At 37.8% G+C, this 72089-nt stretch overlaps 1 protein-coding gene and 1 non-coding gene across 2 annotated transcripts; one reads left to right on the top strand and one right to left on the bottom strand.

Moving 5' to 3' along the window:
• Nucleotides 1-10260: 10260 nt before the first annotated feature.
• LOC145105527 (uncharacterized) lies at nt 10261-12757 on the bottom strand. The gene is made up of 5 exons (XM_079042615.1): nt 12380-12757; nt 11927-12274; nt 11057-11842; nt 10716-10980; nt 10261-10568 (listed from the first exon to the last, which is right to left on the bottom strand). The coding sequence occupies exons 1-5, from the start codon at nt 12755-12757 to the stop codon at nt 10261-10263; spliced, it is 2085 nt and encodes a 694-aa protein (XP_078898741.1).
• Nucleotides 12285-12391, top strand: LOC145110124 (small nucleolar RNA R71). The gene has a single exon (XR_013709504.1). It is a non-coding gene; the product is annotated as a small nucleolar RNA R71 (small nucleolar RNA).
• Nucleotides 12758-72089: the final 59332 nt, after the last annotated feature.

Consider the following 72089-nt stretch of genomic DNA (forward strand, 5'->3'; position numbering starts at 1 on the left):
ATCCAGTGTTATGTATGATTATCATACACGAGTGCTGCAGGGTTGGTGGAAGTTTCATGGATGAGTTATGTGGGGTCAGCCGACCAGTCGAGGGATGTCTAGACTTACTCTAGGAAGTGATAATAGGGTGTATGCGTATTATAGTGAGTGTTGCTAGGGTTTTTGTGATGATCATATGAGACAAATACGGGTAGGTGTGGAAGGTAGTATGGGCCTGTACTATTGGAAGCACATGACCCATATGCATAGCAGGTAAGTCACAATCCATAGGGTTTGTTGGGAATTGGTTCCTATGGTATGATATGTGTTTTATCTAATATATTTCTGGTTTATTTTCAGTATGGTGGTTACGAGGAGATTTGAGGAAGGATCCGGATCTGGAGCCGGAACAGGTGGCCAGGATGGGCCATGAGTGTCTGAGGATTGGGTTAAGGAGATTATTCATTGAGGAGGTTGCTTCTATTGTTCGGTGACAGATACCTGAGTTGTTTAGGTCTATCAAGACCGTTATGATGGAGTTTTCGATGATCGATATGCTGCACTTTCAGAGACTGCAGCTGCTGCAGCCACCGCAGTCGTTGCTGCTATAGGGATTGGCATTGGGAGGGCTTTCTAGTACCTGGACTTCGACAATACGAAGCCCCCGGTGTTTGATGCGGTTCAGGAGCCGATCATAGCGATGAGGTGGCTGTCAGATGTTGAGGGATGTTTCTTAACTTGCTCTTGCCCAACTAACCAGAGGGTCAAATTCGCTCTGAACCTTCTTAGGTCCGGAGCGAAGGATTGGTGGAGACTGATTACTAGTTCTTACGTTCCAGAGCAGAGAGCTGCAGTATAATTGGAGCAGTTCTCTGAGATGTTCCACTCGAGGTACTTTCCATTGGTGGAGCGGGAGAGGCTGACTCAGGAGTACTTGGATTTGAGGTAGGGGACCGAGTCGGTGACGATGATCACCAAGATGTTCACAGAGAGAGCTATGTTTTCCCCTGAGTTTGCTGCTTCTTAGCTAACTAGATGACCCGGTACTTGAGCATGCTCAAGACGGACATCCGTCAGTTTGTGTCCACACATCGCTATGGATCATTGGTGGAGTTGCAGGAGGTCGCTAGGCGGCGTGAGATTTAGATGGAGCTCCAGGTGAGGGAGCATAGACAGGCCCCAACGCAGTCGCAGACTGTGCCAAAGTGGTTCAAGGCCATTGATGTTAGATCTGGGAGTCAGAGGGGCCACACTTGTGGGAAGTGTGGCAAGGTTCATGATGGAGCTTGCCGATCTTCTTCTGGATGAAAAAAATGTGGCAGGCAGGGCCACATTGCAAGGGACTGCCGATAGCAGGCTCCTGTACCCAGCACCAAGATTTGCTATCATTGTGATCAGGTGGGCCATATGTCGGCCTAATGCCCCTTGCTTACTTTTAGACTAGCGCAGGTTTCAACGCCGGCTACTCTGAGGATCACTGATGGGAGCCATGGATGGGCGGAGCCCCCGACGGCTTGGGGCCGTGCTATTCAGCTCACTGCCAAGGAGGCCAGAGGAGCGCCAAATTTCGTGACTGGTATGTTTCTAATTATGTTATGTCGATTATTTTTATGGTATGCTTATGATTATGTTTCTAATAGGTACGTTCTTAGTGAACTCTTTGCCTACTCTTGTGTTATTTGACTCTGGAGCGAGTCGATCCTTTGTGTCTCGATCTTTTAGTAGGGATTTTAGTATGCCCTTTAGTGAGTTGGAGTGAGTGGACCATCTAGACTCTTGAGGATATTCTGCGAGCCTGTGTCATAGATTTTGGTGGGAGTTGGGATTCCTACCTACCTCTTGCGGAGTTTTCCTACAACAACAGCTATCACTCTAGCATTGGTGCCCCCACCTTTTGAGCTCTTGTATGGTCGGAGATGCCGTACCCCAGTATATTGGGGAGAGGTTGGACACAGGGTCATGGGAAGGACCGAAGTAGTCCTTCAGACCATGGAGCTTATTCAGCAGATCAGGCAGAGACTGCAGAAAACTCAAAATCGGCAGAAGAGTTATGCTGACCGGCACCGATCGGAGTTGGAATTTCAGGTTGGCGATATGGTATTACTGAAAGTATCACCCTAGAAGGGTGTAATACGCTTCGGCAAAGGGAGGAAATTGGGTCCCAGATATATTGTACCATTGCGTGTGATGGAGAGGGTAGGCCGGGTGGCCTACCAGTTGGATTTTCCGAGTGAGCTCAGTCAGATCCACAACACTTCTCATGTCTCTCAGTTGCGGAAGTGTGTGTTGGACGGTGAGGCAATGGTTCCCTTGGATGATATTCAGGTCGATGAGCGCCTTAATTATATTGAGAGGTCGGTAGCTATATTGGAAAGGAAAATAAAGGTCATGCGCAACAAGGAGATACATTTGGTAAAGGTTCAGTGGCAACATCGGAGAGGCTCTGAGTGGACCTGGGAGCCGGAGGCTGAGAAGCGGGAGTATTATCCTGAGTTATTCACGACGGCCGACTTCGAGGACGAAGTATAGTTCAAGTGGGGGAGAATTGTAACATCCCGATCTCAATGTAATTTTAAATTCAATACTATGTTTGAATTATATTGTAATTTAGCCCCTGGGATTGGAAACAATTGCAAATTGGCCCATTGTGGCAATATAGTAATATTACCCAAGTGTAGTACGTTGAGCGTACGTTGTGTACGGTGGTCGTACTAGGGCGTGCCCTAGTACGTTGGGCATACGCCTCATACGTGGGGCGTACGTGAAGAAATGGAAAATCCTAATTTTTAGGGTTTGGTCCATATTTAAACCTCATTATTGCCTCACATCTCATTCTTATTTAGCCTTCCTCTGTGAGAATCGACCCTAAGAAAACCCAAAGTAAAAGAGTACATTTTTGGAGCATTTGGAGTGTATAGAAATGTCCTTGAAGAAGAAGAGAGTGGTGGGAAGAGTTGGAGTTTGGAAAGCACCTTGGATCTAGGATTTTCTTATTGATTGCAAGCTCTAGAAGGTAAAAAGTTTGCATCTTGATCACTCCATCTTGTAGATCTCGACATTTGTTCCCTTAAGACACTTTTTGTCCCAAAAATGGTGATTCTTGAGCATGGCATTTTCTTGACCCAATAAGTCATCCTTTCCGACCTTATGAGGAGTCTTGAGTCATAAAAATGTGGTCTTGAGAGTTAGTTTCACTCCATGCAATCTATAGAAGGTCTTAATGCATTAAGATGTTGAGGGTTCATGTTTTAAGCACTTAATGGACATGCAAAGTCATAAAGTTGGAAACTTTATGACGCATGACGGTATTTTAGCCTTGGAAAAAGAGCTTGAAGATGTGGAGTATTAACCTCTTAATGGAAAAAGAGTTGAACAGGGTGCGTACGCTAGGCGTACCAGGTGGTATGCTGCACGTATGCAGTCAATGCCCCGTAAGCTGATCAAGTACCGAGTACGCCCCGCGTACAGAAGAGTACGACCATCGTACTCGGCTGGGTCGAATCGGTCGGGTTGGCTCGGCTGGGTGTTCACTTTGACTTTGAATTTGACTTTGACCAAGCCTGACCAAGTTTGACTTATGGGAATTTTGGGTTTTTTTTGGATTGTGTTTGAGAACAGGTCATTTGGTTGGATAGATGACGGTTAGAGCTGAGATTTGGAGTCGGGACCTCATCAACTATTGTTCAGATTGAGAGGTGAGTCTTCCACACTGTACTTGTGTGTCGAAGGCACCAAGGCCGGCCCATTGGATTGGATATCATGTGATATGATAGTATGTGATTATTCGATGGAGAGTTGTTAGATCGGTATCCTGGTATATATGTGTTGGATTAGGTGTCTAAGCCCATAACTATAATTGGTATGTACTTGACCCGATAGTAGCATGGTCCTTTTGGATTTCCTTCACCTTAGCAATTTGATAGGATGAAATATGAAGAAAGAGGTTAATTGTGATTTATTAATATATTATAATAATAATATATTAATTGAGAAATCATATTATTTAATTAGTATTGATCAGAAATTAATTTGGAATTAATTTTGTGATTAAAAGAGACTAAGTAAATTAAGGGGACTAGTATTGCAATTATCTAATAGTTTCAAAGTTGGGCTTGTGGATCCCTAAGAAGGGATGGATGAAATTCTATGTGTAGCCCACATAGAATTCGTCCAAAGGGGGTTCTAGAAGGATCTAATGGGTTGCTTAAGGCCTAAGCAGAGAATTAGAGTTCCAGTCAGAAACCCTAGCAGCTCAGCTATATAAGGAACCCCTGGGACTCCCAAAATCGGCCACTTGCTTCCAAGAGAATACCCTAGCCGATTTTAGGAGCCTCTCACCTCTCTCTCTTAATCCTCCATTGCTACTTGATGTCTGTGACTCACTAGAGATGCAACATTTGAGGCACTAAGCTCTTGAAGGTCAAGATCTACAAGCTACAAGTAAAGGGTATTCTTCTAACTTCGTTTTATGTTATAAATCTCGAAAATATTGCATGCATAACTTGAGAAAAACCTAGATCCAAAGCATTAGGGTTGCATGTACACCATAAGAATGATGTAGTGCTCAAAAGCCATCAGTGGTATCAGAGCTTACGGTGCTTTTTCTGTTATATGATGCAATTGTAATGTTTTCAAAGCTGAAAAAAATTCGTTTTTGTTCTGCCTGATACCACGACGTGGCAAAGCCTGCCACGGCGTGGAATCGGGTCTGATGAAAATATTCAAGATTTTGGCTTAAATTAGATAAGGATGGTTACCGTAAGTTGTTTTAACTAATCAAAAAACGTGTTTTATAATATGGTAATGAATATCCTAATCTAATTGGAAGATAATGGTCAAAATTTAAGATAATTACTAGATTATATGATAAACTAATTATTTGTGATGTGCACAAAAGTACCCACTAATTTTAATATTTATAACCTAACAAACTTAGATCAACTATGCACCTATAGGCAGTGTACCTAGTCAGATTATAGTATAGCTTGGGTAAGTCAGGTATCGATCACAGGGAACGGTGTTACTAATTAATCTACTTGCTATCAAATTAACCTAATTATTAACAAGTTTAAAAAGTGTTTTATCTGATCTTACAAGATTAGAAGAACTTAGCTCAAATTCAATCAATAAGTAAAAGCACTCTTGTTTAGTTCGAATCCACTTCATCCTTATGGCTAGCTAATAATTATGGATTATCAAGTTGGTTTTAATTATATTAGTAATTTAAGTCTAATTTGACCAATATTTAATTAATTCATGTAAAACTATGTATGGTCACACACGATTAAACACAGAACCAATTATGATTATGAATATGCTATGTAAGATTTATTATGTAAACGCACTTATAGTCACAATCTACGTTCTCTAGCACAGCTAAGTCTATTTACTTTAATTACTAACTAAGATTGGTCAATCCTAGCTCTAACAATTTAATGTTCACTAAATCATTAGGTAAGCAAGTTCATGCAGTTAATGGTCACTAAGCTACACAGAACATGGAATCAAGCAACTAAGGAAACAACCATAAGCATGCTAGGTAATTATAAATCAAACACAAGCAATTTACCAACTAAATAAATCCATACAAAATTAAGCTATTCATAAGTTAGAAGCTTCATCTAGCTAAACAAGAGTAGCTAGATTCAGCTGCTCATCATAGCAACTAACACACTAACACAAATCAAAGTATAAGGAAACATGTTCATAAGTATCAAATAAGTGAACTAAATTATGGACCTTCACTCTTTTGGTGTTGAAAACCTTTTTCCAGGACCTTTCTTCTGCTAAAAATCGCCTTCTGGAAACCCTTCAATCCGCCAAAAGTCTGTCAAATCGTAATGGGCAAGGAAATTTATAGTATTCTGATTTCCCGAGTTCACGTCGTGAACCATAAGGATTCACGTCGTGAATATGAGATAACCGTGTTCGACAAGGACTCTTCCACCCGCATGCATATCTTCTAGAATTCTCGACTCACGTCGTGAATCATGAATTTTTCACGTCGTGAGTACGTCTTTTGGGTGATTTTCCGTTCTTCTTTCCTTCAATCCTCCAAAGTTCCATATTCTGTCAATTCCAGTCCCTATCTTCGAAGATGCTTCTGTTTAGCTGCAAAATAACAATTTAAACTCATAAGTACCATTATTCTATGCAACTAACTAAAATATTAATAGAAATGTAAATAAATATTGCCTAAAAACATGTATAAATATGGCAATATCAAAATACCCCACACTTGTTCTTTGCTTGCCCTCAAGCAAATATAAGTATTTTTTTTAAACTTAACCTTCATCACCAACATCACATAGAACGATCCAACTCAAACTCAACCATTATGACAAGACCTCAACGCATGCATTTGTGTCTAACTTTTTTTTCCTAAGTAACCCCCTCAATTCTAAATACTCACAATCCTCATAAACACTCTCCCACTTCTTTCGAACAATGCTCATTTTATGCAACCCTCCGAATCCATCCCTAGAAATCCTACTTAACCTCAAAGTATTTTTGTAAAGCTACCCAAGCATACATAAACTAGAGAATTACAACTTTTTAGAAGATACCACATCTTGGAGCTCTTGAATTCTTCTTTTCTTTGATGCTTGATCTTTGATTTCTTTGAATTCACTTCTTTCATGATTTTTGGCATCTTCAACTTTCAACTTTTAGAATTTTGATCTTTTGATCTTCAAACTTTGATACTTTTGTGCTCCAAAATTCTTCAATTTCTTTACTTTTTTGGTAATTTCTCTCTTTTATTTACATGTACTCACTTTTTATATCACTCAAAAACCTACATGCTTAAGCAGGGGCGCTTTACTTCAACCTTTATTGGTTAAGGATATTAATTTTCCTGGATACATTTCAGGTTTAGGCTGCTAAACATATCGCATCCCTCAAACTAAACGAGGTTGTGTTTTTGTCCCATGATTTCACTAGAATAAAGGGGGCCACAAATGCACTATAACGTGTATTCGCTCAACTAAACATTTGAGCTCTCATCAGATCATCCCATATAATACTAGCAACTAAAGTTCAAATTATTATTATTACTAGATTCAATTATTAAAAATTTTAAATTTTCCAAATTTTCTAGATAATATAAATTTACCAAATTTTCTAGTAATTTACTTTTTCTACCCCTACCCCACACTTATTACATACAATGCCCTCATTATATGCATAAAATAAATTAAAAATTAAGAAAAAAGGAGAAAAAGGAACAGACACCCCTGGGATAGTGGTGTGATCATCTCCAAAAGTGTGGTTGAAATATGCATCTCGAATATTGGACCTCTTCAAAAATAAGAACTTGGACTTGAACTTGCGAAACCAGTCATCAATCAAAACTTCAATCTTAAAAAAGAATGGTGCAAGCCTCCAAATTGTGTAGACAATGTGGGAAAGCATACGCCACATTGTATATTAGAGAAAACAGCCCATCGAATCGTCACAAAAGTGTCATAAGGAATGGTAGTAATTCCATGTAATGAAGAAGAACGGAACGGAATCAATGTGGTGGAAATTCAAAACTCACGACGTGAATCAGTATAGGCTCACGACATGAAGTCGCTGGATCGCACATTCTGAATTTCCTTGTAACTTTGCTCACGACGTGAGCAATATAGGCTCACGACGTGAAGTCTGGGTGAACCAGAATTGAAACTGCCTTCTTCCTTGTAAATACATATACTCCACTCAACGTGTTAACGAATTAAGACGCTTCTAAATTCAGTGTATTTTGACGACTCTTCTAACTATAACCTCTCTCTTGACTCACCCCACACTTATTTCCAATTGTGGGTTTCGACTTTCAATTTCTAGACTTGAACGACACTCGCCTAAACGAACACGACTCTTGACTCGACCTTACTCCTTCCCCAAGACTCCTTAGCAAGCTGAAAGTTAACAACCAAAGAAAAGCAAAGTAACATAATATCTTAAAGTCTTACAATCCAAACAAATTTAAAAACAAAATAAAAACAAACCAAATAAGTCTAAAACAAACAAAATAAAACTAAACGATCAATCATCTTCATCCTCCTCGTTTGCTCCACTAGTGCCTGCTCCATCTCTTCCTTGTCCTCGATACTCGCTCCATCGAGGGCATATCGGGTAGCGATATCCCAAATGAGGCTGCTGCTCCACCCCAAGGTGTCGAACCACATTCTCCATGGTACCCCCAATCCAGTTGACGCTCAATGATAACTGGTCAAAATACCCAGTCATATTACCCCCAAAAGGTGCTCCTCCAAATGGTGTAGTTTGCTGTATTGGCTGTCCTCTCTCTCCTCTTCCTCTCACGTTTCTTCTCCTAGGTCGTGGTTGTGGTTGTTGTTCTGGTTGTGTATCAGGCTGCTCATCACCCTCATTACCCTCATCATCTGAAGGTACTATTCCCCAATGCGACCCAAAGTTTCTGACAACCCGCATGGTCTCCAAATACCCCATGCTAAACTCATGACCATCCATGCGGGTCATGGAACGAGTGATATCGGGAACTAGTAACCCATACGATCGGGCCAACCGGGTAATGAATTTCCCTCCACAAATAGGGCTCCCGGGGCGAGAACTGGCAGCAGAGCCAGCCAAGAAGCGTGCTAAAAAATAGGGAATGTTGCAACACACTCCCGGCTGCAAGATGCACCATAAAAAGAAGAGATTCTGCTTTGTTACTTTGTCCCCATGCCTTCGGTGATTAATGGAGAAAGTGATCAGTCGGTGGAGTAGACGGTGGATAGGAGATCGAATGCTGCTCTCGGGGGACACTCCAGAATTGAATATCCCGGAGGCAATACTATGCCAAAAATCATAACCAGTAACACCATCAGCATACCCCCGAGCTGCCTCCCTAAAAAACATGTCACACTCGGGAGTCATTGCCTCTTCGGGATTATAAATCCCAACCCTCCACGAAAACTCCACGAGGCTACATTCCCGGTACTCCCCCCAAGACGAAATACCAGTGCTTGTGGATAACGGGGATCTTGGACATTCTCGTAGAATGTCACCGTGGAGAAAAACTCCACACAAAATTCTCTATAAACTTGCTCTTGAACTCGAAAAAGATTTTGCCACCCCGCGCAAGTAAAAGAAAACCCTCCCTAATAAATACTTTGGTAAGAAACGGGGACATCCTATCCACGATTCCAACCTCCCTTAAGCGTGTCCAGTTTATGGTGGGAGAGACTGCAATCTCGCGGTTGTATAACCACCCCAATCTGTTATTCCATCGGGTCAAGACTCCTTGAGAAATTGAAGTTGGGAAAGTATAAAACGGGTGTAAACTCGCCACTCCAATAGGCACCTCCCTTCTAGGACCCATTTATGCAAAAACAAACAACAAACACAGCCAAAAGAAACAACCCAACAGATTAGAGATTAACAGAACTGAAGTTATCAAGTCCCAGGATTCACGTCGTGAATCCTTTAAGATTCACGTCGTGAGTTCGTAACACAGCAACCAGAATCGCTAATATCAGGACGCAAATCAGGTCAAAAATGTCAATGGGGTTTACTCCTATGCCAATTCCAACCATAAATCGTCAACATTCCAAGGCTATTACTGTATTTGTAGGGAAAATTTTCGACATTTCAACTAAATACAAACCCTAACCCTAAGTTTCAACTATTAATTAAGAAGTAGTCATAAGAATAAAGAAGTATTACCTTAGATCGAAAGATTACGTAAGCAAAAACGAAAATGGAGTGTATGTCGGCCAAAATCGGAGCAAGGGGGGCCAGATTTCGTGTTCACTTCGTGGGAATAAAGAATGAGTTGGTCAAAAGGGATTCTGTGTTCTTTAATCTGTGGTCCCGTGTTTGTCACTGTTCAGTGAATCCTTAAGGATTCACGTCGTGAGTCCTGTCTGGGCTTAATTTTGGGCCATTCATTCTTCATCAGAAATGGATTAGTCTTGGGCCATTTAGTTTAATAGAAAATGGGCTGATATGTATCAACGATATACTGTCCAGTTCATTCAGAACTCACGTTGTGAATCATACTGATTCACGTCGTGAATACTGTATGACAATTTATTATTTTTTTTTAAATCCAGGTTCGTCTATTAACTAAATTCTTAATTATTACCACTTCATTTTTAGGGACCCCACACTCAGTGTTTAATTATGAATAAAGTGAGTTCGATGATATGATCTATGTTTCTAAAACTAAATGCAAAAACTAAAAAGAAAAAGAAAAAAAAACGCAAACCAAACTCGGGTTGCCTCCCGAGAAGCGCTTCTTTTTGAGGAGTCTTGAGCCGGACTCCGTGCCTCCTACGTCGACTCGTCAGAAGAGTCCACCACCAGGATCTTTTGCTCCTTGAAACGCCTCTTGTAAGCTTGCACTCGACGAATATATGCCTTTTTAGAATTCTCCTTTTTAGCCTTGACATCCTTTCCATTGAGCTTGCGTATGATCCCTTGAATCTTCAATTTTCCATCATTTTTAAGCTCCATAGTATCCTTCTCTTCTTTCACCACTGGACTTGTGACTTTTGAAGTAACCTCCTCTTCGTCACTCGACATCTCATCATCTTCCTTGCTTACCCAAGAAGTTGGATTCGTGTAGGCAATGACTTCAACTAAAAATGGAACAGATGCTCTCGGTTTTGTTCTTTTAACTTGTTGAATTGTTTTGATTTCTTCTTCCATGAGCTTCTCTAATTCTTCAAGTTCATTCTCTTCATCTATGTTGAAAACCTCTTCTTGAGCATGACTCCCTTGGAAACCATCTTCTATTCCAAAAATTTCCTTCTCATCCCCAACTCTCAACGTGAGCTTGGACTCGCGTATATCAACCAGAGCTCCAGCAGTGTTAAGTAACGGGCGACCAAGAATAATTGGTACATTGGGATCTTCTTTCATATCCAAAACCACAAAGTCTATTGGAAAAACGAATTTCCCAATTTTCACGAGAATATCTTCCACAATTCCCCGGGGCTGTGTCACTGAACGGTTCGCCATGTGAATAGTCATCTTTGTAGCCTTCAACTTCTGAATATTCAATTTTTGATAAAAACGAATAAGGCATCAAATTTATGCTAGCCCCAGAATCGGCTAAAGCATAAACCTTCATATTATTCCCAAACTCACATGGGAGAGTGAGTCGTCCAGAATCCCCCATCTTCTTAGGTATCTCTCCCAACACAGCTTTTGAGCTTTGCTCACTTAGAATCACCTTAGAATTCTCCTTTAATTGCTGATGAGTGTCTAACAAGTCTTGTAGGAACTTAGCATATTCTGGAACTTTTGCAAGTGAATCAATAAAAGGAGTATTGATAGGAATACCATTCAATTGCTTGATAAACTCCAGATGTTCTCTCTCCAGTGGACTGAGATTAGCTCTAGACGGGAATGGCAAAGGTGGTTTATAAGCTGGAACAGATACTGATTTTTTCTGTTCAGACCGAGACCACGACGTAAGCATAGCGGGCTCACGACGTGAACTGGGTATTCCAGCAGATTCTTCAATTTCGAGCTTCGGCTTCTTTGGTTTTGGATCGGGCTGCTGTGGCTCCACTTCTAAGGCTTCTAGGAACTCAGAAATCGCCTCTTCTTCAGTATCAATGGCTATGACGTGAGATTGTGTCTTCAATTCAGGAACTGGTGGAGACAGTCTTTTATTTACCAAAGTAGTGAGTTGACCAAGTTGAACTTCAAGGTTATTGATGGAAGCTTGTTGATTTTTTAATAATGATTGTTGGTCAATCATTATAGCATCAGTAGCATCATGCCTTTTTTCTGAAGCTTCCATAAACTTCATTAACATGGTCTCTAGATCGACTTTCTTCTCAGCTGATGGTTGCTCTCTTTGGTAAAAACCCCGACCAGTTTTCCTAAATTTCTCTTCTTTTTGCTTCTTGTATTCATCGTAAGGCAGCCACTCCTTCTTTGGTTTCCTCCAATCTTCATCGTATTTGTCCCCACTCGAATAGCAAACTTGAGCTTTCCTGTTTCCATATTCATCCATATTCCAATCCTTTGTCAAATGTGGGCCACTACATCTCTCGAAACCAACTCGAATTGCATGAATTGATTGGTCCATTTGGGTCAATCTCCTATCCATAGTGCTAAGCATTGCCATCACAGCAGCCATCTCTTCAGTTTGTACACCTCCACTACCTTTTATTCCATCACGCCCTGGGTTGTGATACTCACGAGAGTGCTTTGAAAATTCTTCAATCAGCTCCTTGGCCTGAATTGGGTTCTTCTTTGTTAGTGGTCCTTGTGAATCAAGGAGTTGTCTAGTCATGACATTCACCCCATCATAGAATATCGACCTTTCTTGCTGAATGTTTAGGTCATGTTGAGGACAATTCCTTAACAACCCCTTGTAGCGCTCCCATGCCTCGTATAATGACTCCCCCGGATTTTGCTCAAAGTTGGCAATCGCCTTCTTGAGTTTAGAGATTTTGGAGGGTGGGCAAAACTGATCTAGAAATTTATCACGCAATTGGGCCCATGTGGTGATTGTACCAGATGGAAGAGCCTTCAACCAGTCTTTTGCCGCTCCTTTGAAAGTGACTGGTAACATCCTTAACAAAGCTGTCTCCCTTGAGATATTAGGAGTATTAAAATAATCCGCAATATCATTGACCTCGTCTAAATGCTTGAAAGCATCCTCATGATCCTTCCCATAGAATGGGATATCCTTGAGTACAGTAAAGATATGTCCCTTTAACTCGAATGTGGCATTGGCAGGAATCGTAGGATGTACTAAACCAGGCCCCACATCATCTCGAATGCGCTTCTTGTAATCCCCCATGGCCATCTCATCAATGTTCGCCAGTTCGTTCACCGGCTCGTTCTCAGGTTCACTCGTATAAAGTCCAAATTATGTTTCTGATTCGTACTCGGTCTCGTGTGGGTTAGGAGTTTGATCGAAGACTTCAAACTTGCTTTTTTGAGGCTGAACTCGATTCTCCCGTTTTCTTTCCTGACTTCCTTGAAAAGGCTGATTTCAGTTCTTGTAAAGGCGACTTCTTATTATCCTTTTTGTGCAGCGTAGACTCCGGATCTTCCAGTGGTGACACCAAAGGTGTGTTGGATCCTCTGGTCATCAACTCCTGCAAAACAAACAAAATAAAAAACGTAAAACTGAACTAAAAGAGAAAAACAAATTAAAAACAAAGAAAAATAGGATCACAGAATTCACGTCGTGAATACTGTAATACTCACGTCGTGAGTTCTGTAATGCCAGAGAAAAAAAAAACAAAAAACAAAAAAAAAACAAAAAAAAAAAAACTGAAACTGGAAAATAACTCTTTGCAGGTTTTACCCCACAAAAAGGATCGATTAATCTAAAGCAAATAAATAAACAATAAACTAAGTCGTTCCCCGGCAACGGCGCCAAAAACTTGATGTGCACAAAAGTACCCACTAGTTTTAATATTTATAACCTAACAAACTTAGATCAACTATGCACCTATAGGCAGTGTACCTAGTCAGATTATAGTATAGCTTGGGTAAGTCAGGTATCGATCACAGGGAACGGTGTTACTAATTAATCTACTTGCTATCAAATTAACCTAATTATTAACAAGTTTAAAAAGGGTTTTATCTGATTTTACAAGATCAGACGAACTTAGGTCAAATTCAATCAATAAGTAAAAGCACTCTTGTTTAGTTCGAATCCACTAATAATTATGGATTATCAAGTTGGTTTTAATTATATTAGTAATTTAAGTCTAATTTTACCAATATTTAATTAATTCATGTAAAACTATGTATGGTCACACACGATTAAACACAGAACCAATTATGATTATGAATATGCTATGTAAGATTTATTATGTAAACGCAATTATAGTCACAATCTACGTTCTCTAGCACAGCTAAGTCTATTTACTTTAATTACTAACTAAGATTGGTCAATCCTAGCTCTAACAATTTAATGTTCACTAAATCATTAGGTAAGCAAGTTCATGCAGTTAATGGTCACTAAGCTACACAGAACATGGAATCAAGCAACTAAGGAAACAACCATAAGCATGCTAGGTAATTATAAATCAAACACAAGCAATTTACCAACTAAATAAATCCATACAAAATTAAGCTATTCATAAGTTAGAAGCTTCATCTAGCTAAACAAGAGTAGCTAGATTCAGCTGCTCATCATAGCAACTAACACACTAACACAAATCAAAGTATAAGGAAACATGTTCATAAGTATCAAATAAGTGAACTAAATTATGGACCTTCACTCTTTTGGTGTTGAAAACCTTTTTCCAGGACCTTTCTTCTGCTAAAAATCGCCTTCTGGAAACCCTTCAATCCGCCAAAAGTCTGTCAAATCGTAATGGGCAAGTAAATTTATAGTATTCTGATTTCCCGAGTTCACGTCGTGAACCATAAGGATTCACGTCGTGAATATGAGATAACCGTGTTCGGCAAGGACTCTTCCACCCACATGCATATCTTCTAGAATTCTCGACTCACGTCGTGAATCATGAATTGTTCACGTCATGAGTACGTCTTTTGGGTGATTTTCCATTCTTCTTTCCTTCAATCCTCCAAAGTTCCATATTCTGTCAATTTCAGTCCCTATCTTCGAAGATGCTTCTGTTTAGCTGCAAAATAACAATTTAAACTCATAAGTACCATTATTCAATGCAAATAACCAAAATATTAATAGAAATGTAAATAAATATTGCCTAAAAACATGTATAAATATGGCAATATCAATTTGTAAATTTTGAATTGTATTTATCTTGTAAAATAAAATTGGATTAGGTCAAATTTTGATAAAGATTAAATTATATGATTATTTTAATTATTTTAAATTTGATCTAGATAGTTTTGAAAAGTTTCATAACTTGCCCCAAAGTTTTAAATTTAAAATTTGATTAAAAAGTTTTAATTTTGAAATATTAAATTCTAAACCCTAGTGTTTTAAAAGTTTAAAATGCAACCCTTATACTATCATAATATTAAAAGCTTAATGATTATATATATGTATAAGATGAGTCAGTCTTACCGTTAATAGGCCTCATTCACGAAGTTGGTCTATAAGGGGTGTTTAAGGAAGCGACCAATAAAATAACCGCCATTGGGTATCCACTCTTACCCACCGCACTCTTGACTAGTGGAGGGTAGTTAGCCGAACGAGTAGGATAGGACATTTAATTCCTCATTAATAAGTATAATGATTATTATGAAGTAACTAAATGTTTTCATAAATTCCCAATCTTAGTTACTTCAGGAAAATGTGAAAATGATGCTATTCCATGAAATTGCACTTTGCACCTTGCCAAATCGTTAGTGGAGTGTGTGTGGTTAACCGGTACACTAAGTTGGACTAACAAGGATGACAAAGGGTAGCTCGATGATTATCATAGATCAATGGAGCATGTGTGGTTAACCGGCACATTGATTAGGTGATAAATAACATCGAGAGTACCAAGCACATTTGCATGGTTATTCACACCCTGTTTGTGATCCTCGGTATCCCAGTCACAAACTTGAAGGGCGTAATCGACGTTAAACATGCCATTGAAAAGTTCAATGAATCTTCAAGAATCTAGGAATTTCAATTCATTTAAAACCTAATGCTCTTTTTCGTTTTTCATGGTGGAAATTGGTAAATCGTCATTTACCTACCTTCAAATATTTTGTAATTGGATTACGGCATCCCTCTTCCGAATTGTAGAATATTGTGTTGGGTCCTAGCCTTAATATTTCATTTGGGTGTTATATTAAGGATTCTTATCTAATCTAAACTTTTTTTTTTCTTTTCAGATGTTAGGCTCAAACTCCTCCAACACCAACTCCTCGAACCCACTTTCTCTCTTGGGCATATGTGGGAGGGTCACATTTGATGGATCCAATTTCAATGATTGGATTCGCAACATTTGCATGGCCCTAAGGTACAATGACAAGGAAGACATTCTTGAAAAAGAACTCGTAAAGATCAATGAAACTACTGCTACTCCCGAAGAGATCACCGATTATAGGGCTCGATGCAAAGAGGCGACAAAGGTGTCGTGCATCATGGTAGCCACTATGACTCCAGAACTTCAAAAGTTCTACGAGGACTTCTGGCCTTATGAAATGCACCAAGATTTGATGGAAAAGTACCATCAAAGTGTGCGTCAAGAGAGGTACGAGATTGTTGCCTCGTTAATAACAACCAAATGAAGGATGAAGAGTTCATCACGGCCCACTTACAAAGAATGCAAAGATATGTGGACCGCTTCCTCAAGCTAAATGTCAACTTCGATGAAGAGTTGGCCATTGATATTATCCTCCACTCTTTACCTCCTTGTTATGAACAGTTCAAGATGACTTATCATATGAACAATGATGAGGTGACCTTGAGCAAACTTCAAGGTTTGTTAAGAACTGCTAAAACCGGCTTGAAAGGCAAAGTTGTTGCATCAACTCCTACTGCTGCTGCCCCTGTTTTGGCAATTGGACAAGGGAAAGAGAAGAAAAAGAAAGCTCCTTCTAAGAGCCACAAGAGCCACAAGGGAAATTCTCATGATGGTTCTTCTTCAAGTGGAACCAAAAGTGGTTCCGCTGCTCCCTCGTCTAATCCAAATGATGTAGAGTGCTTCTACTGTCACGACAAAGGGCATTGGAAACGAAGCTACCCGAAGTATATGCAAGACATCAAGGATGGGAAGATAAAGTCCACCTTTGCAGGTATTTACACTATTCAATCTAATAAATCATCACATGCTAGTTCTTGGGTCCTTGATACAGGATGTGGTTTTCACATTTGTTCTGATTTGCAGGGTCTAAGAAGAAGTAGGGATGTGGAGCACGGGAAGATGAACTTGATCATGGGGAATAGGAAAGTGTCGCCTGTCACCAAGATTGGAGTTTATTCTTTATTGATTAGTAATGGGTTAGGGTTAGATTTTAATGATTGTTGCTACTCGTCGGAAAGGGCGAGAAACATTATTTCTTTTCATGGTTTGTATAAACAAGGTTTTAGATTTTCGTTTGATAATGAAATTGGTTCTATTAATGCTTTCCTTAATGATAAATTTTATTTTGAAGCATTGCCTTGTAATGGTATATATGAAACTGTGATGGTTGTACACAACTTAGGAAATAATGTATTGCATATTGATTCGTCCAATGGTTTGGAAAAGGTATGCTTGTGGCATTATCGTCTTGGACATGTCAACAAGAAGCACATAGCCCAACTCCAAAAGGATGGAGTGTTGGAGTTATTTTACTTAAAGTCGGATGACACGTGCGAATCTTGTTTACTTGGAAAGATGAGTAAATCACCTTTCACTGTACTTGTCAAAAAGGTGAGGGATTATTGGATCTCATACACATCGATGTGTGTGAGCCCTTTAGATCCACCACAAGGGATGCAAATGGCTTCTACGTGACTTTTACCGATGATTATAGTAGATAGGGGTATATCTACTTAATCAAGCATAAGTCAGAAACTTTTGAAAAGTTCAAAGAGTTTAAGAAAGAAGTGGAGAATCAATTGGGTGGGAAGATAAAGATGCTCTGATCTGATCGAGGTGGTGAGTATCTTAGTATCAAGTACCACGACTATCTTAAGGAATATGGAATTGTTTCAAAATTAACGCCGCCTAGAACACCGCAGCTGAATGGTGTAGCTGAGAGGCGTAATCGAACCTTGTTAGACATGGTTCGTTCCCTGAAGAGTCGAGCTTCGTTACCTATCTCATTCTGGGGGTATGCCTTACAGACTGCCGCCCATATCCTTAATCTAGTCCCGACTAAGAAGGTGGTCAAAACACCTCACGAGATGTGGACAGGGAACGTTCCCTCGTTGGCACATATCAAGGTTTGGGGTTGCGAGGCTTTCGTAAGAAGAGAGACTCACGACAAGCTTGAACCTCATAGTGAGCGGTGTATTTTCATCGGCTATCCACAGAATTCCTTTGGATATCTCTTCTACAGACCTAGTGACAATGTTGTCTTCGTTGCGAGGAAAGGGGTTTTCCGCGAAAGAGAACTCATATGCCAAGAGGACAGTGGAAGGCAAATTTATCTTGAAGAGCTTCAAGAATCAAGTGATGAAGGAACCTCAAACACTAGCGCTCAACCTGAGGAGGAAACTCCTGTTGAACCAATTGACGAGTCCTTACCTCTAAGACGTTCCAGTAGAGTTAGTGTTCCACCCGTATTATATGGCTTCCATATAACTGTTGAGGGTGATACATTTATTAGTAATAGTACACTAATAAATATGGATGAACCAAACAACTACAAGGAAGCCATGGCAGGCCCGAAGTCTTCAAAATAGAAAGAGGCGATGGACAACGAGATTCAGTCCATGTATGACAATCAAGTTTGGAACTTGGTTGACAATGTACCAGGTCTTAAGACAGTCGGGTGCAAGTGGATCTTCAAGAAGAAGACCGACATGGATGGGAATGTACACACGTTCAAGGCACGACTGGTTGCGAAGGGTTTCACTCAAACTCCAGGAGTTGACTATGACGAGACCTTCTCACCAGTGGCCAAGATCAAGTCTATAAGGGTTATGCTGGCCATAGCTGCGTTTCATGATTATGAAATATGACAGATGGACGTCAAAACCGCTTTCCTTAATGGAAAGTTGGCTGAGGATGTTTACATGAATCAGCCAGAGGGTTTTGTGGATTCATAGTACCCGAATAGAGTGTGCAAGCTTGAGAAATCTATCTATGGATTGAAATAAGCATCTCGCAGATGGAATCTTTGTTTCGATGAGAAAATCAAAGATTTTAGTTTTTTGAGAAGCGAGGATGAGTCCTGCGTATATGCCAAAGCTAGTGGGAGTATAGTTAGCTTCTGGGTATTGTATGTGGATGACATACTACTCATAGGAAATGACGTCCCGATCTTGCAGGAGGTTAAGACCTGGCTTGGGAAGTGTTTCGCTGTGAAGGACCTTGGAGAAGCTGCTTATATTCTAGGGATAAGGATATTGAGAAATAGGAGTAAAAGACTAATAGGACTTAGTCAAAGTACTTACTTGGATAAAGTGTTGAAACGTTTTAGCATGGAGAATTCCAAGAAAGGGGAGTTACCAATCCAGAGCAATACCAAATTGAGTAAGACTCAAAGCCCGAGTACCGATGCTGAGATAGCGGAAATGAGTCGACTACCATATGCTTCCGCCGTTGGCTCGATCATGTACGCTATGACGTGTACTCACCCTGATGTGGCTTTTGCTTTGAGCATGGTCATCTGATATCAAGGGAACCCTGGTAAATCTCACTGGATAGCAGTAAAGAACATTCTTAAGTATCTACGAAGGACGAAGGACTGGGTCCTCGTACTTGGTGGAAATGAAGACTTGAGAGTGACAGGGTATAGTGATGCTAGTTTTTTAACCGATAGAGAGATAACTTCCGCTCTCAGTCGGGCTGGGTATTTACCCTGAATGAAGGAGCAGTGACTTGAAAAATTACAAGCAAGAGACTGTAGTTGATTCAACGTGCGAATCAGAGTACATAGCAGCGATCGAAGCATCGAAGGAGGCGATATGGTTGAAGAACTTCATCGAAGACCTTGGAGTTGTACCAGCCATAAAGGAGCCTATGGAGATTTTCTGCGATAATGAAGGAGCGGTTGACTTGACCAATGAACCAAGGGATCATGGAGATCCAGGCACATCGACATAAAATATCACTTCATCAGACATCGGGTAGAAGAGGGACTCCTCGTAGTAAAGAGGGTATCGTCAGAAGAGAACCCAACAGATCCCCTCACAAAGGGTCTGAGCAGGGTTAAGCACTTACAGCATGCGAGGAGCATTGGTCTGAACGACGATATTAGTTTTAGTGATTAGAAAGTTTTTTAGAAACTTGTAATAAATAAAATGTAATTGACATTTGATGATTGAATAAAGGAGTTTTACTTATGAGTAAAGTTACTATCTTGTGTTAATTGTTTACTATTGTTTCACTTTTGCATGTTTGACTTCCAGAATAATTAGATTATTCAAATTATCCACAGTCTATCATACTTTGGAAGTATGTTATGAGGTTAGACTGTCATGAATTGGTTTATAGATTGTCTAAGTGTTTGGACATAGCAAAAGTTTGCTGCAACGTTCATGAGTACTCCTGAAATAAGATTTGTGTATTGGATTAAACTCACACTCATATGAATCACTTCATGGAATTTATCACGAGTGATTGTGAGACGATAATATTGTATAGTCTTTAAACCGAGATATATGAGTTGTTGTTTACAAATTGGTTGTGCATTGATAGTGCGTAAACGCATCAGTAACTTGATGTTATAAAATGTATTGTTGTGTACAATTTAATAAGTAAATAGTACAAACATATAAGTCAAATTTTATATGTTCCTTTTATCCTAAGAGGATTAAAAGCGATATCTTGGGCCCCTCGATGACTTTGTGTTGACTTATGTGACAGGCCCGGTCAGGACTGAATTGATGTGTTCAATTAAGTTCTATGTCAAACAAATCAAAAATCAGGAAACAAACTGTTGGAAAATCAGCATGACTTTATTCCATGTCTTTGTCCACACGGCATCTTGAGAACGGAGGAATATATGATCCCTTATCTAAAGGACGCGGTATTGACTAGGTCAGAGTTCGACAGCGGCTTTTGAGAGCTACGATTGCTAATCGGATTTTGAAGTCGTACTTGCAGTTATAGTTATTAGACTTATCCAATTGGGAGACTGTTGGATTAGGTGTCTAAGCCCATAACTATAATTGGTATGTACTTGACCCGATAGTAGCATGGTCCTTTTGGGTTGCCTTCCTCTTAGCAATTTGATAGGATGAATTATGGAGAAAAAGGTTAATTGTGATTTATTAATATATTATAAGAATAATATATTAATTGAGAAATCATATTATTTAATTAGTATTGATCAGAAATTAATTTGGTGAGTAAAATAGACTAAGTAAATTAAGGGGACTAGTATTACAATTATCTAATAGTTGCAAAGTTGGGCTTGTGGATCCCTAAGAAGGGATGGACGAAATTCTATGTGTAGCTCACATAGAATTCGCCCAAAGGGGGGTTCTGGAAGGATCTAATGGGTTGCTTAAGGCCTAAGAAAATAATTAGAGTTCCAGTCAGAAACCCTAGCAACTCAGCTATATAAGGAACCCCTAGGACTCCCAAAATCGGCCACTTGCTTCCAAGAGAATACCCTAGCCGATTTTAGGAGCCTCTCACTTCTCTCTCATAATCCTCCATTGCTACTTGGTGTTTGTGACTCACTAGAGGTGCAACATTTGAGGCACTAAGCTCTTGAAGGTCAAGATCTACAAGCTACAAGTAAAAGGTATTCTTCTAACTTCGTTTTATGTTATAAATCTCGAAAATTGTATGCTAGTTAGGGTTCATGCTTTGGATGATTAGTATTGCATGTATAACTTGAGAAAAACCTAGATCCAAAGCATTAGGGTTGCATGTACACCATAGGAATGATGTAGTGCTCAAAACCCATCAATAGGATGTTAGCATACAGTAGTAATCTGTAGATATGCCTGCCAGTCTGTTAACTAATTATATGATTATCTATTGTTGGATATATGTTATTTATTATATGCATGTTGACATTGTATGGTGGGGTTGAGGTTGTACTGCTTTGTGCTGTAAGTCAACAGACCAGGGCATTCCACCCGTAAGGTTGTGGGCTGGGGCATTCCAACCAGAAGGTTGTGAGCTGGGGGTAATCCAACCAGGAGGTTGTGGACCCGTTACATATTGGCCATTCCAACCGTAAGGTTGTGGGTTGGGGGTAATCCAACCAGAAAGGATGTGGACTCATTATCTGCTTGATTATATGTTTGTGTGGGGGTACTTTGGGGAAATTCACTAAGCTTTGGGTTACGGTTTTAGTTTATTGTTTCAGGTACTTCCGAGGATCGCGAGAAGGTCAAGGCGTGACCATACACATCGTCTTGTTTTATGGATTTACGATTTTGGGACACTATGATATTGATAAACACTTTGGAAACAATGATTTTGTAAACATTTCATGATTATGGGTTGTTTTGAAAAGTTTAAATTTGTTGTGATTTTTGAGTCGTTACAGTTTCCTTGTTTCATTCACCCAATAAGATGCCCCCTTTTATTATCCACCCACCCACACTTGAATTGAAAGTCTTACTTAGCCACTTGAAGTATGCTTATCTGTGACATCCCCAAAATCACGGCCAGAAAAGACCGTTTTAATTTATGCTTTTAAAATAATTTCAGAGTAATCCTTTGATTAAAAGAGTTGCGGAATTTGTTCCCAAAACAAAATATGATAAAATAAAGTTTATTAAAGCATTTCATCAAGAGATGCATTTTCACTATATAACAATATTCGGGATGTCATGTTCCGATAAACAGACCAAAAGCATAATCAACAAAAGATAGACCATACAACAGTTACATATAACAACTGGTCTAATATCAAAAGATCTTGATAAGTCATCCAACTTATGCTCTCGCGCCACTACCTGTAATACAACAAAACTGAGTGGGTCAGGCTTGGGAGCCTGGTGAGCATATAGGGTTTTCAACCCACAATAAATAATTATATTTAATTTCACCAACCAACAATAACCCGATTACCCATTCCCGTTATCCTCAATTTACGTCCTTAAAACAACATCTATCTTAAGGGACCTAATCTAGGATTTTCATAGGGACGGACATTATTGCAAGGGGTTTCCTCAACAATAGATGTCCTAAAGGCAACCATGAGGGGGATAGAGTACACCGGTGAACACATCGTTCACAACACCTACAGGTTATGAGCCTGCTAGCTTTCCACTGGACTATCTAGAAAGTGCCCGTGGTCATTATCCATACTCCGCTGGATAACTAGATCAACAACAACAACATCGAGGCCTCTCATCTGTTTATCACACATCAACTATCTACCCATGTTCTACCCAACATATTAGTAGATAAAAATATATATTTTTATACATAGTTTAAAACCTGTATAGCATTCTCATTCAATACATATTCCAAACAACAGATGAGACACATACACATAACACGTATTTCATAGAGAATAAATCATATCTATGAGATAGAAGAAAGTGAATATACATTCACACATATAACAACAAAGTATACACATAACACATATTTCGTATAAAATACTTCGTAATTATGGGTTAGAAGAAAGTAACCACACACTCACTTGATCAGAAGATGATCGGACATCACTACGGCTTTAAAAGTAGTATTCTTCGGTGAAACCGGGATCACTTCGCACACCGGGCTTCTCGCGGGCAGAGCTTCGGCTCGGAAACTCTTTTCTTCTCGGGATCTTCGGGCTTCGGGTCTCAGGATGATACCGGGGCTTCAGGGGTACTTCTTTGCACGTAAATCGAGGTAATATGGGTGAGAGAGAAGAGATTTGGCAACCACAAACGGCTGCCCCTTCAAATCTATTTTTAGGGTTGTTTTCTCATTTTCCACGTCGTGGGCACTTCTTCCACGTCGTGGGCTTGGTCGTCACTGCATGCGTCATCGTCTACTTGCTCTGTCAGGCTCCAGAAGGCGTCAGATGCCATGCCACATCATGGCCACTGTTGCCACGTCGTGGTCTCTGACAGTTTTGGGGTTTCGCGCCCCGAACTTCAGAAATTCATAACTTTCGCATACGAACTCCGTTTTCGACGTTCTTTATATCGACGCGTAGGTGAGATTATGCTCTACAACTCTCGTTTAGACTCTGTTGGCTAATTTTGACCTTAATTTTAATATATTAATAATATACTATTTTTAGTAGGCCGGGACAAGAAAACTCCGTTAGAAATTCATAACTCCTTCATCTGACGTCCGTTTTCGACTGTCTTTTCACCGTTGGACTACTATCAATGAGATCTTCGATTCTCGTTTAGATTGTTTCGGCTAAATATCGCTCGATCTCATATTCGAACTTCGGGCTGTACACTGCTAAGCCGAAACTTCGAAAAATCATAACTTCCTCATACGAAGTCAGATTTGGGCATTCTTTTTATGCACGCTCTCGGTTTAACGAACTCTACAACATTCGTTTAGATCGCTAAGGCCAAATATTGCTCTAACGTAAATTCACTATTTACGTCTCGCTGTGTCGTACCGGTTCTGTCGCGAAACTTCGACAGGTCATAACTTCTTCGTTATAACTTGTATTTCGGCATTCTTTATATATTCGAAAACCCCGTTTCAACTACTACAACATTATCCATAGATATCGGATTTATCTAACATTTCATTTTGACGCTTATTTTCATACTTAATTCAATTAAGACACACAATTAAGCACAAAACACATAATACTCAAATAATACACTTCTATTATTTCAAAACGGGTTACAAAGGTTAACCTAGACTATTATATCAACATTAATGACAAGCCCAGAAACACAGGCGTTACAATTCTCTCCACCTTAGAATGATTCTGTCCCCGGAAGCACACGTCAACAGACAAATGCAGGTAGCGACTCATCATATCACTCTCCGTCTCCCAGGTGAGATTTGGCCCATTCGTGTGTTTCCATCGGACAAGCACTAACTTGACCATCTTGCGTCGCAACTTCTTAGTCTTTCGGTCAACGATTACCTCTGGTTCTTTAATTAACCTTTTGTTCTCATCAATTCTTAACTCAGAAATTGGAATTATATCGGGAACTTCTCCCGTGAACTTCCTCAAATAACACACATGAAAAGTGTTATGAATACCATTCAGTTCTTCTGGTAGTTCTAGCTTGTAAGCTTGGTTACCAATCCTCTGAAGAACTTTAAACGGTCCAATAAACCTTGGACTTAATTTTCCCCTTTTACCAAATCTTATAAGTCCCTTCCACGGCGAGACTTTAAGCAAAACCGAATCTCCAACTTCAAAAGTCATCGGTCTTCTTTTCTTGTCAGCATAGCTCTTTTGACGATCCTGAGCTGCTAACATTCTTTCCCTGATTATTTTCAGCTTTTCAGCGGTTTGATGAACTATCTCCGGTCCCATAAACTGCTTTTCCCCAGCCTCAAGCCAACAAGACGGCGTACGACACTTCTGTCCGTATAAAGCTTGATAAGGTGCCATCTTTATGCTCGAGTGGAAACTATTATTGTAGGAAAATTCTACCAAAGGTAAATGTTCATCCCAGTTACCTTGGAATTCCAGGGTACATGCTCTCAGCATATCTTCAAGTGTTTGTATCGTCCGTTTGCTCTGACCATCAGTCTGTGATTGGTAAGTTGTACTTAAACACAACTTGGTACCCATTTCCTCTTATAGACTTTTCCAAAATCGCAAGGTGAAACGGCTGTCACGATCTAACACAATCGTTAACGGAACACCGTGAAGCCTCATAATTTCCTTCACGTAAGAATTCGCAAGCTTATCCATAGACCATTTCTCCTTGGCTGCTATGAAGTGCGCACTCTTAGTGAAGCGATCAACGACCACCCAAATCATGTCGTGACCGTTCTTTGTTCTGGGCAGTTTAGTGACAAAATCCGTAGCAATGTCTTCCCATTTACCCATAGGCACAACTAAATGTTCTAAACTCCCATATGGTTTCTGATGTTGTGCCTTGACTCTCGCACAGGTCACACACTCCGCCAGATACTTCGCAATGTCGAGCTTCATCGTCGGCCACCAGTAATAGGGTTTTAGGTCCCTATACATTTTAGTGCTGCCAGGATGAATCGAGTACATGGTTTTGTGAGCTTCTTCCATCAGAAGATCTCTGACTCCTCCTGTCTTAGGTATCCAAATCCGATCTTGGAACACCGTCAGTCCATGACTGGTTATACGGAACACCAACGTTTTGCCCAAACGTTCTTCCTTTCGGTCATTCTTCTCAGAAGCTTCTTCTTGAGCTTTCTTTATACTTTCCACAATGGTCGAGACAACTTCTATTGTCAACGCTCTTGGCCTTTTTCTCTCAAGATTGACTTTCCGACTGAGAGCATCAGCGACAACATTTGCTTTACCAGGGTGGTAAAGTATCTCACAGTCGTAGTTCTTGAGTAGTTCTATCCAGCGTCGTTGCCTCATATTTAATTCTTTCTGATTAAATAGATATTGGAGACTCTTATGATCAGTGAAAAGTTTGCACTTCGAGCCATAGAGGTAATGCCTCCATATTTTCAGAGCGAAAACTACCGCTGCCAACTCCAAATCATGAGTGGGGTAGTTCCTTTCATGCTCTTTCAGCTGTCGAGATGCATACGCGATCACCTTATCTCTTTGGGTCAAAACACAACCCAATCCAACTTCAGACGCATCGCTATAAACAGCGAAGTCTTCAACTCCATCGGGTAGAGATAAAATCGGTGCCTCACATAGCTTCTTCTTTAACAACTCGAATGTTTCTCTATGCTTATCACTCCAAGCATAAGCAGCTCCTTTGTGGGTCAAAGCTGTTAATGGACTAGCGATCGAAGAAAAGTCTTGGATAAACCTTCGGTAATATCCAGCTAATCCCAAAAAGCTTCGAATCTCCGTGGGACTTTTCGGTTGTTCCCACTTCATTACAGCTTCAATCTTTGCTGGATCAACCATTATTCCTTCTTGGTTGACCACGTGACCCAAGAATTGGACTTCTCGAATCCAAAAATCACATTTGGAGAACTTAGCATACAACTTCTCCTTATTCAAGACTTCTAACACTTCTCGCAAGTGTCTGCCATGCTCCTCTTGGCTTTTCGAATAAATCAGAATGTCATCTATGAACACTATCACTGATTTATCAAGGAACGGATTACAAACCCTGTTCATTAAATCCATGAATGCTGCTGGAGCATTGGTTAGTCCAAACGACATAACCAAAAACTCGTAGTGTCCATATCGTGTTCTGAATGCAGTCTTCTCTATATCCTGCTCTCTTACTTTCAGCTGATGATATCCTGACCTCAGGTCGATCTTTGAAAAATAATTTGAACCTTGTAGTTGATCGAACAGGTCGTCAATCCTCGGCAACGGATATCTATTCTTTATTGTTGCCTTGTTCAGCTCTCTGTAATCGATGCACATTCTCATACTTCCATCTTTCTTCTTTACGAATAACACTGGAGCTCCCCATGGTGATGAAGTAGGTCTAATGAAACCGTTGTCCAATAACTCCTGAAGTTGCATCATCATCTCCTTCATCTCCGTCGGTGCTAGTCGGTAAGGTGCTTTTGCTATTGGTGTCGTCCCTGGTAACAAGTCTATTCTGAACTCCACTTGTCTATCAGGCGGTAATCCGGGAAGATCTTCGGGAAATACTTCCGGATAATCACACACGACAGGAATGCTGTGCATCTCCTTTTTCTCCTTCTTAGCATCGATCACGAATTCCAAATATGATGTACATCCTTTGGCCAAACACTTTCTGGCTTTCATTAGCGAAATGATTCCAGAATTTACTCTGCGTTTGTCCCCATACACCATAAATGACTCTTTCCCTGACGGGTTTACTTTTACTATCTTTTTCTTGCATAAAATCTCGGCATCGTTGGCGCTAAGCCAATCCATTCCCAGCACGATGTCGAAACCATTAAGTTCGATAGGCAATAATTCCTCGTGGAACTTATTCCCATTCAAGTCGATTAAGATGTTTTTCATACGATGGCTAACAGGTACAAACTTGCCACTAGCAACTTCGACTAATAAAGCATTATCTAGTCTATCGACAGGCAAAGCTAATTTTCTACCAAATTCATGCGAAATAAAGGAGTAGTTGGCTCCAGAATCAAATAAAATTTGGGCAGGCAATTCGTTTACGAGAAAGGTACCTGAAGCGACATCAGCTTCATCTTTAGCAGCTTCCAGTGTCATCTGGAATGCTCTCGCCTTCGGCTTTGGCGGAATGTTGGGTCTTGCTGCCTCCTTCTTTTTCGGGTAGTCCCTAGACATGTGTCCCTCCTCACCACAACCATAGCAAACTTTCTTGGTGAGAGTGCATTCGTTGGCAAAATGCCCTGGCTTTCCACATTTGAAGCATGTGGCCGCCACGTCACATTTTCCGTGATGCTTCTTCTTACATTTGTCGCACCATTTCGCTTCGCCTCCTCCTCCTCTCGAACCAGATTTCGAGAATTTACTTTTCTTGTTGGACCCTGAAGGTCCATCGAACTTCCTTTTCTCACCAACCTCTATTCTTTCCAGACCCTTTTCCTTCTGCTGGGCCTCCACATTCTTAGCTGCTCGAACAGCTGTTTTCAGAGTGGCTGCCATCTTGACTGTCGGGCCAAAGTCGGCAGGCAGTCCATTAGCAAACCTCTCAATCTTGGAGAGTTCTGTTGGCACTAGGTACAGAAATAACTTCATTTTCTCAGTGAATGCAGTAGCATAGTCGTCTATGCTCATTCTCCCCTTCTTCAAGTTTTGGAACTCATTGTTCAGATCAATCAGATCTATTTCTGAACAATACTGCACCCTTAGCTGTTCCAAGAACTCCTCCCATGACATTTTCAGGGCTTCTCCTCGTGGCATAGTATCTGCCAACAACTTCCACCAGCTCAAGACTCCGGTCTTCAGTTGTCTAACTGCAAAGACAGTCTTCTTTTTGTTGCTACAGTCGCAACTTTCAAACACCATCTCCATTTCGGAGATCCAGTCCATAATCTCAACAAGCCTTGGGCTTCCAGAAAGACTTGGCGGCTTGGCGCCCAAGAAATTCTTGTACATTCGCCCATCCTTGTTGTTTCCCCTTTCCGGGTCATTCCTTTGTTCTCCTTGAGTCCCAACTTGACTCACAATGCGACTATTGTTCCCTTCCTCTGATCGCTCAGGAATCAGTTCGGGTTCCTCAATGGGTATGATAGGTTCATCCCTATTTCCATGCAACATTTGTCGCATTTCTTCCCTTTGTTCGGCTAACATAGCCCGAATCATGGCTTGCACTCCAGCCATGGTGATTGGTTCTGGTGCAGCAACTACAACAGGTACTTGTTCAATCACAGGCGGTCGATTCCTGTTCTCGTTTGCATTTCCAACTCCGCTTCGTGTTCTTGCCATTCTTGATCTATACACCGAATAAGGTGAATTTAGATCCTCATCCATGATAGATAATTAAATCATCCTTATCACTTCGAAACATTTACATGCTAGTTCTAATATCGTCGTCATCCACTTAGAATCCTAAACACATAAGGTCTCCAGATCCGGTTGGCAACAAACCATAGATCCGAACAAATAATATCATATATGGCAAACATATAACATTTAGCACATAAAAACATTTTAGGCAACTTTCCTAAAATAAACTAGTGCTCGTGTCTAAAATATAACTGACACTATCTCAAAATCTTCACTTAGCATTCTAAGTTTAAGTCTAGAAATCCTACAAATTCCTAGTTCGCTTAAACTAATGCTCTGATACCAACTGTGACATCCCCAAAATCACGGCCAGAAAAGATCGTTTTAATTTATGCTTTTAAAATAATTTCAGAGTAATCCTTTGATTAAAAGAGTTGCGGAATTTGTTCCCAAAACAAAATATGATAAAATAAAGTTTATCAAAGCATTTCATCAAGGGATGCATTTTCATTATATAACAATATTCGGGATGTCATGTTTCGATAAACAGACCAAAAGCATAATCAACAAAAGATAGACCATACAACAGTTACATATAACAACTGGTCTAATATCAAAAGATCTTGATAAGTCATCCAACTTATGCTCTCGCGCCACTACCTGTAATACAACAAAACTGAGTGGGTCAGGCTTGGGAGCCTGGTGAGCATATAGGGTTTTCAACCCACAATAAATAATTATATTTAATTTCACCAACCAACAATAACCCGATTACCCATTCCCGTTATCCTCACTTTACGTCCTTAAAACAACATCTATCTCAAGGGACCTAATCTAGGATTTTCATCGGGACGGACATTACTGCAAGGGGTTTCCTCAACAATATATGTCCTAAAGGCAACCATGAGGGGGATAGAGTACACCGGTGAACACATCGTTCACAACACCTACAGGTTATGAGCCTGCTAGCTTTCCACTGGACTGTCTAGAAAGTGTCCGTGGTCATTATCCATACTCCGCTGGATAACTAGATCAACAACAACAACATCGAGGCCTCTCATCTGTTTATCACACATCAACTATCTACCCATGTTCTACCCAACATATTAGTAGATAAAAATATATATTTTTATACATAGTTTAAAACCTGTATAGCATTCTCATTCAATACATATTCCAAACAACAGATGAGACACATACACATAACACGTATTTCATAGAGAATAAATCATATCTATGAGATAGAAGAAAGTGAATATACATTCACACATATAACAACAAAGTATACACATAACACGTATTTCGTATAAAATACTTCGTAATTATGCGTTAGAAGAAAGTAACCACACACTCACTTGATCAGAAGATGATCGGACAGTACTACGACTTTAAAAGTAGTATTCTTCGGTGAAACCGGGATCACTTCGCACACCGGGCTTCTCGCGGGCAGACCTTCGGCTCGGAAACTCTTTTCTTCTCGGGATCTTCGGGCTTCGGGACTTGCTTCGGGCATCGGGATGATACCGGGGCTTCAGGGGAACTTCTTTGCACGTAAATCGAGGTAATATGGGTGAGAGAGAAGAGATTTGGCAACCACAAACGGCTGCCCCTTCAAATCTATTTATAGGGATGTTTTCTCATTTTCCACGTCGTGGGCTTGGTCGTCACTGCATGCGTCATCGTCCACTTGCTCTGTCAGGCTCCAGAAGGCGTCAGAAGCCATGCCACGTCGTGGCCACTGTTGCCACGTCGTGGTCTCTGACAGTTTTGGGGTTTCGCGCCCCAAACTTCAGAAATTCATAACTTTCGCATACGAACTCCGTTTTCGACGTTCTTTATATCGACGCGTAGGTGAGATTATGCTCTACAACTCTCGTTTAGACTCCGTTGGCTAATTTTGACTTTAATTTTAATATATTAATAATATACTATTTTTAGTAGGTCGGGACAGGAAAACTCCGTTAGAAATTCATAACTCCTTCATCTGACGTCCGTTTTCGACTGTCTTTTCACCGTTGGACTACTATCGATGAGATCTTCGATTCTCATTTAGATTGTTTCGGCTAAATATCGCTCGATCTCATATTCGAACTTCGGGCTGTACACTGCTAAGCCGAAACTTCGAAAAATCATAACTTCCTCATACGAAGTCAGATTTGGGCATTCTTTTTATGCACGCTCTCGGTTTAACGAACTCTACAACATTCGTTTAGATCGCTAAGGCCAAATATTGCTCTAACATAAATTCACTATTTACGTCTCGCTGTGTCGTACCGGTTCTGTCGCGAAACTTCGACAGGTCATAACTTCTTCGTTATAACTTGGATTTCGACATTCTTTATATATTCGGAAACCTCGTTTCAACTACTACAACATTATCCATAGATATCGGCTTTATCTAACATTTCATTTTGATGCTTATTTTCATACTTAATTCAATTAAGACACACAAATAAGCACAAAACACATAATACTCAAATAATACACTTCTATTATTTCAAAACGGGTTACAAAGGTTAACCTAGACTATTATATCAACATTAATGACAAGCCCAGAAACACAGGAGTTACAATTTATCTAGGTAAGGACAAGACTCTTCTGGTGATCATCTCCTTTCAATTGAAAGATTTTAAAGAAGACCAGTTGGTGGACAATAGCAGGCATAAAGAGGAAAAGTCATAATGTATGCACTCACAAGATCCTCATGGAAGATGATTGCAAGCCTAGGACAGAGGCTCAATGAATATTGAATCCTCCAATGATGGAAGTGGTAAAGAAGTAGATGATTAAAAGGTTCAAAAGTTGCAAAGAAAAGACAAATGTGTTTCATGACATGTACATAACCCAAAAACACTATGTTTCAGGTCAAAAGGTTCTACTTTATCATTCACGTTTAAAGCTATTCCTGGAAAAGTTGCGATCTCGATGGCACGAACCTTTTATTGTTATAAAATTGTTTTATCATAGTGCGGTTGAAATCAAAAGTTTGGAAACGAATAAAATCTTCAAGGTGAATGGACACCGTTTTAAACCATTTTATGAAGGATTTGACATGGGAGAATTCGACAACGTAACATTGGAAACCCCGGTTTATGAAGATTGAAGGAAGCAGTACTATGTCTTGGTAAAGATGTTAAATAAATGCAATTGTGAAAAATAATGTCCGTTTAAAATTTGGATGTTTATAGGCTTGAAGTTGGTCACAAATCATCATCTTGAGGTTTAACAAAGCTTTTATTGAAGTTTGGGAGAGAATCGGGGCTTATGGAGCCAAAAAGAGCAAATAAATACTAAGTTTCTACAATTTGCGCGGTCGGGGTGTCCACCCGCACAAAGTTGTACGACCCAAGGCTCACCCGCACAATTCACAGCTCCAAATTGTTCCAACACGTGGTGTCTTCTGATGTCTATGCACAGTTGAACTCCCACCCATGCAATGATTTGTGAAACTGCCCTCCTACCCGCGCAATAATCTGCGAGACTACCCTCCTACCCACACAAAGCTGCGAGGATACCCACACAACTTTACGAGGATACCTACGCAAATATTCCACTTCATAAGAAAATTTAGAGCCATTACATTTGCTTCCTTTGCACGACCAATATTTTATCCGTGTGCATTTCGGCAGCCAAGAACTCCATCCTCGCATCATTACGTGACCCATGTGTTGCTTCCATACCGTCCATGCGGGCCTCCACCACCTTAATCCTTGTATGATCCTTCCTTACTCTCATCCTAAGCATTGAGGACAATGCTTAATTTTAAGCTTGGGGTGAGGTATTCATATCTTTTATTTTGTTTGCATTTAAGTTGTATATAGTTGCATTTAGAGTAATTCATTTAGGACATTCATTAAAATTACATATAAATTCAAAAATATGGCATATTTTGTTTCTTTCTTTTCAAAATTTCATGCTTCTTAGTTGCATTTTAGTTTAGATTTAATGCCTTTTTGTTATCTCTTGCCTTCTCATCCCTACAGGTACCATAGTACCGAGTCATAAGTATTGAGTCATACATTGGTCCCGGGTCTTGATATGAAATTCCTTATATTCGACAAATGGGACACACTTTGAGCCTCACAGACCACTTTTAAGACTGCTTGTGTGAGGGTTATATGCAGGTTTCTTGATTGGGTCTAGATACGGATGGAAGTGGTTAGTCAGGATGACGTGTGCAAGCAAAGACTAGCCCGGTAAGGTATTTGAAGACATGGAAGATTCGCATCTTGGTTTTGGGGGGAATACCCTTAGTACTCTTGAGTTTCGCCCGAGCCTTGCTTAGTTAGATTCTCACCATCTTTTTAAGATAGGTAAATTTTTCTAGGGGTCTAGAGTAGATAGTTAGATAGGTTGTGTTCATCACGTCACATTGATGAACTTTGAGGCGGGTCCCCAATTCACATTTTTGGGACCAAGGTTTTTCGGTAACACCAAATTTTTGAGTCATATCCCACCCTTTTTAGTAGATCTTGACACATTGTCAATGATCATTATGTGTTCATGTTAGCCTCTATCTATTACTCCTTTTTACATTGTTGGAGTCCTATGTTATATGGTAAATTTCCTTAGACCTTCTAAGAAGAAAGACAAGAAGAAAACATACAAAAAATGAAGAAACTTGGAAAAGCAAAGACAAAAAGAGACAATAAAGGAAGATTCAAGAAATACAACAAAGAAAAAGTTAATGAAAAGAAGCAACACAAAAAAGAAGAATCCAAGTTCAAACATTCTCTCCTCAAAAACAAAAACAAAAACAAAAAAACAAAAACAAAACAAAAACAAACACAAAAAAAAAGAGAAAAGAAAAGATGAAAGAAATAAGAAGACAGGAGATCGAGCAACAAAGAGACTAAAGATCAAATAACAGAAGTTCAAGAATGAAGATTTAGGTTGAATAGTTTTTTATTTTATTTTTGATTTTGGTGAGAAAGGGAAATGACGGTGAGACGGTAGACTATAAAAGGATCATACAAGGGAGAAACCCCTGAAACTGGATGTTTGCCCGGAGGCCATGCTGCAAACCCTATTTCGTTATGATAGACTTAGTCTGACCAATATAGGAACCATTGTATATGAAGAGGCGCCTTTCCTTCTTGCATTATGTTCTGCATTGTTGTATAGTGCCCTCACTAGGTGCATCTCCCTGTTTCCTTTGTCTTGTACAGTCTACTGGCTGCCACGTTCAAACGAGGTCTATTCACCCATCAAGTAGTTCGAGAATGTGGTTTATGGATCTAAAGTGGGGAACATTTGGAAGATGTGTAGGATCCATGCAAGATTGACTATGACTATGTTGACTGATGTCGACCAAGTTCTATGGTATCTTTCTTTTTTCCCTTTTAGCTTAACTCGTCCCGAGTTTATTTTAGTCTTGTTCTTACTTAAGGACAAGTAATGTTTAAGCTTGTGGTGATTTGATAGTTTATTTTATTTCCTTTTTATAGTTTCTTTTAGATTTTTTATCCTTTATTAGTATTGCATTGTATATTCTATCTCATTCTTTATCATGGATCGTATCGGGTACTTTCTTTTTTGCAGGCTTTTAGAGTCTCGATGTGGTTGCGATTTAGCTTGGAGATAGGCTTGGTGGGATTTCCAGGCATTATTGGGCTTTTCGGATCCATTAAAGAAGAATCGGGCTTAAAATGTTGAAGACTTGGATGAAGTGGGCTTATGAAGATGGGTCATGGACTCTTGTTATTGGGCATGGACTTTACATTTGAAGCATGAAGATGATTGGCCAAATCTAAATCATGTGAGGTGAAGAGGGGACCAAAGGAATCTTGAGTAGTGGGGTGGAGTAGTGGACAAAAATAGCCAGTAGTGTTTCAGCACCATTTGCGAGGGTGGAGGTCTTAGTCGTGCAAACATTCGAGGGTACCTGTACAACTACACACTTTGGGGCATTTTGGTCATTTTGTTCACCATTTTACCTTGGGGATTAGCTTTTGGTAGCCACACTTCGATTTTCCACCATTAGAGCACCTTAGAGACGATTTTTGAGAGCTTTTTCTACATTCTTTTCATCATTTTAGTAATTGTTAGTTTCTTGATGCAAAAACACTTTTGTGATTGTTATCTTGTTGGTATGAGTGACTAATCTCTTTATTTTGGTTGACTTGGGCTAAAACCCTTGGATATTTGTGGGTTTTGAAGGATTCATTCTTGATTGTCATTTATCTTATGTGTATTATTCTAGTTCATAATTCTTATGCTTGTTTAATACTTTTATCATGAGCTTGGTATTTGAATGAGCAGTTGTTGGTTTATTTCTTTGATTTAGCATTAAATCATTGAATTTTCTTAGAACAAGGGCTTTATGATTGTAGAAATCATCTCTAGCTTTTGGATCATGACTCCTTTATAGATGTGTAAGCATTGACATCCTCCAGGAATTGGGGATTCCTTCATTCCAAAGGCTAATCAATTTTCTTGGGTTCCATTGCTTCAATTGAATCCTTGATTTTGATTAAGAAGGTATGTTGTGGGCTTCCCCAACCTCACTACCTTTGAGGAATCTTGGTATATCATGCTTCATGATTGCTATAACAAATTTGGGATGAATGATAAGCTTGTATATTTAATCCTAATGATAAACATATAAATGTCCATTGGGTTGAATTGCCTTGGTTGACGAATTATCTCCAATATTTGAGTATCTCACCATCTTGCTTAATTGCAATCTTTTTAGTTCTTCAAGTCTTTTAGTTTTCAAACAATCACACCCCCACCCTTTAGTTTAATTGTAATTAGTTAGTTTTACTACACTAGTTCTATTAGATTACGATGGTGATTGAATATAACCATTTCCCTAAGGATTGATACCCATTTTCATAATTATATTATGTTTTATTTGCAAGCAAATGTGTAATTTGCTTGGTGGACTTGACATCCCACCAGACCCCTACAAGCTCGATCGAGGAGATGCTTAGTGAGTTTGAACCGCTAAATCGACCTTGTAGGGGTCTTCATTTATTTGTTATACGAATCGAGCTTCTAAACTACAATAACATTTCATGAAAAGGTGACTATGCTCTTTTCGCTGACTTGTAAGTGAGTCCGAACCATTGAACCGACCTTTATTTATTTGTTGTACAACTTGAGCTTCTAAACCACAATAATATCTTATGAATTGGTCAATTGATTGACATTGTAACAAAATTATAAACGTAATGACATAATTGAGAAAAAAAACAAAACTCGGTGTCAAAATTGAAATTTTGTGTTAATATAATGACTTTCTTATAATTTGAAACCGCTGTGTCAAAATCGGAATTTTGGTAAACTTAGTGACTTTATTGCAATTTGAGAAAAAATGTTACCGGAAAAACAGAAGAACCAGTTATTTTGTTGATATTGCAACAAAATTGCAAATATAGTAACATAATTGAAAAAAGAATTTTAGGGTGAAAGTCGAAATTTTATGGTAAAATAGTTATTTTTACAATTTGTCTTTATTAAAAAAATACCTTTTCATATCATAGGCTTATAGCCTATCATCTTTCCAACCTCTATGTAACTGTAACTAAGCTAGTATCCGCTACTTAGTACTTCTAAATATCTCTAAGAAAAAATATCTTAGTACTTAGAAATTAGTATCCTATAGTGTTGAAATTAGTATCGTATAGTGTTCGATGACATTTGGTTAAAGTTTCTTAGGTGTCCCAATCGACCAACACGGTCATATAGCTTGCACGTTATAAATTCCAACGTTGAGCTATGTAAATATAACTTACAATTTATAAACCCTACCAATTTTATATGATAAACACTTTAAACCACAAATTAAACCCAAAATAGTTAATTTTAATGAATTACGACTCAAATGAGATTCCTAAACAAATTCTATCAAATGTTCCTCATTTGACCATACTAAGATAAATGAGACAAAAAATAGATAAGAGTATAATATTTTATCGAGACGATATACAATTGACAAATCTATGAATGTTCTAGCGCCATATTATAATAACTATACCTTTGAAATTCTTTACATATTTTATAATTGAAATGAAAGTAGTTAACGAAATCCAAGGCCTAAATCCTATGTTTATATTTACTTACAAGGGTAGCTTTCAAAATTTGACTAATATTTAATTAGAAAAGTATTAGGGAGGACTGGAGGAGACTTGAATGTGTCGACTGTCGACAGTCAGAGACTAAAAAATGGTCGAAGGTAATGGCATAATGGGGTCTACCATCTCCTCTTTGGAGTTTGGCCCCAATAACACACTTGATGGGCTTCCACCATTATTCAATTACAACTTTAGTAACCCACATATAAAATTCATTTAGCCCACCTTCCTTGGTTTATTAGTATAGTTGTTTTAAGCTTCACTCTTGAAAAAAAATAATAGTGTTAAATAATCTGTTGACAAAAAAAAAAGATACATATGTCCATCCCCAACAAACTTTTTAGTGTATTAATTTGTAAATCTGTATCAAAAGGAGTTAAACATTGATACGCACATGTGTAAAAAACTTAATAAACGACCATTTCAAGAGTTTAATATTCTAATATAGAGGGTGCAGTTTCATAGTATTCCTACGAGAGAAAGACTTTCTTCTAGAGAGATTTTGGTGGCAACGATCATGTGTCCTGTCTGTTTGTGTTCAATGGAAACCATCAATCATCTTTTCGCAGGTTGCCTTGCTTTGATGGATATTTGGAGACGTATGATCAGATTTCTGTTCTTTCTCTTCTTTTTTGGTCTGATGCGGTCATGTTGAGGGCAGGGTCACGTAAGATTTTTGATGCAGTTGTTATGACTACGTTTTGGTGTATTTGGAATTTCAGAAATGCTACCATATTTGGAACGGTTCAACCTAAAAAGACATTGTTTTTTGACGATGTAGTTGGTAAGGCATTCTTTTGCATTTCAAATAAATGTAATAAAGCTAAGTTAGGTTGGTCTACTTGGCTTCATAATCCTTCTTCTGTTGTCATTTAATTGTTTGTTCTAGCTCGTTGCTAGCTTAATAAAATTCACCGTTCCAAAAAAAAAAAAAAAAAAAAAAAAAAAAAAAAAAAACAAATTGTCACCACACCCACGTACACTACCGAGACAAAAATCAAAGGTGAGTGGACGTATCAAACTGAAATAAGATCTAAGCTGTAAATCTGCAGTCCCTCACAGCCTCTTTCACCATTGTTTCATAATATTTTACTAGGTATTGTGAGTGGATTTATGTGAAGATTTTATAGAATCAATGAAAGCATCTTAAATTTCTCCATTGATTAGGAGATAACCATTTCACAAAATGAAATGTCCGCACCATTGAATTTTCATGTTTTTGCCAAATTGCAAACAAATTCTCGTAGTTTTCTGTATTTTATTTCTCTTACCCCAAATACAGTAATAATAGTTAAAAACTGACATCATTGCATATATGGTCATGAACTCACGGTTATTAAAAAATTTCCGCTAGATAAGCAGTGGCGGAGAGCCGGAGACAATGTGTTAATAGTGGGGTGTATGGAGCCCACTTAAAAGTGGGTCCCTCAAGGACCAGGAGAACAATGGAAACTTTTTAGAAATACTAGACATTGAGTGATGGCCTCCAAGAAGAACAAGTTCGACAAACACTTTACTTTCATGAAATTGTACAAGGTTCCATCGCTAATATATTTCAACTATGGATTAATGTTATGACCATGTTTGAAACCTTGTTTTTTATAGTGTAAGTTATTAGTAGCATGTACCGTACAATACTCAAAATGTCATATTGTACTAATTCTATGAACAAAATCACCCTCGTTTGCTATAAGCAGTACAAATTATAATTCTTACATTTATTTGACATAACCATCATGTCATTATCCCATATGCACTACAAAAAATATGGGTATTAGTGGTGACAAATGTCGCCGCTAAAGGCCCAAGTTGTTGTACGAGTCGTCGATGTTTCCTCGTCGTTAAATCTTTTTGTCGTTGGTATTACATGTTGCCGCTAAAGTCGCTGTCACTAAAATGTGTTTTTCTTTAAAAATTTACGGTAGCTATTAGTATATATTAATTGCTAATTAAACCTATAAAAACAATATTTAAATTGCAGAAATACAAAATCCATAATATATATATATATATATATATATATATATATATATATATATATATAGACACACACACACACACACACACACACTAGTCGTTTACCAATGCAAAGCGGCGAGTGGTGATTAGTGTCTTTTTCGCATAATAGTTTCATAGCAACAATCGATTCAACAACTCGATTTTTCGACCTTATGGACTGTGGGTCTGGACTTTTTTGTTTCTGTTCAAGCATCACACCTACTTCTGCAACTTTTGCAGTGTCAATGGGTTTGGATGTTGAACACTTTTCCGTTTTTGGCGATTGGCGGATGGAGAAGGAGGCTTTGAAGCAGAACCCTAGCAGAATGAGACCGCAAGGTTGTAGATCATTCATCAAACCCGAGATGGTAGTCTGGTATGTCGGGGAAGGAGACAATCGAGGATGGATCTATGTAATGTCGGGGAAGGAAGCAGTTGGCGACTGTTAGGTTATGTTGGGTTGCCGATTGTAGAGGCCAATGAGTTAGGTCTTTAATATGTTAAAATAAATCATGTTGCACGACACAATTTTTTTAATGAAATATGTCATATTCTAAAAAACATGCAGCACAACACAAAAATTTCCATTAACTTAGCTAAATACAAAAATTATATCAACTCTTGACTATTGTGTGAAACCCCTATGTTTTGTGTGAAACCCCTAAATGCTAAATTATACCAACTTTGACTTTTATTATTTCTATCATTTATTTTATGTACAATCGAACTATAAACCAAATTTTGTTTAAAATAAGAAGATGCATCATCTAACAAAGTAAATCATTTGTTATTTTTAGCAAACACCTATATATGACATAGATCTCAAATGTAAGACTCAAGTAAGGAAAACAAATAATTTTCCCAAAGAAGTATTTTTATGCTTATTCCTAATTAACATATATTTAATACAAAGTTATAGTGATCATGACAATTATGCATTACTTAGGGAAGCGAGATTGCCACAGTAGCTTTTAATGCATCCACTGAGTTTTAAAACAAAATGACAATTGTGCCCCTCATTTATATTAGAGTGTAATCAATTATTTAACTATTTCTCCATCTGCCCAATTTCCATTTAAACTTCGCTTTCCAGTCTTCATCCATGTAATTCCCTCAAAGGTTTCTTTATTCTACATGGCCTTGTGCATTGGTTTCCCTTGCCGGCACGCCTGTTCCTGTGCCACACTCTTCTACGACGATTATGATATTGTTGCAAAACTGGAAGCAAAAAAACCACCTCTCCAGTCTCTGCAACCTAATCTCAACTGGATCATAAATTGTACACTTTGCTTGTGGTCTTGCAAGGGATGAAGATGAAGGCTCGCAGAGGAGGTTTTGAAGACTTCGGGGGTGAGGTCGAACATCTTCCAAACCGAAAAGAACGATGTTGCAGATCATCAGTGACACCCATAAACTAACCAAGGAGAACCCCTTCACCATAGATTTTTTCGACAACCACCTCTATCTATTTTAGGTTTTGTTGTGGTGGTGTTGTCTGAGATTTCGTCAGAAGTAATTACCAAAAATTTTCAGGGCTTTGTTGCAGTGGTGTTGGTCGGAGGTTTTTCATCGAATAACCTATTATCAGTCATTCTTGATAATGAAATAAATGAACTGGAGGTGCAGTGGAGTTAATAACGACGGATGTATTTACATAACAATTAAGCCATGGGGTTTAAAGAAGAAGAGGTTACACAACAATCGCAATTCACTTCCCTCGATATAACAAAATTAACATTAAAAATGTCACTTTAGTCAAAATTGAAGACAATAGATCTTATAAAAACATATTGCACAAAAATGATTCAAATTAAAAATCCATCATTAGTAATGCATTAAAAGTCTTGTTTTAAAAAATAAAACTTAATTTAATTGGCCAGATTTCAATATTATGTTGCTAATAAACTTGCCTATTAATTATTTTCCCTAAAATAAATGTCTCAGTTACCTCTCAAAAAGTAAGGTAATGTTATGTTGGATTAGGTGTCTAAGTCCATAACTATAATTTGTATGTACTTGATTTGATAGTAGCATGGTCCTTTTGGGTTTCCTTCATTAGGAGTGGACGAAATTCTATAAGGAGACCCTATAGATTTCGTCCAAGGCCTATTGATGGGAGGTCCATCGGTTGCTTAAGCCTTAAGTAGGAAATTAGGGTTTCCTCGAGAAACCCTAGCAGCCAACAGCTATATAAAGACCCCATTGCCTATGATTTTCGGCCAATGCATTCTTGAAAAAACCCTAGCCGAAATTCTAAGTGTTTCCCTCCTCTCTCTCTTCTCATCCTCTTGCTAGTGGTGTTTGTGAACCATTAGAGGTGCAACATTTGAGGCACTAAGTTTTCAAGAGTCAAGGATCTACAAGGAGTTCTTGTTATTACTACATAACAAGTAAGGTAATCATCAAAACCCTTTTGATTTATAATTTTTCGAAATTGTATGCTAGATCTAGGGTTTATTGCTTTCTTATTCAATTGCATGTTCAACTAGTGAAAAACTTAGATCCAAAGCAATTAGGGTTGCATGTACACATATGTTTTTGTTATGCTAGAAACTCATCAGTGGTATCAGAGCCTAGGATGTTTTTCAGTTGAATTTGATGCATATGTGAATTATCCAAACGAGAAGGGAACAGATTCGTCAATCTGTTTATTAGACTCGACGAGTTCGTAGAGGAACTCGACGAGTTCATTGCAATAACTCGACGAGTCGGGCTGTCAGATCTCTGATTTTTCGTTTTTGATATCTTTGTTTGATTAGGATTATTACAAAATTCGTTTTAACTGTTTAAAATTGAATTTTCTGGAAAGGTAAATGCATATCCTTATCAAAATAAAAGATTTGGTCAAATTTTAAGATAAAGACAAAATTATTTGATTAATTTAATTTTTTAAAATTTGATCTAGTATTTTTGAAAAGCTTTAAAAATACCCCTTTGGTTTCAGAATTTAAAATTTAATTAAAAGTTTAATTTTGAAATCTTCAATTCTAGAACCATAGTATTTTAAAAGTTTAAAATACACCCTTATACTATTATAAAATTAAAAGTTTAATTTATATATATGAATAAGAAAAGTTAGTCTTACCGTTAGTAGGACTTATTCACGAAGCTGGTCTATAAGGGGTGTTTAAGGAAATGACCTGTAAAATGACCGTCATTGGGTATCCATTCTTACCCACCGCACTCTTGACTTGTGGAAGGTCGTTAGCCGAATAGGTAGGATAGGACATTAATCTCTCATTAATAAGTATAATGATATATATATATATATATATATATATATATATATATATATATATATATATATATATATATATATATAAAGCAACTAAATGTTTTATATAACTTCCCAATCTTAGTTACTTTATGAAAATTTGAATTTGATGCTAATCTATGAAATTGTACATTGCACTTTGTAAAAGTCGTTAGTGGAGCGTGTGTGGTTAACCGACACACTAACTTGGACTTACAAAGGTTGGCAATGGGTAACTCGTAAATTGTCATTGATCAATGGAGCGTGTGTGGTTAATCGGCACATTGATTAGGTGATAAATGACATCGAGAGTACCAAGCTAATTTGTATGGTTATTCACACCTTGTTTGTGATCATCGGTATCCCAGTCACAAATTTGAAGGGCATAATTGAGATTAAACATGCCATTGAATAGTTCAATGAATCTCAAAAGATCTAGGAATTCCAAAATTCAAAAACCTAATTCACTTAAATTTTGTTTTCGTGGTGGAATTGGTAAATCGTCATTTACCTACCTTCAAATAATTTACAATTGGATTACGACATCCTTTTTTTGAATTTTGAATTATTGTGTTGGGTCTTAGCCTTAATATTTCATTTGGGTGTTATATTAAGGATTTTCATATCTAATCAAAACTTGTCTTTGTTCTTTTTCAAATGTCTACCTCAAACAACGCTTCCGGTTCCTCCAACAACAACTCTGCTAACTCTTTCTCGCTCTTGAGCATTTGTGCCAAGGTGACATTCGATGGAACCAATTTTAATGATTGGATTCGAAACATCAGAATGGCCTTGCGATTCGAAGACAATGAATACGTCCTCGACAAACAGTTGAACGAGATAGACGAAACAAAAGCTTCTCCTGAAGAAATAGCTGAGTATATGGACCAATGCAAGGATGCTACTAAGGTGTCATGCATTATGGTGGCAACTATAACCCCTGAGCTACAACGGTTCTATGAGGACTATTGGCCTTATGAGATGTGCAAGGACTTGATGGAGAAGTACCATCAAAGAGCACGTCAAGAAAGGTATGAGATAGTCAGGTCACTCATAAATACCAAGATAAAGGATGGAGAGTCCATCACGACCCACCTTCAACGCATGCAGAGATATGTGGCTCGTTTGCTCAAGCTGAATGTGAACTTCGATGAGGAGCTGGCTATTGACATAGTCTTGCACTCATTGCCTCCTTGCTATGATCAGTTCAAGATGACTTATCATTTGAGCAAAGAGGAAGTTACATTGAGTAAACTTCAAGGCTTGCTGAGAACCACTGAAAGTGGATTAAAAGGAAAAGCTGTTGAATCCACTCCTACTGCTGCTGCTCCAGTCCTGGCTATTGGACAAGGAAAGGGGAAAAATAGGAAAGCTCCCTCAAAGAAAAGCTGGAAGGGAAAGTCTCATGATGGGTCTTCTAGTAGTGGACCCAAAGGAAAATCCGGTTCTGCTCCCCCTGCCTCAGATCCAAAGGATGTAACGTGCTTCTACTGTCAAGACAAGGGGAATTGGAAGAGAAGCTACCCCAAGTAACTGCAGGACATTAAGGATGACAAGATCAAGCCTAGCTCGACATGTATTTACACTATTTTGTCTAAAAATTCATCGCATTCTAATTCTTGGGTCCTTGATACAGGATGTGGTTTTCACATTTGCTCTGACTTACAAGGACTAAGAGAAACTAGGAATGTGGAGCTTGGGAAGATAAACCTGATAATGGACAATAGGAGATCGTCACATGTTACCAAGATTGGCGTTTATTCTTTAAAGCTTAGTAGTGTATTATGTTTAGAATTGAATAATTGTTTCTACTCGTCAGAAATGATGAGGAATATTATTTCTTTTCATGGATTGTACAGACAAGGTTTCATATATTCTTTTGATGATGAGAATGGATCTATTAATACTTATTATAATGGTGTATATTATTTTAATGCATTGCCTTGTGATGGTGTATATGAAACTATGATGGTTGTAGACAATTTAGGAAATAGTGTGTTGCATATTGATTCGTCTAATGGTTTAGACAAAGCATGCTTGTGGCATTGTTGTCTTGGAAATGTCAACAAGAAGCGCATTGCCCAACTCCACAAGGATGGAGTGTTGGAATCATTTCACCTAAGGTCGGATGATACATGCGAGTCTTGTTTGCTTGGTAAGATGACTAAATTACCTTTCACAGGTTCGTGTGAAAGAGGTGAGGGATTGTTGGATCTCATACACACGGATGTGTGTGGGCCCTTCAGATCCACCACAAGGGATGCAAGTCGATTTTATGTGACTTTCACCGATGATTATAGCAGATATGGATATATCTACTTAATCAAGCATAAGTCAGAAACCTTTGAAAAGTTCAAAGAGTTTAAACATGAAGTCGAAAATCAATTGGGCAGGAAGATCAAGATGCTCAGATCCGACAAGGGTGGTGAGTATCTTAGTATCGAGTTCCATGACTACCTCAAGGAATGTGGAATTGTTTCACAATTGACACATCCTAGGACACCATAACTTAATGGTTTGGCTGAGAGGCGTAATCGAACCTTGTTAGACATGGTTTGTTCCATGATGAGTCGAGCTTCGCTACCGATATCGTTCTGGGGGTATGCCTTAAAGACTGTCGCCCATATCCTTAATCTAGTCCCGACAAAGAAGGTTGCCAAAAACACCTCACGAGATGTGGACAGGGAAGGTTCCTTCGTTGCCACGTATCAAGGTTTGGGGTTGTGAAGCTTTAGTTAGACGAGAGACTCACGACAAGCTTGAACCTCGAGGTGAGTGATGTATTTTCATCGGCTACCCACAAAATTCATGTGGATACTTGTTCTACAGACCTAGTGAGAACATGGTCTTTGTAGCATGAAGGGGAGTCTTCTGCGAGAGGGAACTCATATGCAAAGAGGACAGTGGGAGTACAATTGATCTTGAAGAAATTCAAGAGTCAAGCGATGAAGGAACCTCTAACACTAGCGCTCAACCCGAGGATGAAATTCTTGTTGAACCAATTGACGAGTCGTTACCTCTTAGGTGCTCCACTCGAGTTAGAATGGCACCAGATTTTTATGGTTTTCATATTACTACGGATGGTGATACGTTTATCAGTGATAGTACAATGGTAAATTTGGATGAGCCTTCTAACTATAAGGAAGCCATGGCGGGCCCTGAGTCTGTGAAATGGGAAGAGGCAATGGACAACGAGATCCAATCCATGTATGACAATCAAGTTTGGAACTTGGTTGAAAATGTACCTGGTCGCAAGACAGTTGGGTGAAAATGGATCTTCAAGAAGAAGACCGACATGGATGGAAAGGTGCATACATTCAAGGCACGACTGGTTGTGAAGGGCTTTACTCAAACCCCTGGGGTTGACTATGATGAGACCTTCTCACCAGTGGCCAAGATCAAATCTATTAGGGTTACATTAGCCATACCTGCGTTTCATGATTATGAAATATGGCAGATGGATGTCAAAACCGCTTTCCTTAATGGAAAGTTAGCTGAAGATGTTTACATGTGTCATCCAGAGGGTTTGGTGGATGCTAAGTACCCCAATAGAGTGTGTAAGCTTGGGAAATAAAACTATGGATTGAAGTAAGCTTCTCGCAGATGGAATCTTTCCTTTGATGAGAAGGTCAAAGAGTTTGGATTCTCTAGGAGTGAGGATGAGTCTTGTGTATATGTCAAACCTAGTGGGAGTATAATTAGCTTTCTAGTACTGTATGTTGATGACATACTGCTCATAGGAAACGACGTTCCAACTTTGCAGGAAGTTAAGTCCTGGCTTGGAAAGTGTTTCGCTATGAAGGATCTAGGAGAGGCTGCTTATATTCTGGGAATAAGGATTTTGAGAAATAGGAGTAGAAGACTAATTGGACTTAGTGAAATTACTTACTTGGATAAAGTGCTAAAGCATTTTAGCATGGAGAATTCCAAGAAAGGATAATTACTTATCCAGAGCAACACCAAGCTGAGTAAGACTCAGAGTCCGAGTACCGATGCCGAGATAGCAGAAATGAGTCGAGTTCCATATGCTTCCACCGTTGGCTCGATTATGTATGCTATAACATGTACTCGCCCTGATGTGGCTTTTTCTTTGAGCATGGTCAACCGATATCAAGGGAGCCCGGGTAAAGCTCACTTGATAGCGGTCAAGAACATTCTTAAGTATCTGCGAAGAACTAAGGACTGAGTCCTTGTACTTGGTGGCAATGATGACTTGAGAGTTACTGGTTATAGTGACGCCAGTTTTTGAGACAAACCGAGACAACTTCTGTTCTAAGTCTGGTTGGGTGTTTACACTCAATGGAGGAGCAGTAACTTGGAAAAGTTCCAAGCAGGAGACCGTGACTGATTCAACGTGTGAGTCAGAGTATATAGCCGCGAGCGAAACGTCAAAAGAGGCTATATGGTTGAAGAACTTCATTGGAGACCTTGGAGTTGTGCCAGCCATAGAGGAGCCCATGGAGATTTTCTACGATGATGAAGGAGCGGTTGCCTTTACCAAGGAACCAAGGGATCATGGAAGATCCAAACATATCGACATAAAATATCACTTCATCAGACATCGGGTAGAATAAGGACTCCTCGTCGTCAAGAGGGTATCGTCAGAAGAGAATCCTGCAGATCCCCTTACAAAGGGTCTGAGTAGGATTAAGCACATTCAGCATGCGAGGAACATTGGTCTGAAGGACGATATTAGTTTTAGTGATTAGATAGATATTTTTAGAAACTTGTAACAATATAAATGTAATTGACATTTGATGATTAAGTAGTGGAGATTTATTTATGAGTATTGTTTACTATCTCTTGTCAATTATTTATTTTTTGTTTCAACTTTGCATATTTTACTCCAAAATAATTTGATTGTTCAAATTATCCACAATCGATCATACCTTGGAAGTAAGTAGTGAATTAAGACTGTCATGAATTGGCTTGTAGATTGTCTAAGTGTTTAGACATAGCAAATGTTTGCTGCAACGTTCATGAGTACTCCTGAAATAAGGATTTGAGTATTGGATTAAACCCACGCTCATTTGAATTACTTAATGGAATTTATCACGAGTAATTATGAGATGATAATATCGTATAATCTTTAAACCGATATATATGAGTTATTGTTTACGAGTTGGTTGTGCATTGATAATGCGTAAACGCATCAGTAACTTGATGTTATAAAACACATTGTTGTGCATGATTTGATGAGTAAATAGTACAAACTTGATGAGTAAATAGTACAAGCTTATAAGTCAAAGTATATATGTTCGTTTTATCCCAATGGGTAAAAGCGAGATCTTGGGCCCCTCGATGATTTTGTGTTGACTTATGTGTCGGGCCCGGTCAGGACTGAATTGATGTGTTCAGTTAAGTTCTTCTTCATACAAATTAGAAATCGGGAAACAAACTGTTGGACAATGAGAATGATTATGTTCCATTTATTTGTCCACATGATATCTTGCAGAATGGAGGATTATATGATCCCTTATCTTAAGGAAACACAACTGACTGGGTTAGAGTTCGACATCGACTTTTGAAAGCTACGATTGCTAGTCAAATTTTGAAGTCATACTTGCAATTATAGTTATTAGACTTATCCAAGTCGGAGACTGTTGGATTAGGTGTCTAAGCCCATAAATATAATTGGTATGTATAGTAGAATTAGTGTCTAATTCCATAACTATAATTGGTATGTATTCGACCCGACTTGGCATGGTCCATTTGGGTTGCATGGCATCGGAACGATTTGGATAGACTTTTGTGAGAAAAGGATATTTATGATTTATTAATATATTATAAGTTCTAATATATTAATATGAAATAATATTATTTAATTAGTATTGAACAAGAATTAATTTGGAATTAACTCTGTGATCAAAAGACACTACTTAAATATATGGGGATTGATTGTGTAAATCATTCATTCTTATATATGTGGGCTTATGATCCATAGTTCTTTATGTTGGGCTAAACCCATGGAGTAACCCATGGATACTCCATGGAGGTTTTGACCCATGGAGCATGAAGAATATGGAAAGACATGAGTTACATAGTGTAACCCTAATAGCCACAATATATAAGGACCCCATGGCTCAAGAAATCGGCACTAGGGTTTCATATGAGAGGGCTAGCCGATTTGAGCACAAGGAATTTTCTCTCAAGTTATTCCAAGTTGTTGTTGGTGTTGTGTGAACCATTTGAGGTGTCACACTTGAGGCACTCGGCTCTTAAGCTCCATGGAATCAAGCTACAACACAAAAGGTATGTTACCCTAACTAGTATCTTATTTGGTATATGAGAATGCATGCTAGTTATAGGTTTAATGACTTGGAAACCATTTGCATGTATAATTAGTGAAAACATAGATCCAAGGTATTTAGGGTTGTATGTGCACCATAGGATGTTGTAATATACTAAAACCCATCAGTGGTATCAAAGCCAGGTTTGTTTTCAAGTTATACTTGCTAAAATAGCTTAAAAATAGAAAATTTTGGCTTCCTGGGCACTGGACTCGCCGAGTCCACTGATGGACTCGTCGAGTCCATGAAGAAATTCGTCCTACTCGTCGAGTAGGTTCATACACTCGACGAGTAGAAGCCCCTGACAACATATTTTCGACTTTTAAGGCTGGAATTGGACTAGGAACATTACCCTAAGCTGTTTTTGAACTTATAAACCTGTTTTGATGTGGTAATGTTCATGCTAATCCAATTTCAAAGATAATTGTCATAATTTCAAGATTTGTATTAGTTTTTATGCTAATTCTAATTTCTTGAAGATTGATGATTTGAATTATCTTGTTCTTATGAGTTAGCTTAGATTAATAGAAAAGTTATGAGATAATGTGTTTTTAATCCATATTGATCTAAAAGTTATTCATAAAATGTGTTTTTGTAACTTGTCCTCAAGTTATATGAAAAGTCACATTTATGTTTTTTAAAAACTCATAAGATTTCCATAAGTTATGAAAATGAAGAGTCTCATTTTAAATGCTTTAAAGTCTTCCATAACTTGTCCTCAAGTTATGGAACTTGAAAAGTTTTTCATTAAAACTACTTTAAACACATAAGTTATGGAATTGAAAAGTTTTTGAATTGTTCAAAACTTGCCCTCAAGTTTTGGAATTTGTAAAGTGTCCCCATGAATACTTTAATTCCAAGTTAAGCCCTTAGAGTTTTAAAAGTTAAAATTCAACTCTTATACTATTATAATATTAATAGTTAATAGTTATATATATGTATAAGAACGAAGTCAGTCTTACCGTTAGTAGGCCTCATTCACGAAGCCGGTCTATAAGGGGGGGTATAAGGTTACTGCCTATAAAATGGCAGTTTAATGGGTGTCCACTCTCACCCACCGCTTCCTTGACTGGTGGAGGGTCGTTAGCCGAACGGGTAGGACAAGGACTATAATTCTCCCTTCATTATAAGTATAATGATAAATATAAAGTAACTAAACCTTTTATAAATTCCCAATCTTAGTTACTTTAGGAAAATGTGAATTTGGTGCTAACCCATGAAATTACACTTTGCACTTTGCTTAAATAGTTAGTGGAGCGTGTGTGGTTAACCGGCACACTAACCTGGATTTAACAAGATAGGCAAAGGGTAACTTAATGTTTGTCATAGGATCGGTGGAGCGCGTGTGGTTAACCGACACATCGATTAAGTGATAAATATTAAGGGTACTAAGTATATTTGCATGGTTATTCACACCTTGTTTTGTGATCCTCGGCATCCCAGTCACAAAACTTGAGATGGCACAATCGAGATTGAAACATGCCATTGAAAAAGTTCAATCAATCTCAAAAGATCTAGGAGTTTCAAATCCAATTAAAACCTAATAAATTATTTCTTTTTTCATGGTGAAAATTGGTGAATCGGCATTCACCTACCTTCAAATAGTTTATAGCTTGGATTACGACACCCCTCTTCCAAGTTATAAAATATTGTGTTGGGTCCTAGCCTTAATATTTCATATTGGGTGTTATATTAAGGACTTAAATCAACTAACTTGAATATCTCCCATTTTAGATGTCTGGTTTAGACAACTATGATCTTCCCAAATCTCATGGAAATCATACTTCTCTACCTCCACCTCCTCCAGTTATTCTCCCTAACCCACAAGTTCAAGGTCACTCAAGCCCTATTGGCAAGCAAGGTCTATGTGTGCTCACATCTTGGAGATGAAGTCACATATTGACAGGCCGGGAGAGTTGGGTGTCAAAGTCTTGAGAAAGTTGGTTGTTCAATCACTTTCTAAGTCACATAGTGAGGTTCCTTTGGGACTACTATGAAACAGACTATGACATGACCCTTAATGATCTTATCTATTTGCTTGGTGCTGCTGAATCAGCAATGATTTGGAACACTGGTAAAGCAAATTTGATTAGAAGATCAACTTCCCAAACTTCCATGGACATTAACAATGGTAACATTGGATATCCAGAAAAGCTTTCTCTTCCCAATGGAAAGGGATCAGCCATAGTCAACTCGGTTGACAAAATGGTAAAGAGAAAGGCTAAGTCTGAGATAGTTCCATGTACCATTACCAAAGAGTCCATATGGTTCTATTGCCAAAGGAAGGGGCATTGGTTGCTAAGCTGCCCTATTTACCTGAAAGATCATAAGGTTGGTCAAGCAAAAAGTTTTACTCCACTTCAGGTAAGTCCACTATATAACTCTATTAAATTCCTATTTGGAGATTCTTATTACATGATGTGACTGGGTCACATGTTGAAGTTTTAAGAATCAAATAAAAGAGAGGAAGCTTAAAGAAGAGTAAGCTGATTCTGATCGCAAAGATGGATTTCGATCGTATGGTTCGGTGATCAGAATTTTTGAGTTGCTGCTTAAGAGTTATGATAGATTGCTTAGGAATAGATAACAACATAGTTTTCATATGCATTTGCATTGTAAGGATAAGTTTTTCCGCAAGTTTTAAATAAAAGAAAAGTTTCGTTTTTATTTATTTTAAATATCCTTACAATGGCATTTGTGAAAAATTGTTGTTTATATGATTCCATTGATAGCAACATTGGAAAATGGATTTGATTCTTTCGTTTGTGGTAGTGTCATAATTTACCAAATAAGGAAAGATTCTCATCACCCAAGTTTCAGTTGGATAGAAACTTGGAATCGTGCAAGTCGTATGATGAATGAGAATTTTCATCTTTGGAAAAATTAAGACTAATTCCTTGTTCACATGTATATGTGAGTCAAGTGAAGGACAAAGGGATCGGGTACACTTGGTTGTGTGCTGGTCAGGTCCACCACAAAAGATCGATAAGACTATTCGTCATGATTTACTAAAGTTTAGTAAATATGGTTATACTTACAAGTTTAAGTATAATTCTGAAACATTGGAAAAGTTCCAATGTATGGCAGAACAAATGAGAAGAATCAAATTAGGCAGAAAGATAAAGTTTCTCAAATCTGAAAAGATGGGAGAGTACTTTAGTATCATGTTTTGTGATCATCTTAATGATTAAGAAACCATATCACAGTTGGTCGTCTAAGGACATCTTAGTGCATTCTTATGGCTAAGAAGAGGAGTCATGAGTTGTTGAAATGGTTAAATCAAGAAGATGAGTAATACTTCGTTCCAAAACAAGTTTTAGAGTCATACTCCAAGATTGTAAATTGAGTGACATATCTTAAAAGAAGGTTCATTAACACTTGTCAAATGTAAGAGAAAAATGTGTCCTACTCTTGTACAGTTGAAATTGGTAAGTTGTGATGTTTTGGATGAAACAGAGACCAACTTAGGTCAATTGTGTGAAGTGTTTGTCTTGATAAGAATCTGCATTATCTCTTAAATATTTGGCAAGAGAGTCTTATATGTCAAGAGGACAGTGGGAGTCTAAAAGATCCTGAAAGAGTTTCAAGATCTAATCAAGAAAAAAACCTGTAGTTTATCACTAGTGCACGACTTGAGGTTTATAACGTATCGTGTTGACATATTCCTATTTCTGTGCCCATTCCAGTTAAAGTTGGCTTTCCATATGAGTTCTGAGAGTTCTCAATTGGTTGCATAACAACTTGGAAGCAATGACAGGCCCTTGTGCTGCCAGGTGGCAAGAAGTTAAGACTGCACAAGTTCAGTCCATATGAATTTGGATTTGTCACTAACCGTGTCTTGTGATTATGGTTTTGACAAATTCACATGGATAGGAACACATACACCATAAAATCTAAGTGTTATAAGGTTTCTCTCCGATTCATAAAAATGATGGCGAGGAAACGCTTTCACTAAGTGGTTTTAAGTAGATAGCAATTGTGATATTTGCATTCCCAAAGTCGTTAATGGAGCGTGTGTGGTTAATCGGCACACTAACATGGACTTGTGAGAAATGGCAATGGTCTAAACAATTGAGACTGTGATTACGACATCCCTTTTCATAGTTTAGAAATTGTTTAGACACACATGTGTGCTATCTTAAGGAAAGGTGTATGATTTTGATAAAAATTTTAACAAAGCATCTCGTATCAAAAGTCTGAACTTTGGTGAGAAAGTCAATACAGTATTGATTTCTAGAAGTCCAGCTGATTTCTGAGTACATGTCAAAGCTAGTGGGAGCATAAGTGTTATGCTAATAATCATCATGTTAGTGGGAGCATGATAATTATGATAAGTGTTGCAAGTTAGCAATATTAATTATAGAAAACAAAAGTTTTAAATGGGAAAAGTTGTTTTGCTATAATTAAGGGAGAGGAAATTATACTTCATTTCAATTCTAAAAGCTTAGATTGAGATTTTAATCATCTTTAGTCAAGGATATATATATATATATATATATATATATATATATATATATATATATATATATATATATATATATATATATATATATATATATATATATATATATATATATATATATATGAATTTTATGTTGGAATGGCTCAACTTAAGGAAATTCTATATATATTGCGTTCTCAAAATTCGATTATGATTACGACATCCCTCTTCATAGTCGAATTATGAAAACATGGCAAATAAAAAATATTGTAGCAAAAGACTGGTCTAGAATAATGTCTTTATGTGAGACATCATGAATCGTGTCCCATATGCTTCAGATATAGGATCGATTGCATGTGATATAATATACATCTGTTCTAAATTTTTCCTAATGCCTATGGCATTAAGAGGGAAAAGGTACTAGAACTGGATATGACTAAAGTGATTAAGCAATTGTCAAGGACAATCTAAGGTTTACCAAAGATTGGTTGCTCAGGGACAGTTGGAAGTATGGTGTAAATTTTTGGAGAGGACCATAGTGACATATTCTGAAAAGAGGCAACTCTTGTTCAGAAGTGATAGTCAAAATGGGAATGTGGAAATGTTGCCATAGGTAGAAGTTATTCATTAGATCTGTGTATGATTAGAAAACTTAATGCAAGAAGGATGTTTAAAGCAATGTACTTTGAATATGAGACTTTGTTTCCATGGAGTTGATCTCCATTGGAATACTCTGTAATGTCTGTTGACAAGTCTTTGTGACTTTGTGCATAATCATTACAGAGGATCAGTGCATATAAGTTTAAAATCTAACAGATTTCGGTAAATGGCAAGAATTTTAAATTCTTGCATTTGCGGTAAGGATTTGGGATTGTGAAATGAGAATCATTGGAATTATGTTCAATCGATCTATTCCACAAAGTAAAGATCATAGACAAACATAGTGTGCGTACTTGGTGTATGGCATGACTAGTGTTTAGAAAACATAGTGTACATGCTTGGAGCATAGGACAACTATTGTTTTAACTCAAGTATTAAGTTGATAAATTTGAAACATTATACAATGAATAATGTGTAATCAATATGGTGATAAATAAAAGGTGTTCTATTTATATTCATAAGTTCTGAGACCATATTGGATTCGATTATTCTTTTGTTTCACTTTGCATGTTTTGACTTCCAGAATAACTAGGCCATCCTTCCTTAATGACCAAGTTATTCAAACCATCCACAATCGATAATACGTTGGAAGTAGGTATTAAGGCAAGACTGTCATGAAGTTGGTTTGTAGATGTCTAAGGTATTGGACATAGCAAGAGTTGCTACAACATTCATGAGTGCTCATAAGTTCTGAGTATTGGATTAAACCCACGCTCATTTGACTCACTTCATGGATTTTATCACGAGTGATCATGAGATGATAATATCTTATATTCTTCAAACCTAGAGATATGAGTTGTTGACTATGAGTTGGTTATACATTGATTGTACGAAAACGCATTGGTAACTCGATGTTATAAAACGTACCTTTGTGTATAATTCAACAAGTAGTAGAACAAGCATATGAGTCGAAGTTTATCCATTCCTTTTACCCTTGTAGGGATAAAAGCGATATATGTGGGCCCCTCGATGATTTATTGATGACACCCCTAAGTGCTTGGCCAAGCCTGGACTGATTTGATTTGTTCAATTAGCCGGTCGTCATAAATCAGAAATCAGGAAAAAACAAATGGACAGAGAGAATGATTTTAATCCATCTCTCAGTCCATATGATATCTAGGATGGAGGAATATATGATCCCTTATCGAATGGACGCGTCATTGATTTGTTCAGAGTTCGACAGCGACTTTAAGAGCTACGATTGCTAGTCGGGTTTTGGAGTCATACGCAATAATAGTTTTAGACTTATCTAAGTGGGAGACTGTTGGATTAGTGTCTAAGTCCATAACTATAATTGGTATGTATTCGACCCGACTTGGCATGGTCCATTTGGGTTGCATGGCATCGGAACGATTTGGATAGACTATTATGAGAAAAGGATATTTATGATTTATTAATATATTATAAGTTCTAATATATTAATATGAAATCATATTATTTAATTAGTATTGATCAAGAATTAATTCTGTGATCAAAAGACACTACTTAAATATATGGGGATTGATTGTCTAAATCATTCATTCTTATATATATGGGCTTATGATCCATAGTTCTTCATGTTGGGCTAAACCAATGGAGTAACCCATGGATACTCCATGGAGGTTTTAACCCATGGAGCATGAAGAATATGGAAAGACATGAGTTACATAGTGTAACCCTAATAGCCACATTATATAAGGACCCCATGGCTCAAGAAATCGGCACTAGGGTTTCATATGAGAGGGCTAGCCGATTTGAGCACAAGGACTTTTCTCTCAAGTTATTCCAAGTTGTTGTTGGTGTTGTGTGAACCATTTGAGGTGTCACACTTGAGGCACTCGGCTCTTAAGCTCCATGGAATCAAGCTACAACACAAAAGGTATGTTACCCTAACTAGTATCTTATTTGGTATGTGAGCATGCATGCTAGTTATAGGTTTAATGCCTTGGAAACCATTTGCATGTATAATTAGTGAAAACATAGATCCCAGGTATTTAGGGTTGTATGTGCACCATAGGATGTTGTAATATACTAAAACCCATCATATACTTGATTTGATAGTAGCATGGTCCTTTTGGGTTGCCTTCACCCTAGCAACTTGACAGGATGACTTTTAGAGAGAGAGAGGTTGAATTTATTATTTGAAATAATAAATTGATTTATTAATGTATTTATGAAAATAATATATTAATTAGAAATCATGTTGTTTAATTAATCAGAAATAAGTTTGGAATTAATTCCGGGATTAAAGGAACTGGTTAAAGGAACGGGGGTTGTTTTGCAAATCACTTATAGTTGTGAAACTGGGCTAATAGACTCCTTCATTAGGAGTGGACTAAATTCTATAGGGAGTCCCTATAGATTTCATCCAAGGCCTATTTATGGGAGGTCCATGGGCTGCTTAAGCCTTAAGCAGGAAATTAGGATTTCCTCCAAAAACCCTAGCAGCCCACACCTATATAAAGACCCCATTACCTACGATTTTCGGCCAATGCATTCTTGAAGAAACCCTAGCCGAAATTCTAAGTGTTTCCCTACTCTATCCTCTCATCCTCTTGCTAGTGATGTTTGTGAACCATTAGAGGTGAAACATTTGAGGCACTAAGCTTTCAAGAGTCAAGGATCTACAAGGAGTTCTTGTTATTACTATATAACAAGCAAGGTAATCATCAAAACTCTTTTGATTTATAATTTTTTGAAATTGTATGCTAGATCTAGGGTTTATTGCTTTGGTATTCAATTGCATGTTCAACTAGTGAAAAACTTAGATCCAAAGCAATTAGGGTTGCATGTACACATAGATTGTTGTTATGCTAGAAACCCATCAGTGGTATTAGAGCCTAGGATGTTTTTCAATTGAATTTGATGCATATGTGAATTGTCCAAAGGAGAAGGGAACAAATTCGTCAATCTGTTCATCAGACTCGACGAGTTCATAGAGGAACTCGACGAGTTGAGCCTACTCGACGAGTTCATTGCAATAACTCGACGAGTCGGGCTGTCAGATCACTGATTTTTCGTTTTTGATATCTTTGTTTCATTAGGATAATTACAAAACTCGTTTTAACTGTTTAAAATTGAATTTTTTGGAAAGGTAAATGTATATCCTTATCAAAATAAAAGATTTGGTCAAATTTTAAGATAAAGACAAAATTATTTGATTAATTTAATTATTTAAAATTTGATCTAGTATTTTTGAAAAGTTTTAAAAATACCCCTTTGGTTTCAGAATTTAAAATTTAATTAAAAGTTTAATTTTGAAATCTTAAATTCTAGAACCGTAGTATTTTAAAAGTTTAAAATACATCCTTATACTATTATAAAATTAAAGGTTTAATTTATATATTTGTATAAGAAAAGTCAGTCTTACCGTTAGTAGGCCTCATTCACGAAGCTGGTCTATAAGGGGTGTTTAAGGAAGCGGCCTGTAAAATGACCGCCGTTGCGTATCCATTCTTACCCACCGCACTCTTGACTAGTGGAGGGTCGTTAGCCGAACGGGTAGGATAGGACATTAATCTCTCATTAATAAGTATAATGATATATATATATATATATATATAAAGTAAATAAATGTTTTATATAAATTCCCAATCTTAGTTACTTTAGGAAAATGTGAATTTGATGCTAATCCATGAAATTGCACATTGCACTTTGTAAAAGTCGTTAGTGGAGCGTGTGTGGTTAACCGACACACTAACTTAGACTAACAAAGGTTGGAAATGGGTAACTCGTAAATTATCATTGATCAATGGAGCGTGTGTAGTTAACCGACACATTAATGAGGTGATAAAGGACATCGAAAGTACCAATCTAATTTGCATGGTTATTCACACTTTGTTTGTGATCCTCGGTATCGCAGTCACAAATTTGAAGGGAATAATCGAGATTAAACATGTCATTGAATTGTTTAATGAATCTCAAAAGATCTAGGAATTCCAAAATTCAAAAACCTAATTCACTTAAATTTCGTTTTCATGGTGGAATTGGTAAATCGTCATTTACCTACCTTCAAATAATTTACAATTGGATTACGACATATCTTTTTTGAATTGTGAATTACTGTGTTAGGTCCTAGCCTTAATATTTCATTTGGGTGTTATATTAAGGATTTTCATATCTAATCAAAACTTGTCTTTGTTCTTTTTCAGATGTCTATCTCAAACAACGCTTCCGGTTCCTCCAACAACAACTCTGCTAACTCTTTCTCGCTTTTGAGCATTTGTGCCAAGGTAACATTTGATGGAACCAATTTTAATGATTGGATTCGAAACATCAGAATGGCCTTGCGATTCGAGGACAAGGAATACGTCCTCGACAAACAGCTGAACAAGATAGACGAAACCAAAGCTACTCCTGATGAAATACCTGAGTATAGGCCCCAATGCAAGGATGCTACTAACAGGCCCCACCCACATATCGGGCCCCACCCATCATACAAATGGGCCCCACCTAGCATACAAACTAGCCCAACCCAAGCAATCAAACGGGCTCCGCCCAGCATACAAACAGGCCCCGACCAACATACAAACATGCCTAGTCTAATCTTACAAATGGGCCCTATCCAACATATAAATGCAAGAGTCGCTAAGACAACTAACATCCTACCCAACATAGTAAGAAGGTTCACCATAATGTGAAGATAGACAAATCTCACACTCGAGCTGCTGATACTAGAACTCCTCACACTAATCATATACACAATAAAACCCTAATCGAAGATTAAGGTAATAGTCCATACCCAAGGGTCTAGGTTCATAGTTACTCTCCTTGGGGTAAAAGTACGTTTTACCCTTCCAAGACTAGAACCCACTCCAATTGAAAAATAATCTATTTTGTCAAAATTAACCTTCAGGTGCTACGCCCAGCGTAACACCATGCTCTACGCTCAACGTAGAGCTTCAGATGGGAATACAGGGGAATTTCAGGCTACGCTAGGCATAGCTAATATTACACCCAACTTAATTTCGTTGATTATTAAGCTCTTAACACACAAAGATCAACCATCCAATCCTCAGATCTCAATATAATGAACATCCTAAGGGGTAAAGTCATTGACTTTACACGTTTGCATGGCTAAAAAGAGCACAATGCCAAACCCTAACTCCATAAAACATTCTAATGCTCAAGAGATCATGCATGGATGGATGGGAGTGACCAAACGACCATTTTTTTTACTCTATAAGCTCAAAACATCTAGAAATGATACTTATAAGGTCTGGATTAGCTCATACACATTAAGAGCAATTTATGGGACAAAAAGCATAAAACTCAAGCGATAACTAGATCTATCATAAAGGAACATCAAGATGCACACTTTATACCTCCTGGAGATGGTTGATGAAGTGCAAAGTCTAGATCTAAAAAGCTTGGAGCTCCCAAATGCTGCTCCAATGGACTCTTGCTTCAAGAATGCACACCAAAAACACTCTAAGGCTTTTAAAATCTCAAAAAGTCGTTAGGGTTTCGAGATGACTAAATAAGAGGGTTGAGGCTTAGGGTTTTGATGATGCGCTCCTACGCTCATCGTAAATTTCTCTACACTCAGCGTGGGACATTAAACCCACACATGGAATCCTCTACCTCTGCTTAGCGTAGGAGGCTATCATGCACTCATCGTAGGGAACCTAAAATGTATAAATGGAGAATTAGACGTTTAGAATTGTACCTGAGGATACGAGTGTTAGAACTCTCCCCCACTTGAATCAAAGTTTGTCCTTGAAGTCCGCTGTTGCAAAAAGTTATGGGTAATGCTCCATCATCTCCTTCTCGGGTTCCTATATCCTCTCGAACCCTTCCGGTGCTGCCATTTCACCTTGACCAACCTCACCACCTTGTTGTGTAAGGTCTTCGTCTTCCAATAAAGGATCAGAATCGGTCTCTGCACATAGTTTAGGCGCTCATCAACCTAAATATCGTCCAAGGGAACCACTGCGGAGTCATAAGCCAAACACTTCTGCAACTAAGAGACGTGGAACGTGCTGTGGATCTGGCTGAGCTAGTCAGGCAGATCGAACCGGTACGCAACCTTGCCCACCCGGGTGACAATACTTAAGGGACTAATATACCGGGGCCCAAATTGCCATGCTTCCGAAACCCAATGACACCTTTCCAAGGTAACATCTTCAGAAACATATAGTCTCTAACCCGGATCTTAAGGTCTGATCATATTCGGTCGGCATAACTCTTATGGCGACTCTGCGTGGTTTGCAGCCGACCGTGCACCTGCTGTATCAACTCGGTGGTCTTGAGTACTACCTCAGTACTCCCCATAACCTGATCCCCGACTTTGCCTCAACAAATTGGGGTCTTACATATACTTCTGTAAAGGATCTGGAAGGGATGTTGATTCATACTAGCGTGATAACTGTTTTTGTAGGAGAACTCGACCAATGGAAAGTAAGTATCCCAGCTCCCACCAAAATCTAACAATGTCACACCGCCAGCCGACGGAAAAAACATCGGGCTGTGCAACGTTAGGACGTTGTATCACATATATTGAACAGTACAAAACAATATATAACATAAATATCACGTCCATTATAGATAAAAATATTACATCAGAATACGTTTATTAAATACTATAATCTCTAATACGAAAGGTGTCTTGACTATAATGATAACAAGTCTTGGGTAGCTTCTTCGATCAACCACTTCTTCCAGTGGTGCAATCTTCCATCTCTTGGTTTCATAGGAATACATGTGGTTTTGAAAGGTCAACATAATGTTGGTGAGTTCACAGGTTTTGTATATTATACTTTGAAAATACATTTTGTACATCACTTTGTTAAGTTGTAAAAAGTATTTTAATTCTTTGCTTTGAAAATAGTATTCTACTATTTATAGGTACTATGGATTCCGTGATTCTCATTCATCCTATGTACTATTTGTGTATCAATATCTTAGGAGTGTACTTAGGAGAAGGAGGTATTTTTATCTATAGAGTAGGCTGACTGAGAGTTAACTTTCATACTCAGCGTAGGTTAATCAAATATCGTCCAACCTTAACCTACTTGACGATGTACTTATGACATAAATAGAATCTTAATGTTTTATTGTATAATTATAATTAATATATAAGTACATTTAAATTGATATTCTTATTAGAGCTAAACTTGTGGAGTGGCGATATAGCCATTATTAGAGTTGTGTGTGTAACATCCCAAAAATCATGATAAAATATTTCCTTTTCCAATTAAGATAAAATCATTGTTTACAATCAAACCCAAAGTGAAAAACCAAATGTAAAATACAATATCCAAAATCAAAGTATCATAAAATCTCCAAACATGTCACTGAAGGATGTGTACGATCAAGCCTTTGTTTTCCCCGATCATCTGAAGTACCTGAAACATAACACTTAAACTGTAAGTCAAAGCATAGTGAGTTCCCCCAAGATACCACCACACAAACATATAACAACATGCATAATGGGTCCACATCCATCAGGTTGGATTACCCATGAGCCCACATCATGAGTCTGACTTGCCTTCCTGGCCCACAACTCATGTCTGGATTTCTCCCGAGCCCACAATATAGGTCTGGCTTGCCCTTTTGGCCCATAACTTATGTCTGGCTTGATCTCGGGTTTGTTGGCTTCCAAATAGAGAAATATTGCCTCAACCCAATCGTACTATGTCGACATATGCAACAGATAAACATATAACTAGCAAACAGGAAATCATGCAGATTTAACAGATCACTACAACATAACAACATTCTATACACCAGGATTCATAACCTAGTGAGCCGACATTGGTGCCTTCGACCCACAAATACAGTGAGGAAAACTCACCTTATTGTTTGAAATATAGCTGAACAGATCACAACTCCAACAACTGACTCTACAGATAACCTATACAACAAACAGCGACCAAACCTCAATCTACTGCTCAAAAATACATTATTTGACCTAAAGTCAAACTTGGTCTACAGTCAAAGGTCAAAAGGTCAAAATCTCTACTCAAAACAAAATCTCACAACCATCGTCACGTCGCGGCCTAATGAGACAAAATAGTCGAGATGATCCATTCTCACGTCGTGAGCCATGAATGCGCACGTCATGAGAATCGCTCTGAATAGCTAGATTCATTAAGCTCTTAACCCCTTTTAGACAAACACCAAAAACTTCCAGAATGTCTTATCTACTCCAGAATATCATAGAAATCATGGCTTTTTAGACATGCATGTCCAATGTATGTCCCAAACACAAACTTGGGCACAAAAGGAAGAAATGCCCTTAGAAGTTCATGCAAGAGTCTTAAAACTCAACCATACTCCCGATCTAACACTTATATTACCCAAGGGACATTAGAGATCCATAAAGTTGGCAACTTTATGGATTCCAAAACACTACATCATCTTATATATGAAGGATAAGGCATAAAAATCTGGATCTAAGCTTATAGACCCAAAAAGCAATGAATTTTGAAACTCACAAAGGTCCAGAAGGTGTGTAGATGATTGATGGTGAGACTTGAATGCATAAATGATGAACTAGATGCTCTTCCTCTTCTTCTTCTTGGCTAGAAACATCACAAATGAGCTCAAGATCAAATATGGGTGCTAGGGTTTCAAAGGGGAGTGTAAAGAGGTGATGGAGGTTGAGGGTGGGCTAACCCTATCCCTCACTTACTTTAAATACAAAATAAAAATCCCTAAAATTAGGGTTTCCTCGTAGTCGCATCTCATGTCGTGATCAATAAGGGCTCACGTCGTGAGAATCGAAATATACACGATTCGTCCATCTGGGCCCACGTCGTGACACCTCAGTGCTCACGTCATGAGAAGGGTTTAATCTTGAGAAATAAAGCTAAAATTCTAAAATGGCGTTTACATGGAACTGGGTGTTACAATTCTCTCCTACTTGAATCAGACTTTGTCCTCGAAGTCCTCAGCTACAAATAACTCAGGGTAGTGCTCCCGAATCTCGGCCTCGGGTTCCGAAGTCAATTCAGAACCCTTCTGATGCTTCCACTGAACTTTGACCAATGATACTACCTTGTGCACAAGGCCTTTATCTTATTATCCAAAGTTGCCACTGGCCTCTCAACATAATTAAAGCGATCATCAACTTGAAATATCATCCAAAGGAACAACTATTGAATCATTAGCCATACACTTCCGAAGCTGAGAAACATGAAAGATGTTATGAATATGACTTAGGTCCTCAGGCAGATCCAACCGATAGGCTACCCTGCCTACCTTGGCTAATACTCAAAACGGCCCGATGAATCGGGGCCCCAACTTGCCCCTCTTCCTTAAGCGTATTACACCCTTCCAGGGTGATACCTTCAATAAAACCATATCGCTGACCTGGAACTCCACTCGGATCGATGTCTGTCGGCATAACTCTTATGCCAAATCTGAATTGTCTGCAACCTTTACCTGATCTGTTGAATAAGCTCTGTCGTCTGGAGAAATACCTCGGTCTTTCCCATGACCCTGTGACCGACCTCTCCCAACAGACTGGGGTACAACACTTACTCCCATAATTAAGATCGAATGGCGGCGCACCGATACTGGAGTGATAGTTGTTGTTGTACGAAACTCAACCAAAGGAAGGTAGGAATCCCAACTCCCACCAAAATCTATAACACGAGATATCAACATATCCTCGAGCATCTGGATGGTCAGCTCGCTCTGACCGTCAGTCTGTGGATGATAAGCCATGATAAAATGCAACCTCGTACCCAATTCCTCTTGGAACCTCTGCCAAATTCGAGAAGTGAACCGAACATCTCGATCAGATACGATATAAACTGGAACACCATGCTGAGCGACAATCTTGCGCACATACACATTGGCTAACTTCTCGGCCGAAGAGCTCTCCCGAATAGCTAGAAAGTGAGCACTCTTGGTCAAACGGTCCAAAATAATCCATATCGCATCAAACCCCTTAGCCGTACGAGGTAATTTGGTGATGAAATCCATCGCGATCTGTTCCCATTTCTACATGGGTACCTCCAAAGGTTGAGGCTTACCGTGCGGCCTCTGGTTCTCGGCCTTGGCCATCTGATAGTTCAAGCACCTCTCAACGTACCATGCTATCTCCCTCTTCATTTACGACCACCAATAGCTAAGTCTCAAAGTATCGAATTTGGCAGAGGTTCCTCTAACGCAGTCTGCCTGATCCCGCCAAAATCTGGCACCCAAACCTGACCACACCGGTTCAACAATCCACGACTATCGATAGAAAACCTGTCAATCTCTCCTCTGATTCTCTCCTGTTTCTAATTTTCCTTCATGACTCCCTCGACCCGAGCCTCCCTGATCAATTCCAAAAGCGGTGAAGCGATCGAAATCCTTATACATAAGCTCCCCACAGAAGAACTATCTAACTTGTGGCTCAAAGCATCAGCGACCACATTCGCTTTTCCCGGGTGATAAAGAATCTCAAAGTCATAATCCTTGACCATGTCAAGCCATCTACGCTATCTCATATTCAGATTCGGCTAATCCATGAGATACCTCAAACTCTTGTGATCTGTGTAGATGGTACACCGAACCCCATAAAGATAGTACCACCAAATGTTGAGGGAAAATACCATTGCCCCCATATATATATCATGCGTCGGATATCGAACCTCATGCAGATTCAGTTGTCTAGAAGCGTACAAAATAACCTTCCTTCATTGCATAAGTATCGTCTCCAAACCGGTGATAGAGGCATCACAATAAACAACAAAAATACTCCACACCATCTGGAAGGGTCAAATCTTTTCATGCATTTTGCATAAGGTGAGAGAGACATCAAAATATAGACTTTCAAAAATTTAGAGTCTCTCAAAATATTAGATTTAACAAAAAGACTTGGGAACCCATTTGAGAATGGGTTTTAGAGAATACTTCACTTCTGAAGATTTCTGATCCGAAAAAGAAAAAACTAGCTTTAGGTTTCTGAACTCTTACCTGGTGGTATCTCTGAATAGTAGAAGAACAAACACCAAGCTCCAGTTTCTGAACACTCTTCTTTTTTTCTTTATGCTTCAGGTTCCAGTGCACCTGTTTAGCTTCTTTGGTTGCCATTACATCAGAGTGTGTAGATGTGTCTTTGACAATCCACAGTTGCCCTATCTTCTTAGGTTCTGTAGATGCATTCTTTTGAATCCACGCCTTCTTTGACTTAGTGTGATTCAACTTCCTTTTCTTTGCGAATCATGCCATGTATTATTGAACGAAGAACATACATTAGAAAACTTACCAACTTGAGCTCTTGCACGGATCAGAGTTGATGTTGGAGACTGAGTCTTGACAGGGTAAGATGAAGTCTTCACAGCTTGAAAAATATTGATAGTGCCAAAAGTCTTGTCAGCTTGAACAAGCTTATCAGTGTGAACTGATTTGTCAACATGAAAAACCTTGTCAGGGCGACCTGACTTAGCAGCATGAGGCTTATCAGCGTGAGGCTTGTCAGTACAAGAATTATTGTGATGTTCATTAGGGTGAAAAAAAGTTTCTTGGTGATGAACATTCTTCATGTACATCTTCTGTTTGAACACTTACACATGAAAAGCTTTTCATTAGAACATCTTTTTCTTTAATCTTTTCCTTCAGATCTGATATCTCCTTTTCCCTTTCAACTAGCTTCTTCTTTAACACTTCTATATCTTCTTGGTTCTGATTGATGACTTTGTCTTTCAGATCAAGTTCACCCATGAAGAAAAAAAATAAAGGAGCCTTTGGTTCATACATTAGTTCATGAAAACAAGATAAAGGACTCACATCGACTGTACATTTATTTATTTTACTTTTATTCTTTTCTTCTTCATTGAAGACATTTGTATCTTTGTTTATCCCTCCCCCCCCCCCCCCCCCGCGCCCGCCGATTTAAAAAAATCTCTCTCATCTGAGAGACATTATAAGGACCAAACATACCTGATACATTTAGATAGTACCAAAGATAAGAAAACATAACATACTCTTTCTTCTCTGATTTTGATGTATTCTTCATCTTTGGATGATTGTATAAGATTTCTTCTTCTTCTTCTTCTTCTTCTTCTGATTTCGACTTTCTAAAAAATACTTTAACTTCTGAATCTTGAACAAATCCTAGAACAGATGTTCTAGCCTGCTCTGATACCAATTGAAATTCCCAAGGACTTTGAAGATTTGTAGATCAAATATAAACAAGAAAGAACAATGAAGAACAGAAAAAATAAAGAACACAAGAGATTCTCTAAATTTTTTCTTTCACCAAGAAAGAGTTTTTGTCTTCACCAAGAAGACGGGTTGTCACAAAGACGGTTACGACACCAAGCTATTTACAAGACGCTCTGACAACATTAAGGTTTCACCCTAATGTTGATTATATACTAATCTATTCTAGAGAATCCCTTAAATCAAGAGATTGTATCTAATGTACATATAAACTAATCTGGTATAAAAGTAATGTATCAAATTAGATCTTCTCCAGATTCGGATATCAACACCAACACTTCAGAAGATGATCAGAGCATCAACTTCAGCGTCTGGAGATTAGCTTCAACTTCAGTCATCAGCGTCAGGGTCAAGATGATCAGCTTCAGCTTCAGCAGATAGTGAATTACCATCATTGAGTATCATCTCATCAGTGTGTCATCAGTGTATAACCATCAGCGTCTAGACACACTGATCAATCTTCAGTAGATGACTAGATGGTGTCTTCATGCCTTTGGTGCTGATAGAGTCTTTAGGGTCTTCCAGTCATCAGGGGACGTTCTTCAATCTTCGACATATGAACTTCCATCAGCATATCTTCGGATTAACTAACTAAGCTAGCTCTGACAGATCAGCTTGTCTAAGTTATACTATTTACACTTACTTAGACAAGACTGACTGTCTACAATGAGCATATAAACTATAATTATGAAGTATATATTTTGCATCATTAAATCTATACAATTGAATGACCCAACATAAACCACGAACTAGATCATTTAAAACAAGTGAGAGTAAACATGTCGCCTTTTCTTTTTGACTTCAACAATACTTCCTTGAAAAGTTAGTTAGAGATAATACGTATAGTTGTGAACATTTATACGACATTAGTTAATAATATTGTTTTAGATAAAAAGCAAGTTCGGTATTAAAAGTTACATTAATTGGTATTATATTAATAACCTAACTCAATAACTAGATTTTTCGATCTTTTTGTTCTATCTTCTCACATAAGATGGACCGATGTAAATTTAAATCCAATTAAAATCATATAGTATTTGAAACATTTTCCTTTCCCCGTTTAGTATGTATAATGTCTTAAAACCTGGTTCGAATTTTTCAGATGAACCAGAAACCAGGAAAGAGAGTCGTTCAACTGGTTAAATGGAATAAAAACACATGAAAATGAAACATTTTATATAACAAAGTTTGGTGGTTTTTTATATCTATTTATACATCTCTTAACTAAATAAAACCACGTTGTAAAATGTTATGAAACTTTTTGATATATTTATATTAATTTAAAGTTATATTTTGTTTTAGTATCATAATTTTTTTTGGAGTATTTGTGGGTGTGAAAATAAGAAAAAACATAAAAAGTAGAAAACGGGTTGACCTGACGGTTGAACTGAAAACCGACCACTTATTGATTCAACTAAAAAACGGTTTTAAAATAATTGGTAAGTAGAATAATGGTTTGCAACTGGCTTGGTTAAAAAAACACATTGTCATTCTATATTTCTAAGCCACATTTTTAGCTTAATACGATTCCTACCTGATGATAGAAAACCCACACCACCATTGAGTTCCTTTTTCCCCATTTTTTTCTTGTTTTCTCTCTCACCATTTTGGGAGTAAATAGTCTTTCTTGGTGTGCCTGGACCTCCCTTTTTCTTGTGCATGTTTTTGATATACGATACCAATGATGACAAAATCTGCCTAAACGATGCAGATGCTTTGCTAAGAATAAAACAATCTTTTGACAACCTCATGTCCTCGAAGCTGGGAACAAGACCTTGTGAATGGGTAGGCCTTCTTTGTAACTTTGTGGCAATGGGATTATTACCACCCTTCATCTTAAATCATTAAATCTCCCCGGTAGGTCTAGACGTGTTTGCCCTCTCACAATTACAGGGTCTTCGAGTCCTTAACAGTTACAATTCTTTCTCAGGCACCATTCCTGAATTCAATAAACTTGTCGCTTTAAAGGCGATTTACTTGTCAATGAATCAATTTTCCGGTCAAATCCCACTAAATTACTTCACAACGATGGTGTTTTTAAAGAAAATTTGGCTTGACAACAATAACTTCTAGGGTTCAATTCCTTCTTCGTTAGCTCAACTCCCGCGTTTGCTCGAATTGCATCTAGACAATAACCACTTTTCTGGTGTAATCCCATCAGATAGGCAGCAAACTTTGGAGTCATTCAACATTTCGAACAATAAACTGACGGGGGATATTCCTTCTAGTCTGTGAAGATTCGATGTGGGTTCTTTTGAAGGTAATCCAGGGCTTGTGGGTCGAAAATGGGTAGGTTATGTTACAGTGTGGTGCCGACTCCTCCACCTCCATTAAAGCCACATCATGAGTCTCAAAAGATAGCCTATAAGTGAAAGTTTGATGGCTAGTTCGGTTTGAGTAGTAGCCAAAAAGAACATGTTTCAGACCCGAAAAACTTGGAAAATGATTAATGGAAGTAGAGACAATAGAACAACTCGAAATGGGGACTTCGTTGGAACCAAATGTTGGAACTTTGCTCTATAAAATTACAATGTGGGACTTATCCCACATTGGTGGAAGAGAAAACTTTTTCCCACCTTATAAGGCTTGTCCCACTCATTTATTTAAATGGACCAAGTAATGGGTTAAGCAAATTGGGTTTGGGTTGTGGTGTTGGACTAGTCAAATTGGGCTAGTAGTAGGCTTGGATTATTAAATATTAATGGTCAAAGATAGGGCCTTGGGCCTTGGGGCTCTTCTTGACTAAATACTATTTTTTATATATAATCCGAAATTAATTAGTCATTAATTAATTTTTTATTTATTTATTACAAAACAAATTCTGTTAAATAAAGGATTAACTGCAGTCAGTTTTTAGCAGTTAATTTCGGTTGGTGGTTTACAACCACTTTTGCAAGCCTATAAATGGAGGAATTCAGACAGAATTTGAAGGCTAATGAACCACATACACTTTCTCTCAAAAATCGTCCTTGGTATCAAAAGGGATCATGGTGAATTTCGACAGATTCAAGATCTGTTCTTGAATTGGTTGTTGTATCCTCAAGACAGACCCATTCCAGGGAAATTTCTGTTTTAGGACACTACAAAAGCAGGCCTCAATCTGTATAATTTCGTGATTTTATTTTCTGTGTAGTCAACATTCAAGTATGTTTTCTGTAATCTAATTATTGTATATTACATATATTTGAATTTCGTTTGTTTTATTTCTAATAGTTTTGTTGATTGTATACTTCTGTCATAACACCAAAAACGCACAAATTAGTTTTGGCGAATGGAGAAAGCAAAAACTGGAAAAGAAAGAAGATGGTTCATGCATGCTGATAGCTCCCAGAGGTTTATAGAACACAGCCATTGAAGACATTTCTGGGAAATTAAATTAAGTGTTTCAATTGTTGTCATGAGAAAGAGAGAGTTAAGTAGTTAACCACATAGTGGGATCACATGACGATGGATAACCCAAGATTTATTGGAGTGTTTATATAAAACCATTAAGCCATATAGGTTTCAGGTGGGTGTCGGGTTGTTTGGATATAGTTTTAGTACCAAGTTTTCAAGAACAGATTAAACGTACAACTAGAATTTGCTTTTGAAGTGTAGATTATAATTTTCTTTAGTGCTATAGGTGATGGAAATTTTGTGGGTTGAGGTTGCTACCTTCCATTAGTTACAAATAAATTTGTGGGTTGATATTGATAGTTGGAGCTTGAGCCCACCATGTGATAATGTCTGATTGATAACAAACAAACCGTAAACACTATCAGTCTATTACAATTTGTTGTGGTTTATTGTATAGCCACCAAGATTCATTGCGATTCGCTATGATTTGTGCTTCATTTCTCCACCACCAGTCAATGGACGTAGGCATCATTTCTGTATTATTCAGGGACAAGTTGTTGCACTTAAGCAACATTTATTGTGTTTTTGTTGATAATTTGTTAAGTCGAACTCCAGAGTTTAATGGATTGTCAGATCATTATTTCACTAATTATATCATTTTACATATTAAGCTCTACATCTTATTGATCTCTTAAGAATTATTTCACTAATTATATCATTTTACATATTAAGCTCTACATCTTATTGATCTCTTAAGAATTTAATGGATTGTCATATTAATATTTTATTATATTATTTTTTATAAATAATATTAATAAATAAAACCAGAATATTACATTAATTATAAATTAATAGTTACCGTTACATGATATTAATTAAAGATTACAATTTAGAAATTAAAAGTTAGGAATAATACATTAAACAAAAAAATAATTTAATATAGCTTGTTTAAGATAAAAAAAATAAAACGAATTATAAATATAGTATAAATCAAAAAATAATAATATATACTTTGTTTATGACAAAAAAAACAAATATTACTTTCTAATATAAATGGCTATATTAAATTGAAAAAAAAAAAAGCAAAATCTTATACCACTTATGAATAAATAGGGATTAAGCCCTCATTCATTGAAAGTTTATCTCATTGAATGTTACATCATCCACCTTTTGTTCATTAAACTTTCAGTTGATCTCTCATTGGCGATGACCTAAAGGAAGGTAGCATGCATACTTCTACTTTAGAGAAAAATATTATTTCTAAATTTTACCATCGATGTTAGTATATAACATTGAATCTACATTAAATTATGACATTGTCGGCAATCAATTAAAAATTATAGCGGTTTAGAGCCTCACTAAACCTTTAAAGACATGAAGATTATTATGTGCAGACCGCACAAGGATTAACATTTTCATGTAAGTAATTACAAACATGCATTGTAGTTTAATTTCTTTTATTGCCCATAAACAATTGTGCTTTTACCCCTTTTGTAAGATCACAAAGGATTAATTTGATTGTCGTGGTATCGTGGTTCCATAAATCCAACTAACCTTATGTTCCTTTTAAAAGCGTGTCAAAACATATTGACGCATCTTCGTTATAAATGATGGGTGTTTGGAAAATAAACAAACAACTTAGAGTACAAGAAATTTGAGTGGAAACCCAAAAGAGAAAGCCACAAAACACTAATATATTAATTTCAATAATTAGAAGGATTTCAAAAGGTAAAAGTTGCCAAGAGGGTGGAAAGAAAAGAGGATGTAATGGAATGACAAATAATGACATGCTAATGGCTTTATTTATAGCCTTCTAAAGAGAGTCGTAAAAATACTAAAATAAATCGTAAGAAAACTTTGCATTAAATAAGGTTCTGTTAGGCCGTTGCAGCACTACATAACGCAACACCATAGGAAATTTTGCATCATGTAGAAAAAAATTAAAAATACTTGTCATGCAAGCTTTCAGTACATCTTCATTAAACTCGTGATTGAGACGAAGCCAATTTTCTGCAAAAGGACCTTCAAAAACTTCATAAAAATTCGAAATACTTGTAGTTGAAAACTCGTTAACTTTGATGAATGATGAAGAAAGATTGATGAATCAAGAAGAGTGAAAACTATTTTTTTATTATTATTGATCAATATCATTACAACAAGTCAACAATGACAATTATATAATCATCAAGACATCAACAAAGTAACAGAAGCTACAGTAACATAAAAGTAACTAACTCAGTAACTCTATGTTAAATTACTAAAATACCTTTCAACAGAAATAATAACTATAACGGTAAACTAAGAAAACTCAACAATGTAACACCAGCAATTTGGGGCTAAAGTTTTAACCTTTAATGGTAAATCCATATCAAATAAATTAATTAACTAAATCGATTATTTTTAAGACAAATACATTCCTAATTTTACTATTATACTGATGTCTTGTAGTAATTTGAATATTGAGTTGAATCTCTCATCTGAGTTGATCATGGAGTTATGGAGCTTTAATGCCAATTTAATTAGAGCCCTAACTACGGTATATCACCAATTGATCTAATTAAACTTAGTTTGATTAAATATTCATGTTTCTCTTATGATCTATAATTAAATTTAATGATCAGGATTCAAATTATAAGGAACAATCAAGCCTATAAATCACTAATTGAGTTTTGAAGCTGAAAAATGGTATTTAATGAATGATCTATTTAATTGATGGATTTGTGAAGTTAATAGTGTTAGTTATGTTTTAATTAAGTGTTAGAATTAAGTTTTAAACTCTATTAAACTATCCAAATCCATTAGAATAAGAATTAAAAGTGTCGGAGTCAAATTGGTCAAGTTATGAAAGCATTTTTAAAGTTTTTAATTACTCGTTTTTATGCAGGTTTAGATAATTCCATGAACAAGTTACATGCATATGTAATTTTTTGAAGTGTATATATATTTTTTTTCTTTTTTATCTGTTGAAGCTATATTT

This window comes from Lactuca virosa, chromosome 4 (genome assembly GCF_052849685.1).
Source record: "Lactuca virosa cultivar CGN04683 chromosome 4, Lactuca_virosa_CGN04683_v6, whole genome shotgun sequence".
Classification (NCBI taxonomy): Eukaryota; Viridiplantae; Streptophyta; class Magnoliopsida; order Asterales; family Asteraceae; genus Lactuca; species Lactuca virosa.

What these genes read in the sequence shown, in the direction of transcription:
- LOC145105527 (XM_079042615.1), bottom strand. Translation starts at nt 12,757, where the DNA reads ATGGCCATGGGGGATTACAAGAAGCGCATTCGAGATGATGTGGGGCCT. An exon ending in ATGGAAACAGGAAAGCTCAA is followed by an intron (nt 11,843 to 11,926) that starts GTTTGCTATTCG and finishes GAATACAAGAAG; the next exon opens with CAAAAAGAAGAGAAATTTAG. An exon ending in AATTTTTGGAATAGAAGATG is followed by an intron (nt 10,569 to 10,715) that starts GTTTCCAAGGGA and finishes TTCCATTTTTAG; the next exon opens with TTGAAGTCATTGCCTACACG.